Below are 72,089 nucleotides of genomic sequence, written 5' to 3'. Positions count from 1 at the left end.
TCTATTCCAACCATAACTTAATCAACTTGTATTGTATATTATGTAATCTTGAGATACCATAGACACGTATACAATGTTTCGACCTATCATGTCGACACATCTATATATATTTCAGAACAACCATAGACACTCTATATGTGAATGTTGGAGTTAGCTATACAGGGTTGAGGTTGATTCCAAAATATATATAGTTTGAGTTGTGATCAATACTGAGATACGTATACACTGGGTCGTGGATTGATTCAAGATAATATTTATCGATTTATTTCTGTACATCTAACTATGGACAACTAGTTGTAGGTTACTAACGAGGACACCTGACTTAATAAACTTAACACATCAAAATATATTAAAAGTGTTGTAAATATATTTTGAACATACTTTGATATATATGTATATATTGTTATAGGTTCGTGAATCAACCAGTGGCCAAGTCTTACTTCCCGACGAAGTAAAAATCTGTGAAAGTGAGTTATAGTCCCACTTTTAAAATCTATTATTTTTGGGATGAGAATACATGCAAGTTTTATAAATGATTTACAAAATAGACACAAGTACGTGAAACTACATTCTATGGCTGAATTATCGAAATCGAATATGCCCCTTTTTATTAAGTCTGGTAATCTAAGAATTAGGGAACAGACACCCTAATTGACGCGAATCCTAAAGATAGATCTATTGGGCCTAACAAACCCCATCCAAAGTACCGGATGCTTTAGTACTTCGAAATTTATATCATATCCGAAGGGTGTCCCGGAATGATGGAGATATTCTTATATATGCATCTTGTTAATGTCGGTTACCAGGTGTTCACCATATGAATGATTTTTATCTCTATGTATGGGATGTGTATTGAAATATGAAATCTTGTGGTCTATTGTTACGATTTGATATATATAGGTTAAATCTATAACTCACCAACATTTTTGTTGACGTTTAAAGCATGTTTATTCTCAGGTGAATACTAAGAGCTTCCGCTGTTGCATACTAAAATAAGGACAAGATTTGGAGTCCATGTTTGTATGATATTGTGTAAAAACTGCATTCAAGAAACTGATTTCGATGTAACATATTTGTATTGTAAACCATTATGTAATGGTCGTGTGTAAACAGGATATTTTAGATTATCATTATTTGATAATCTACGTAAAGCTTTTTAAACCTTTATTTATGAAATAAAGGTTATGGTTTGTTTTAAAAATGAATGCAGTCTTTGAAAAATGTCTCATATAGAGGTCAAAACCTCGCAACAAAATCAATTAATATGGAACGTTTTTAATCAATAAGAACGGGACATTTCAGTTGGTATCCGAGCGTTGGTCTTAGAGAACCAGAAAATTTGCATTAGTGTGACTTATCGAGTTTGTTAGGATGCATTAGTGAGTCAGGACTTCGACCGTGTTTTCTTTAAAAATGATTGCTTAACATTTTTGTTGGAAACTATATACTATTAACATGTATATATTATGTGATATATTAATCTCTTAACATGTTTGATATTGTGTGATAGATGTCTACCTCTAGCACAAATCCCATTGACTCACCTAATAATAACGAAGAGTCGAATATATATTGGACTGATTCACAAGTTCCCGAAGAAGAACCGGAAGAAGAATCAGAACCGGAAGAAGAATCAGAACCGAAAGAGGAGGAACCGGAGGAGGAAATAGAACCAGTGGGGGAAATAATAAATCGGTTAAGTAAAATAAAATCCTCAACCAACCAACCAAGGTTAATTATGGTCAATGGTGTTTCCGCCAAGGAAGCAAAATATTGGGAGGATTACCAATTCTCCGATGAATCGGATTCCGACAAGAATTCCGATGATGTTATAGAAATTACCCCAACTGAATTTAAAAAGGCAAAAGAAAATAATAAGGGAAAGGGCATAAAAATAGAGAAATCTAATTCCAACCCCGATGAACTTTATATGTATCGTCAACCCCCGAAGCCCTTAAGTTGTAACAATGACCCGGGAACCTCTAAACCACCAGGTTTTTCTAAACCGTTGTGGAAAACGACAGCTCGTATTAGGGGAACATCATATATCCCTAGAAACTTGGCAAAACGAATCAAAACCGAAGAAGAAGAAATGAGCGAGTCGGAATAAGATAGTTGTATTCGTGTGGTGTAATATATGTAATATAGTGTGCTTATGCTTTATGATATATGTAAAAATTGCTTGTATTAATAAGTATTTTTTTTTATGAATCTAACTCTTGTCTATTTTACAGTATAAAAACACAAAGTGGATAGACAACCCAATATTTTAAGAGACCTACCCGGAGACATGATTGATGAAATCTTGTCTAGAGTCGGTCAGAATTCTTCGGCACAACTATTTACGGCGAAATCAGTTTGTAAGACATTTGAAGAACGTTCCAAGAATGTCTTGGTTTATAAGAGACTTTCGTTTGAAAGATGGGGGATATCACATTGGGAAACCCATAAGTTACGATGTGTTTACTTTAACGCAGATATTGCGGGGAACCCAAATGCTATTTTACGCAACGGGTTAAGAAATTATTTTGACTCAATGTATCCGAATATAGGACTTCATGATTTAGAAAAAGCGTCTAACATGCAACATAAAGAAGCATGCTATGCTTACGGGTTAGTAATGTTCGCTTCTCACCAAAGTGAGAAAAAGAACATCGGGTTACAACTATTAAACAAAACATTTCCACAAGTGACGGAGTCGGTAATTGGGGTAAGAAATGAGGTTTTTAGGTTATTACGAGACTGTTGGTCATTACGTAACCCTCGTCCCTTTGACGACGTTACAACACGCTGTCTTATCAACGGCCATAACGGTTATGTTCCACAAGACCAAGGATGGGAAGTAGTCCTAGTAAAACCAGAATGCATGACTTGTTTCTGGACGTATGAATTACGTGTCTTTATTGCCTTTGCTGAACGACTTGTGTACTAGCTAGAATTATCTTCACAACTATCTTGTATCAAAGTTATTGTGTGCTATATTTCATGCTTTATGTAAAATAAGCGGTATTGGAAGTTTGTAAAATATTGTATAAAAGTTTGAACGCAAAATATTATTATAATCAGTTTTTCATATAGAATAGTAGTAGTTGAATTGTATATTAGCTACTAAGTATGAACTTAACGGGTAGGTACTACCCGAATTTAAACTTATAAAACGCTAATATGAAGAAAAAGCTTTTATAAATGAGTTCATATTATGCTACGAAATACTATTAACTACTCTTAATATTCTGTATGATTAACTTGTTCCATTTGACTATTTTGAAGGAAATGGCACCGACTACTCGACACACTGTGAATATGAATGAAGAGGAATTCCGTACTTTTCTAGCTTCAAACATAGCCGCAGTACAGGCTGCGCTACATACCAACAATAACCTTGGATCTAGCAGTACAGGAAATCGTGTAGGATGCACCTACAAAGAATTCACTGCCTGCAAACCTTTGGAATTTGATGGAACCGAAGGACCGATCGGATTGAAACGGTGGACCGAGAAGGTTGAATCGGTGTTTTCCATAAGTAAGTGTACTGAATAGGACAAAGTGAAGTACGCTACGCATACCTTCACAGGTTCTGCGTTAACATGGTGGAATACCTATCTAGAGCAAGTGGGACAAGATGATGCGTACGCACTACCGTGGTCAGCATTCAAGCACTTGATGAACGAGAAGTACAGTCCCAGAACCGAGGTCAATAAGCTCAAGACAGAACTTAGAGGGTTACGAACCCAAGGATTTGATATTACCACGTACGAAAGACGATTCACAGAATTGTGCCTATTGTGTCCGGGAGCGTTCGAAGATGAGGAAGAGAATATAGACGCGTTAGTGAAAGGATTACCAGAAAGAATCCAAGAAGATATAAGTTCACATGAGCCCGCCTCCATACAACAGGCATGTATAATGGCTCACAAACTAGTGAACCAGATTGAGGAAAGAATTAAAGAACAGACGGCTGAAGAGGCCAATGTGAAGCAAGTCAAAAGAAAGTGGGAGGAAAACGGTGATAAGAATCACCAATACAACAACAACAGCATTTACAATAATAATCGCAACAATTATCCCAACAATCGCAACATCAATCGCAACTACAACAAACGGCCCAACAACAACAACAACAACAGCAACTACAACAATCATCCCAACAAAAATAACAACCGCAACAACAACAACAACAATCAGAAGCAGCTATGCCAAAGGTGTGAAAAGTATCAATCGGGGTTCTGCACCAAATTTTGCAACAAGTGTAAAAGAAATGGTCATAGCGCGGTGAAGTGTGAGGTCTACGGACCAGGGGTTAACAGAACGAAAGGAACAAATGGTGTCGGAACGAGTAATGGAGGAGCAAGTAGTGTCGGAGCAAGTAATGCCAATGTAGTTTGTTATAAATGTGGAAAACCGAGCCACATTATTAGAAATTGCCCGAACCAGGAGAACACGAATGGACAAGGCCGCGGAAGAGTTTTCAATATTAATGCGGCAGAGGCACAGGAAGACCCGGAGCTTGTTACGGGTACGTTTCTTATTGACAATAAATCTGCTTACATTTTATTTGATTCGGGTGCGGATAGAAGCTATATGAGTAGAGATTTTTGTGCTAAATTAAGTTGTCCATTGACGCCGTTGGATAGTAAATTTTTACTCGAATTAGCAAAAGGTAAATTAATTTCAGCAGATAATATATGCCGGAATCGAGAAATTAAACTGGGTAGCGAAATATTTAAGATTGGTTTGATACCAGTAGAGTTAGGGAGTTTTGATGTAATAGTTGGTATGGACTGGCTGAAGAAGGTGAAAGCAGAGATCGTATGTTATAAAAATGCAATTCGCATTGTACGAGAAGAAGGAGAACCCTTAATGGTGTACGGAGAAAAGGGCAACATGAAGCTACATCTTATTAGTAATTTGAAGGCACAAAAACTAATAAGAAAAGGTTGCTATGATGTTCTAGCACACGTCGAGAAAGTACAAACCGAAGAAAAGAGCATCAATGATGTTCCCGTCCTAAAAGAATTTCCCGATGTATTTTCGAAAGAATTACCGGGACTACCTCCACATCGATCTGTTGAATTTCAAATAGATCTTGTACCAGGAGCTGCACCAATAGCTCGTGCTCCTTATAGACTCGCACCCAGCGAGATGAAAGAACTGCAAAGCCAACTGCAAGAACTATTAGAACGTGGTTTCATTCGACCAAGCACATCACCATGGGGAGCTCCTGTTTTGTTTGTCAAGAAGAAGGATGGTACATTTAGGTTGTGTATTGACTACAGAGAGTTGAACAAACTTACCATCAAAAACCGTTATCCACTGCCGAGAATTGACGACTTATTTGATCAACTACAAGGCTCATCGGTTTATTCGAAGATCGATTTACGTTCTGGATATCATCAAATGCGAGTAAAGGAGGATGATATTCCAAAAACTGCTTTTAGGACGCGTTATGGTCATTACGAGTTTATGGTTATGCCGTTTGGATTGACTAACGCACCAGCTGTGTTCATGGACCTTATGAACCGAGTGTGTGGGCCATATCTTGACAAGGTTGTCATTGTTTTCATCGATGACATACTTATTTACTCAAAGAATGATCAAGAGCACGAAGAACATTTGAGAAAAGTGCTAGAAGTATTGAGGAAAGAAAAACTGTACGCTAAGTTTTCAAAGTGTGCATTTTGGTTGGAAGAAGTTCAATTCCTCGGTCACATAGTGAACAAAGAAGGTATCCAGGTAGACCCGGCAAAGATCGAAACCGTTGAAAAGTGGGAAACCCCAAAAACTCCGAAGCATATACGTCAATTTTTAGGATTGGCTGGTTACTACAGATGATTCATCCAAGATTTCTCCAAAATAGCAAAACCCTTGACTGCATTAACGCATAAAGGGAAGAAATTGGAATGGAAGGATGAACAAGAGAAGGCGTTTCAATTATTGAAGAAAAAGCTAACTACGTCACCTATATTGTCATTACCTGAAGGGAATGATGATTTTGTGATTTATTGTGACGCATCAAAGCAAGGTCTCGGTTGTGTATTAATGCAACGGACGAAGGTGATTACTTATGCGTCTAGACAATTGAAGATTCACGAGCAAAATTATACGACACATGATTTGGAATTAGGCGCGGTTGTTTTTGCATTAAAGACTTGGAGGCACTACTTATATGGGGTCAAAAGTATTATATATACCGACCACAAAAGTCTTCAACACATATTTAATCAGAAGCAACTGAATATGAGGCAGCGTAGGTGGATTGAATTGTTGAATGATTACGACTTTGAGATTCGTTACAACCCGGGGAAGGCAAATGTGGTAGCCGACGCCTTGAGCAGAAAGGATAGAGAACCCATTCGAGTAAAATCTATGAATATAATGATTCACACTAACCTTACTACTCAAATAAAGGAGGCGCAACAAGGCGTTTTAAAAGAGGGAAATTTAAAGGATGAAATACCCAAAGGATCGGAGAAGCATCTTAATATTCGGGAAGACGGAACCCGGTAATGGGCTGAAAGAATTTGGGTACCATAATTTGGAGATATGAGAGAAATGGTACTTAGAGAAGCTCATAAAACCAGATACTCAATACATCCTGGAACGGGGAAGATGTAAAAGGATCTTAAGAAATATTTTTGGTGGCCAGGTATGAAAGCCGATATTGCTAAATATGTAGGAGAATGTTTGACGTGTTCTAAGGTCAAAGCTGAACATCAGAAACCATCAGGTCTACTACAACAACCTGAAATCCCGGAATGGAAATGGGAAAACATTACCATGGATTTCATTACTAAATTGCCAAGGACTGCAAGTGGTTATGTTACTATTTGGGTAATAGTTGATCGTCTCACCAAGTCAGCACACTTCCTGCCAATAAGAGAAGATGACAAGATGGAGAAGTTAGCACGACTGTATTTGAAGGAAGTCGTCTCCAGACATGGAATACCAATCTCTATTATCTCTAATAGGGATGGCAGATTTATTTCAAGATTCTGGCAGACATTACAGCAAGCATTGGGAACTCGTCTAGACATGAGTACTGCCTATCATCCACAAACTGATGGGCAGAGTGAAAGGACGATACAAACGCTTGAAGACATGCTACAAGCTTGTGTTATTGATTTCGAAAACAGTTGGGATCGACATCTACCGTTAGCAAAATTTTCCTACAACAACTGCTACCATTCAAGCATTGAGATGGCGCCGTTTGAAGCACTTTATGGTAGAAATTGCAGGTCTCTGATTTGTTGGAGTGAAGTGGGGGATAGACAGATTACGGGTCCGGAGATAATACAAGAAACTATCGAGAAAATCATCCAAATTCAACAAAGATTGAAAACCGCCCAGAGTCGACAAAAGAGCTACGCGGACAGTAAAAGAAAAGATATAGAGTTTGAAATTGGAGAAATGGTCATGCTTAAGGTTTCACCTTGGAAAGGCGTTGTTCAATTTGGTAAACGGGGGAAACTAAATCCAAGGTACATTGGACCATTCAAGATTATAGATCGTGTTGGACCAGTAGCTTACCAACTAGAGCTACCTCAACAACTCGCGGCTGTACATAACACTTTCCACGTCTCAAATTTGAAGAAATGTTTTGCTAAAGAAGATCTCACTATTCCGTTGGACGAAATCTAAATCAATGAAAAACTTCAATTCATTGAAGAACCCGTCGAAATAATGGATCGTGAGGTTAAGAGACTTAAACAAAACAAGATACGAATTGTTAAGGTTCGATGGAATGCTCGTAGAGGACCCGAGTTCACCTGGGAGCGTGAAGATCAAATGAAGAAGAAATACCCGCATTTATTTCCAGAAGATACGTCAACACCTCCAACTGCTTAAAATTTGGGGACGAAATTTATTTAACGGGTAGGTACTGTAGTGACCCGAACTTTTCCATGTTTATATATATATATTAAATAAAATTTTTATTTACATTATTAAGTGTTTCCAACATGTTAAGCAATCAAACTTGTTAAGACTTGATTAATTGAAATAGGTTTCATATAGACAATTGACCACCCAAGTTGACCGGTGATTCACGAACGTTAAAACTTATAAAAACTATACGATGACATATATATGGTTATATATATAGTTAACATGATTTTATTATAAGTGTGTATCTCATTAGGTATTTTAACAATGAGTTATATACATAAAAATGAGACTATTAATTTAAGAAACTCGAAAACGATATATATAACGATTATCGTTATAACAACGTCTTACTAGGTACATATGAATCATATTAAGATATTGATACACTTGGTTAATTATGTTAAATGATAAGTAAATATATTATTAAGTGTATTAACAATGAAATATATATGTAAAAATAAGACTACTAACTTAATGATTTCGAAACGAGACATATATGTAACGATTATCGTTGTAACGACATTTAACTGTATATATATCATACTAAGATATATTATATATCATAATATCATGATAATATAACAATTTAACATCTCATTTGTTATAATAAACAATGGGTTAACAACATTCAACAAGATCGTTAACCTAAAGGTTTCAAAACAACATTTACATGTAACGACTAACGATGACTTAACGACTCAGTTAAAATGTATATACATGTCGTGTTTTAATATGTATTCATACACTTTTGAAAGACTTCAAGACACTTATCAAAATACTTCTACTTAACAAAAATGCTCACAATTACATCCTCGTTCAGTTTCATCAACAATTCTACTCGTATGCACCCGTATTCGTACTCGTACAATACACAGCTTTTAGATGTATGTACTATTGGTATATACACTCCAATGATCAGCTCTTAGCAGCCCATGTGAGTCACCTAACACATGTGGGAACCATCATTTGGCAACTAGCATGAAATGAAATGTCCTGTTCTTATTGATTAAAAACGTTCCATATTAATTGATTTCGTTGCGAGGTTTTGACCTCTATATGAGACATTTTTCAAAGACTGCATTCATTTTAAAACAAACCATAACCTTTATTTCATCAATAAAGGTTTAAAAAGCTTTACGTAGATTATCAAATAATGATAATCTAAAATATCCTGTTTACACACGACCATTACATAATGGTTTACAATACAAATATGTTACAACAAAATAAGTTTCTTGAATGCAGTTTTTACACAATATCATACAAGCATGGACTCCAAATCTCGTCCTTATTTAAGTATGCAACAGCGGAAGCTCTTAATAATCACCTGAGAATAAACATGCTTAAAACGTCAACAAAAATGTTGGTGAGTTATAGGTTTAACCTATATATATCAAATCATAATAATAGACCACAAGATTTCATATTTCAATACACATCCCATACATAGAGATAAAAATCATTCATATGGTGAACACCTGGTAACCGACATTAACAAGATGCATATATATAAGAATATCCCCATCATTCCGTGACACCCTTTGGATATGATATAAATTTCGAAGTACTAAAGCATCCGGTACTTTGGATGGGGTTTGTTAGGCCCAATAGATCTATCTTTAGAATTCGCGTCAATTAGGGTGTCTGTTCCCTAATTCTTAGATTACCAGACTTAATAAAAAGGGGCATATTCGATTTCGATAATTCAACCATAGAATGTAGTTTCACGTACTTGTGTCTATTTTGTAAATCATTTATAAAACCTGCATGTATTCTCATTCCAAAAATATTAGATTTTAAAAGTGGGACTATAACTCACTTTCACAGATTTTTACTTCGTCGGGAAGTAAGACTTGGCCACTGGTTGATTCACGAACCTATAACAATATATACATATATATCAAAGTATGTTTAAAATATATTTACAACACTTTTAATATATTTTGATGTTTTAAGTTTATTAAGTCAGCTGTCCTCGTTAGTAACCTACAACTAGTTGTCCACAGTTAGATGTACAGAAATAAATCGATAAATATTATCTTGAATCAATCCACGACCCAGTGTATACGTATCTCAGTATTGATCACAACTCAAACTATATATATTTTGGAATCAACCTCAACCCTGTATAGCTAACTCCAACATTCACATATAGAGTGTCTATGGTTGTTCTGAAATATATATAGATGTGTCGACATGATAGGTCAAAACATTGTATACGTGTCTATGGTATCTCAAGATTACATAATATACAATACAAGTTGATTAAGTTATGGTTGGAATAGATTTGTTACCAATTTTCACGTAGCTAAAATGAGAAAAATTATCCAATCTTGTTTTACCCATAACTTCTTCATTTTAAATCCGTTTTGAGTGAATCAAATTGCTATGGTTTCATATTGAACTCTATTTTATGAATCTAAACAGAAAAGTATAGGTTTATAGTCGGAAAAATAAGTTACAAGTCATTTTTGTAAAGGTAGTCATTTCAGTCGAAAGAACGACGTCTAGATGACCATTTTAGAAAACATACTTCCACTTTGAGTTTAACCATAATTTTTGGATATAGTTTCATGTTCATAATAAAAATCATTTTCTCAGAATAACAACTTTTAAATCAAAGTTTATCATAGTTTTTAATTAACTAACCCAAAACAGCCCGCGGTGTTACTACGACGGCGTAAATCCGGTTTTACGGTGTTTTTCGTGTTTTCAGGTTTTAAATCATTAAGTTAGCATATCATATAGATATAGAACATGTGTGTATTTAATTTTAAAAGTCAAGTTAGAAGGATTAACTTTTGTTTGCGAACAAGTTTAGAATTAACTAAACTATGTTCTAGTGATTACGAGTTTAAACCTTCGAATAAGATAGTTTTATATATATGAATCGAATGATGTTATGAACATCATTACTACCTCAAGTTTAGTAGGTAAACCTACTGGAAGTGACAAGAAATGATCTAGCTTCAAAGGATCTTGGATGGCTTGAAAGTTCTTGAAGTAGGATCATGACACAAAAACAAGTTCAAGTAAGATTTTTACTCGAATTAAGATAGTTTATAGTTATAGAAATTGAATCAAAGTTTGAATATGAATATTACCTTGAATAAGAAAGATAACCTACTGTATATAACAAAGGTTTCTTGATCTTAGATGATTACTTGGAATGGATTAGAAAGCTTGGAAGTAAATTAGTAAACTTGAAGGGATTTTTGTAGTGTTCTTGAAGTGTTCTTCCTATGATGATTATAGCTTGATTCTTGAAGTGATTTTTGATGAAGATGATGATTAACTACTGGAAAAATACATTCATAATAGTGTGTGTGTGTGTTGAGAGAGAATTAGAAAGAGAATTGGAAGTGAAATGGAGTGAATGATGAGTGGTAATTGGTGAGTGGTGAGTGGGGTTAAAAGGAGTTCTAGTTAGTTGACTAGCTCATGGTAGAATTTAAAATTGATTAGTCATACATGACATAATCAAGAGTGGAATCCCATGCTAGTTCCTATTGGTATATACTCATAGTAAGTACGTTTTGAAGCTGTGTATAATACGGGTAAGAATACGACTAGAATTCTTGATGAAAGAAAAGAATGGAAAAGTAACTGTAACCATTTTCGTTAAGTATGAGTGTTTTGATATATGTCTTGAAGTCTTCCAAAAGTATTTTAATACATCTAAATACACTACATGTATATACATTTTAACTGAGTCGTTAAGTCATCGTTAGTCGTTACATGTAAGTGTTGTTTTGAAACCTTTAAGTTAACGATCTCAATTAATGTTGTTAACCCATTGTTTATTATATCTAATGAGATGTTAAATTATTATATTATCATGATATTATGATATATTAATATATCTTAATATGATATATATACATTTAAATGTCGTTACAACGATAATCGTTACATATATGTCTAGTTTCGAAATCCTTAAGTTAGTAGTCTTGTTTATATGTATATAACTCATTGTTAATATACTTATGGAGATAATTACTTATCATAATCTCATGTTAACCATATGTATATCCATATATATATCGTCATGTCATTTTTACAAGTTTTAACGTTCGTGAATCGCCGGTCAACTTGGGTGGTCAATTGTCTATATGAAACATATTTCAATTAATCAAGTCTTAACAAGTTTGATTGCTTAACATGTTAGAAACATTTAATCATGTAAATATCAATCTCAATTAATATATATAAACATGGAAAAGTTCGGGTCACTACAGTACCTACCCGTTAAATAAATTTCGTCCCGAAATTTTAAGCTGTTGAAGGTGTTGACGAATCTTCTGGAAATAGATGCGGGTATTTCTTCTTCATCTGATCTTCACGCTCCCAGGTGAACTCGGGTCCTCTACAAGCATTCCATTGAACCTTAACAATTGGTATCTTGTTTTGCTTAAGTCTTTTAACCTCACGATCCATTATTTTGACGGGTTCTTCGATGAATTGGAGTTTTTCGTTGATTTGGATTTCATCTAACGAAATAGTGAGATCTTCTTTAGAAAAACATTTCTTCAAATTCGAGACGTGGAAAGTGTTATGTACAGCCGCAAGTTGTTGAGGTAACTCAAGTCGGTAAGCTACTGGTCCGACACGATCAATAATCTTGAATGGTCCAATATACCTTGGATTTAATTTCCCTCGTTTACCAAATTGAACAACGCCTTTCCAAGGTGCAATCTTAAGCATGACCATCTCTCCAATTTCAAATTCTATATCTTTTCTTTTAATGTCAGCGTAGCTCTTTTGTCGACTTTGGGCGGTTTTCAACCGTTGTTGAATTTGGATGATCTTCTCGGTAGTTTCTTGTATAATCTCCGGACCCGTAATCTGTCTATCCCCCACTTCACTCCAACAAATCGGAGACCTGCACTTTCTACCATAAAGTGCTTCAAACGGTGCCATCTCAATGCTTGAATGGTAGCTGTTGTTGTAGGAAAATTCTGCTAACGGTAGATGTCGATCCCAACTGTTTCCGAAATCAATAACACATGCTCGTAGCATGTCTTCAAGCGTTTGTATCGTCCTTTCGCTTTGCCCATCAGTTTGTGGATGATAGGCAGTACTCATGTCTAGACGAGTTCCTAATGCTTGCTGTAATGTCTGCCAGAATCTTGAAATAAATCTGCCATCCCTATCAGAGATAATAGAGATTGGTATTCCATGTCTGGAGATGACTTCCTTCAAATACAGTCGTGCTAACTTCTCCATCTTGTCATCTTCTCTTATTGGCAGGAAGTATGCTGATTTGGTGAGACGATCAACTATTACCCAAATAGTATCAAAATCACTTGCAGTCCTTGGCAATTTAGTGATGAAATCCATGGTAATGTTTTCCCATTTCCATTCCGGGATTTCGGGTTGTTGAAGTAGACCTGATGGTTTCTGATGCTCAGCTTTGACCTTAGAACACGTCAAACATTCTCCTACATATTTAGCAACATCGGCTTTCATACCCGGCCACCAAAAATGTTTCTTGAGATCCTTGTACATCTTCCCCGTTCCAGGATGTATTGAGTATCTGGTTTTATGAGCTTCTCTAAGTACCATTTCTCTCATATCTCCAAATTTTGGTACCCAAATCCTTTCAGCCCTATACCGGGTTCCGTCTTCCCGAATATTAAGATGCTTCTCCGATCCTTTGGGTATTTCATCCTTTAAATTTCCCTCTTTTAAAACTCCTTGTTGCGCCTCCTTTATTTGAGTAGTAAGGTTATTATGAATCATTATATTCATAGATTTTACTCGAATGGGTTCTCTGTCCTTCCTGCTCAAGGCATCGGCTACCACATTTGCCTTCCCCGGGTGGTAACGAATCTCAAAGTCGTAATCATTCAACAATTCAATCCATCTACGCTGCCTCATATTCAGTTGTTTCTGATTAAATATGTGTTGAAGACTTTTGTGGTCGGTATATATAATACTTTTGACCCCATATAAGTAGTGCCTCCAAGTCTTTAATGCAAAAACAACCGCGCCTAATTCCAAATCATGCGTCGTATAATTTTGTTCGTGAATCTTCAATTGTCTAGACGCATAAGCAATCACCTTCGTTCGTTGCATTAATACACAACCGAGACCTTGCTTTGATGCGTCACAATAAATCACAAAATCATCATTCCCTTCAGGCAATGACAATATAGGTGCCGTAGTTAGCTTTTTCTTCAATAACTGAAACGCTTTCTCTTGTTCATCATTCCATTCAAATTTCTTCCCTTTATGCGTTAATGCAGTCAAGGGTTTTGCTATTCTGGAAAAGTCTTGGATGAACCTTTTGTAGTAACCAGCTAGTCCTAAAAACTGGCATATGTGTTTCGGAGTTTTCGGGGTTTCCCACTTTTCAACAGTTTCTATCTTTGCCGGATCCACCTTAATACCTTCTTTGTTCACTATGTGACCGAGGAATTGAACTTCTTCCAACCAAAATGCACACTTTGAAAACTTAGCGTACAATTCTTCCTTCCTCAATACTTCTAACACCTTTCTCAAATGTTCACCGTGTTCTTGGTCATTCTTTGAGTAAATAAGTATGTCATCAATGAAAACAATGACAAACTTGTCAAGGTATTGTCCACACACTCGGTTCATAAGGTCCATGAACACAGCTGGTGCATTAGTTAAACCAAACGGCATGACCATAAAGTCGTAATGACCGTAACGTGTTCTGAAAGCAGTCTTTGGAATATCATCTTCTTTCACCCGCATTTGATGATACCAGGAACGTAAGTCAATCTTTGAGTAAAAAGACGAGCCTTGTAGTTGATCAAATAAGTCGTCGATTCTCGGTAGTGGGTAGCGGTTCTTGATGGTAAGTTTGTTCAACTCTCGGTAGTCGATACACAACTTGAATGTACCATCTTTCTTCTTGACAAACAAAACAGGAGCTCCCCACGGTGATGTGCTTGGTCGAATGAAACCACGCTCTAAAAGTTCTTGTAATTGGCTTTGCAGTTCTTTCATCTCGTTGGGTGCGAGTCTGTAAGGAGCACGAGCTATTGGTGCAGCTCCTGGTACAAGATCTATTTGATATTCAACGGATCGATGTGGGGGTAATCCCGGTAATTCTTTCGGAAATACATCGGGAAATTCTTTTAAGACGGGAACATCATTGATGCTCTTTTCTTCAGTTTGTACTTTCTCGACGTGTGCTAGAACAGCATAGCAACCTTTTCTTAATAGTTTTTGTGCCTTCAAATTACTAATAAGATGTAGCTTCGTGTTGCCCTTTTCTCCGTACACCATTAAGGGTTTTCCTTTTTCTCGTATAATACGAATTGCATTTTTGTAACAAACGATCTCTGCTTTGACTTCTTTCAACCAGTCCATACCGATTATCACATCAAAACTCCCTAACTCTACTGGTATCAAGTCAATCTTAAATGTTTCGCTAACCAGTTTAATTTCTCGATTCCGACATATATTATCTGCTGAAATTAATTTACCATTTGCTAATTTGAGTAAAAATTTTCTATCCAAAGGCGTCAATGGACAACTTAATTTAGCACAAAAATCTCTACTCATATAGCTTCTATCCGCACCCGAATCAAATAAAACGTAAGCAGATTTATTGTCAATAAGAAACGTACCCGTAACAAGCTCCGGGTCTTCATGTGCCTCTGCCGCATTAATATTGAAAACTCTTCCGCGGCCTTGTCCATTCGTGTTCTCCTGGTTCGGGCAATTTCTAATAATGTGGCCCAGTTTTCCACATTTATAACAAACTACATTGGCATAAATTGCTCCGACACTACTTGCTCCTCCATTACTCGTTCCGACACCATTTGTTCCTTTCGTTCTATTAACCCCTGGTCCGTAGACCTCACACTTCGCCGCGCTATGACCATTTCTTTTACACTTGTTGCAAAATTTGGTGCAGAACCCCGAGTGATACTTTTCACACCTTTGGCATAGCTGCTTCTGATTGTTGTTGTTGTTGCGGTTATTATTGTTGTTGGGATGATTGTTGTAGTTGCTGTTGTTGTTGTTGTTGTATTGGTGATTCTTATCACCGTTTTCCTCCCACTTTCTTTTGACTTGCTTCACATTGGCCTCTTCAGCAGTCTGTTCTTTAATTCTTTCTTCAATCTGGTTCACTAGTTTGTGAGCCATTCTACATGCCTGTTGTATGGAGGCGGGCTCGTGTGAACTTATATCTTCTTGGATTCTTTCCGGTAATCCTTTCACAAACGCGTCGATCTTCTCTTCCTCATCTTCGAATGCTCCCGGACACAATAGGCACAATTCTGTGAATCGTCTTTCGTATGTGGTAATATCAAATCCTTGGGTTCGTAACCCTCTAAGTTCTGTCTTGAGCTTATTGACCTCGGTTCTGGGACGGTACTTCTCGTTCATCAAGTGCTTGAATGCTGACCACGGTAGTGCGTACGCATCGTCTTGTCCCACTTGCTCTAGATAGGTATTCCACCATGTTAACGCAGAACCTGTGAAGGTATGCGTAGCGTACTTCACTTTGTCCTCTTCAGTACACTTACTTATGGCAAACACCGATTCGACCTTCTCGGTCCACCGTTTCAATCCGATCGGTCCTTCGGTTCCATCAAATTCCAAAGGTTTGCAGGCAGTGAATTCTTTGTAGGTGCATCCTACACGATTTCCTGTACTGCTAGATCCAAGGTTATTGTTGGTATGTAGTGCAGCCTGTACTGCGGCTATGTTTGAAGCTAGAAAAGTACAGAATTCCTCTTCATTCATATTCACGATGTGTCGAGTAGTCGGTGCCATTTCCTTCAAAATAGTCAAATGGAACAAGTTAATCATACAGAATATTAAGAGTAGTTAATAGTATTTCGTAGCATAATATGAACTCATTTATAAAAGCTTTTTCTTCATATTAGCATTTTATAAGTTTAAATTCGGGTAGTACCTACCCGTTAAGTTCATACTTAGTAGCTAATATACAATTCAACTACTACAATTCTATATGAAAAACTGATTGTAATAATATTTCGCGTTCAAACTTTTATACAATATTTTACAAACTTACAATACCGCTTATTTTACATAAAGCATGAAATATAGCACACAATAACTTTGATACCAGATAGTTGTGAAGATAATTCTAGCTAGTACACAAGTCGTTCAGCAAAGGCAATAAAGACACGTAATTCATACGTCCAGAAACAAGTCATGCATTCTGGTTTTACTAGGACTACTTCCTATCCTTGGTCTTGTGGAACATAACCGTTATGGCCGTTGATAAGACAGCGTGTTGTAACGTCGTCAAAGGGACGAGGGTTACGTAATGACCAACAGTCTCGTAATAACCTAAAAACCTCATTTCTTACCCCAATTACCGACTCCGTCACTTGTGGGAACGTTTTGTTTAATAGTTGTAGCCCGATGTTCTTGTTCTCACTTTGATGAGAAGCGAACGTTACTAACCCGTAAGCATAACATGCTTCTTTATGTTGCATGTTAGCCGCTTTTTCTAAATCACGAAGTCCTATATTCGGATATACTGAGTCAAAATAATTTCTTAACCCGTTGCGTAAAATAGCATTTGGGTTCCCCGCAATATATGCGTCAAAGTAAACACATCGTAACTTATGGATTTCCCAATGTGATATCCCCCATCTTTCGAATGAAAGCCTTTTATAAACCAAGGCATTCTTGGAACGTTCTTCGAATGTCTTACAAACTGATCTCGCCTTAAATAGTTGTGCCGAGGAATTCTGACCGACTCTAGACAAGATTTCATCAATCATGTCTCCAGGTAGGTCTCTTAAAATATTGGGTTGTCTATCCATTTTGTGTTTTTATACTGTAAAATAGACAAGAGTTAAATTCATAAAAAAAATACTTATTAATACAAGCAATTTTTACATATATCATAAAGCATAAGCACACTATATTACATATATTACACCACACGAATACAACTATCTTATTCCGACTCGCTCGTTTCTTCTTGTTCGGTTTTGGTTCGTTTTGCCAAGTTTCTAGGGATATATGATGTTCCCCTAATACGAGCCGTCGTTGTCCACATTGGTTTAGAAAAACCTGGTGGTTTAGAGGTTCTCGGGTCATTGTTACAACTTAAGGACTTCGGGGGTTGACGATACATATAAAGTTCATCGGGGTTGGAATTAGATTTCTCTATTTTTATGCCCTTTCCCTTATTATTTTCTTTTGCCTTTTTAAATTCAGTTGGGGTAATTTCTATAACATCATCGGAATTCTCGTCGGAATCCGATTCATCGGAGAATTGGTAATCCTCCCAATATTTTGCTTCCTTGGCGGAAACACCATTGACCATAATTAACCTTGGTCGGTTGGTTGAGGATTCTCTTTTACTTAACCGTTTTATTATTTCCCCCCACCGGTTCTATTTCTTCTTCCGGTTCCGATTCTTCTTCCGGTTCCGATTCTTCTTCCGGTTCCGACTCTTCTTCCGGTTCCTCTCCGGGAACTTGTGAATCAGTCCACGAATCATTCCAATTTACATTTGACTCTTCATTATTATTAGGTGAGTCAATGGGACTTGTTCTAGAGGTAGACATCTATCACATAATATCAAACACGTTAATAGATTAATATATCACATAATATTCATATGTTAAAAATATATAGTTTTCAACAAAAATGTTAAGCAATCATTTTTAAAGAAAACACGGTCGAAGTCCAGACTCACTAATGCATCCTAAAAAACTCGATAAGACACACTAATGCAAATTTTCTGGTTCTCTAAGACCAACGCTCGGATACCAACTGAAATGTCCCGTTCTTATTGATTAAAAACGTTCCATATTAATTGATTTCGTTGCGAGGTTTTGACCTCTATATGAGACGTTTTTCAAAGACTGCATTCATTTTAAAACAAACCATAACCTTTATTTCATCAATAAAGCTTTAAAAAGCTTTACGTAAATAATGATAATCTAAAATATCCTGTTTACACACGACCATTACATAATGGTTTACAATACAAATATGTTACAACAAAATAAGTTTCTTGAATGCAGTTTTTACACAATATCATACAAGCATGGACTCCAAATCTCGTCTTTATTTAAGTATGCAACAGCGGAAGCTCTTAATAATCACCTGAGAATAAACATGCTTAAAACGTCAACAAAAATGTTGGTGAGTTATAGGTTTAACCTATATATATCAAATCATAATAATAGACCACAAGATTTCATATTTCAATACACATCCCATACATAGAGATAAAAATCATTCATATGGTGAACACCTGGTAACCGACATTAACAAGATGCATATATATAAGAATATCCCCATCATTCCGGGAAACCCTTCGGATATGATATAAATTTCGAAGTACTAAAGCATCCGGTACTTTGGATGGGGTTTGTTAGGCCCAATAGATCTATCTTTAGGATTCGCGTCAATTAGGGTGTCTGTTCCCTAATTCTTAGATTACCAGACTTAATAAAAAGGGGCATATTCGATTTCGATAATTCAACCATAGAATGTAGTTTCACGTACTTGTGTCTATTTTGTAAATCATTTATAAAACCTGCATGTATTCTCATCCCAAAAATATTAGATTTTAAAAGAGGGACTATAACTCACTTTCACAGATTTTTACTTCGTCGGGAAATAAGACTTGGCCACTGGTTGATTCACGAACCTATAACAATATATACATATATATCAAAGTATGTTTAAAATATATTTACAACACTTTTAATATATTTTGATGTTTTAAGTTTATTAAGTCAGCTGTCCTCGTTAGTAACCTACAACTAGTTGTCCACAGTTAGATGTACAGAAATAAATCGATAAATATTATTTTGAATCAATCCACGACCCAGTGTATACGTATCTCAGTATTGATCACAACTCAAACTATATATATTTTGGAATCAACCTCAACCCTGTATAGCTAACTCCAACATTCACATATAGAGTGTCTATGGTTGTTCTGAAATATATATAGATATGTCGACATGATAGGTCAAAACATTGTATACGTGTCTATGGTATCTCAAGATTACATAATATACAATACAAGTTGATTAAGTTATGGTTGGAACAGATTTGTTACCAATTTTCACGTAGCTAAAATGAGAAAAATTATCCAATCTTGTTTTACCCATAACTTCTTCATTTTAAATCCGTTTTGAGTGAATCAAATTGCTATGGTTTCATATTGACCTCTATTTTATGAATCTAAACAGAAAAGTATAGGTTTATAGTCAGAAAAATAAGTTACAAGTCATTTTTGTAAAGGTAGTCATTTCAGTCGAAAGAACGACGTCTAGATGACAATTTTAGAAAACATACTTCCACTTTGAGTTTAACCATAATTTTTGGATATAGTTTCATGTTCATAATAAAAATCATTTTCTCAGAATAACAACTTTTAAATCAAAGTTTATCATAGTTTTTAATTAACTAACCCAAAACAGCCAGCGGTGTTACTACGACGGCGTAAATCCGGTTTTACGTTGTTTTTCATGTTTTCAGGTTTTAAATCATTAAGTTAGAATATCATATAGATATAGAATATGTGTGTAGTTAATTTTAAAAGTCAAGTTAGAAGGATTAACTTTTGTTTGCGAACAAGTTTAGAATTAACTAAACTATGTTCTAGTGATTACGAGTTTAAACCTTCGAATAAGATAGTTTTATATATATGAATCGAATGATGTTATGAACATCATTACTACCTCAAGTTTAGTAGGTAAACCTACTGGAAGTGACAAGAAATGATCTAGCTTCAAAGGATCTTGGATGGCTTGAAAGTTCTTGAAGTAGGATCATGACACAAAAACAAGTTCAAGTAAGATTTTTACTCGAATTAAGATAGTTTATAGTTATAGAAATTGAATCAAAGTTTGAATATGAATATTACCTTGAATAAGAAAGATAACCTACTGTATATAACAAAGGTTTCTTGATCTTAGATGATTACTTGGAATGGATTAGAAAGCTTGGAAGTAAATTAGTAAACTTGAAGGGATTTTTGGAGTGTTCTTGAAGTGTTCTTCCTATGATGATTATAGCTTGATTCTTGAAGTGATTTTTGATGAAGATGATGATTAACTACTGGAAAAATACGTTCATAATAGTGTGTGTGTGTGTTGAGAGAGAATTAGAAAGAGAATTGGAAGTGAAATGGAGTGAATGATGAGTGGTAATTGGTGAGTGGTGAGTGGGGTTAAAAGGAGTTCTAGTTAGTTGACTAGCTCATAGTAGAAGTTAAAATTGATTAGTCATACATGACATAATCAAGAGTGGAATCCCATGCTAGTTCCTATTGGTATATACTCATAGTAAGTACGTTTTGAAGCTGTGTATAATACGGGTAAGAATACGACTAGAATTCTTGATGAAAGAAAAGAATGGAAAAGTAACTGTAACCATTTTCGTTAGGTATGAGTGTTTTGATATATGTCTTGAAGTCTTCCAAAAGTATTTTAATACATCTAAATACACTACATGTATATACATTTTAACTGAGTCGTTAAGTCATCGTTAGTCGTTACATGTAAGTGTTGTTTTGAAACCTTTAAGTTAACGATCTCAATTAATGTTGTTAACCCATTGTTTATTATATCTAATGAGATGTTAAATTATTATATTATCATGATATTATGATATATTAATCTATCTTAATATGATATATGTAGTGACCCGAACTTTTCCATGTTTATATATATTAATTGAGATTGATATTTACATGATTAAATGTTTCTAACATGTTAAGCAATCAAACTTGTTAAGACTTGATTAATTGAAATATGTTTCATATAGATAATTGACCACCCAAGTTGACCGGTGATTCACGAACGTTAAAACTTGTAAAAACTATACGATGACATATATATGGTTATATATATAGTTAACATGTTTTTATTATAAGTATGTATCTCATTAGGTATTTTAACAATGAGTTATATACATAAAAATGAGACTATTAATTTAAGAAACTCGAAAACGATATATATAACGATTATCGTTATAACAACGTCTTACTAGGTACATATGAATCATATTAAGATATTGATACACTTGGTTAATTATGTTAAATGATAAGTAAATATATTATTAAGTGTATTAACAATGAAATACATATGTAAAAATAAGACTACTAACTTAATGATTTCGAAACGAGACATATATGTAACGATTATCGTTGTAACGACATTTAACTGTATATACATCATACTAAGATATATTATATATCATAATATCATGATAATATAATAATTTAACATCTCATTTGTTATAATAAATAATGGGTTAACAACATTCAACAAGATCGTTAACCTAAAGGTTTCAAAACAACATTTACATGTAACGACTAACGATGACTTAACGACTCAGTTAAAATGTATATACATGTAGTGTTTTAATATGTATTCATACACTTTTGAAAGACTTCAAGACACTTATCAAAATACTCCTACTTAACAAAAATGCTTACAATTACATCCTCGTTCAGTTTCATCAACAATTCTACTCGTATGCACCCGTATTCGTACTCGTACAATACACAGCTTTTAGATGTATGTACTATTGGTATATACACTCCAATGATCAGCTCTTAGAAGCCCATGTGAGTCACCTAACACATGTGGGAACCATCATTTGGCAACTAGCATGAAATATCTCATAAAATTACAAAAATATGAGTAATCATTCATGACTTATTTACATGAAAACAAAATTACATATCCTTTATATCTAATCCATACACCAACGACCAAAAACACCTACAAACACTTTTATTCTTAAATTTTCTTCATCTAATTGATCTCTCTCAAGTTCTATCTTCAAGTTCTAAGTGTTCTTCATATATTTTACAAGTTCTAGTTACATAAAATCAAGAATACTTTCAAGTTTGCTAGCTCACTTCCAATCTTGTAAGGTGATCATCCAACCTCAAGAAATCTTTGTTTCTTACAGTAGGTTATCATTCTAATACAAGGTAATAATCATATTCAAACTTTGGTTCAATTTCTATAACTATAACAATCTTATTTCAAGTGATGATCTTACTTGAACTTCTTTTCGTGTCATGATTCTGCTTCAAGAACTTCGAGCCATCCAAGGATCCGTTGAAGCTAGATCCATTTTTCTCTTTTCCAGTAGGTTTATCCAAGGAACTTAAGGTAGTAATGATGTTCATAACATCATTCGATTCATACATATAAAGCTATCTTATTCGAAGGTTTAAACTTGTAATCACTAGAACATAGTTTAGTTAATTCTAAACTTGTTCGCAAACAAAAGTTAATCCTTCTAACTTGACTTTTAAAATCAACTAAACACATGTTCTATATCTATATGATATGCTAACTTAATGATTTAAAAACTGGAAATACGAAAAACACCGTAAAACCGGATTTACGCCGTCGTAGTAACACCGCGGGCTGTTTTGGGTTAGTTAATTAAAAATGATGATAAACTTTGATTTAAAAGTTGTTATTCTGAGAAAATGATTTTTATTATGAACATGAAACTATATCCAAAAATTATGGTTAAACTCAAAGTGGAAGTATGTTTTCTAAAATGGTCATCTAGACGTCGTTCTTTAGACTGAAATGACTACCTTTACAAAAACGACTTGTAACTTATTTTTCTGACTATAAACCTATACTTTTTATGTTTAGATTCATAAAATAGAGTTCAATATGAAACCATAGCAATTTGATTCACTCAAAACGGATTTAAAATGAAGAAGTTATGGGTAAAACAAGATTGGATAATTTTCTCATTTTAGCTACGTGAAAATTGGTAACAAATCTATTCCAACCATAACTTAATCAACTTGTATTGTATATTATGTAATCTTGAGATACCATAGACACGTATACAATGTTTCGACCTATCATGTCGACACATCTATATATATTTCGGAACAACCATAGACACTCTATATGTGAATGTTGGAGTTAGCTATACAGGGTTGAGTTTGATTCCAAAATATATATAGTTTGAGTTGTGATCAATACTGAGATACGTATACACTGGGTCGTGGATTGAATCAAGATAATATTTATCGATTTATTTCTGTACATCTAATTGTGGACAACTAGTTGTAGGTTACTAACGAGGACAGTTGACTTAATAAACTTAAAACATCAAAATATATTAAAAGTGTTGTAAATATATTTTGAACATACTTTGATATATATGTATATATTGTTATAGGTTCGTGAATCAACCAGTGGCCAAGTCTTACTTCCCGACGAAGTAAAAATCTGTGAAAGTGAGTTATAGTCCCACTTTTAAAATCTAATATTTTTGGGATGAGAATACATGCAGGTTTTATAAATGATTTACAAAATAGACACAAGTACGTGAAACTACATTCTATGGTTGAATTATCGAAATCGAATATGCCCCTTTTTATTAAGTCTGGTAATCTAAGAATTAGGGAACAGACACCCTAATTGACGCGAATCCTAAAGATAGATCTATCGGGCCCAACAAGCCCCATCCAAAGTACCAGATGCTTTAGTACTTCGAAATTTATATCATATCCGAAGGGTGTCCCGGAATGATGGGGATATTCTTATATATGCATCTTGTTAATGTCGGTTACCAGATGTTCACCATATGAATGACTTTTATCTCTATGTATGGGATGTGTATTGAAATATGAAATCTTGTGGTCTATTATTATGATTTGATATATATAGGTTAAACCTATAACTCACCAACATTTTTGTTGACGTTTTAAGCATGTTTATTCTCAGGTGATTATTAAGAGCTTCCGCTGTCGCATACTTAAATAAGGACGAGATTTGGAGTCCATGTTTGTATGATATTGTGTAAAAACTGCATTCAAGAAACTTATTTTGTTGTAACATATTTGTATTGTAAAGCATTATGTAATGGTCGTGTGTAAACAGGATATTTTAGATTATCATTATTTGATAATCTACGTAAAGCTTTTTAAACCTTTATTGATGAAATAAAGGTTATGGTTTGTTTTAAAATGAATGCAGTCTTTGAAAAACGTCTCATATAGAGGTCAAAACCTCGCAACGAAATCAATTAATATGGAACGTTTTTAATCAATAAGAACGGGACATTTCAGTTGGTATCCGAGCGTTGGTCTTAGAGAACCAGAATTTTGCATTAGTGTGTCTTATCGAGTTTGTTAGGATGCATTAGTGAGTCTGGACTTCGACCGTGTTTACTTGAAAAATGATTGCTTAACAAATTTTGTTGGAAACTATATATTTTTAACATGTGAATATTATGTGATATATTAATCTCTTAACGCGTTTGATATTATGTGATAGATGTCTACCTCTAGAACAAGTCCCATTGACTCACCTAATAATAATGAAGAGTCAAATGTAAATTGGAATGATTCGTGGACTGATTCACAAGTTCCCGAAGAGGAACCGGAAGAAGAGTCGGAACCGGAAGAAGAATCGGAACCGGAAGAAGAATCGGAACCGGATGAAGAAATAGAACCGGTGGTGGAAATAATAAAACGGTTAAGTAAAATAAAATCATCAACCAACCGACCAAGGTTAATTATGGTCAATGGTGTTTCCGCCAAGGAAGCAAAATATTGGGAGGATTACCAATTCTCCGATGAATCGGATTCCGACGAGAATTCCGATGATGTTATAGAAATTACCCCAACTGAATTTAAAAAGGCAAAAGAAAATAATAAGGGAAAGGGCATAAAAATAGAGAAATCTAATTCCAACCCCGATGAACTTTATATGTATCGTCAACCCCCGAAGTCCTTAAGTTGTAACAATGACCTGGGAACCTCTAAACCACCAGGTTTTTCTAAACCAATGTGGAAAATTACGGCTAGTATTAGGGGAACATCATATATCCCTAGAAACTTGGCAAAACGAACCAAAACCGAAGAAGAAGAAACAAGCGAGTCGAAATAAGATAGTTGTATTCGTGTGGTGTAATATATGTAATATAGTGTGCTTATGCTTTATGATATATGTAAAAATTGCTTGTATTAATAAGTATTTTTTTTATGAATCTAACTCTTGTTTATTTTATAGTATAAAAACATAAAATGGATAGACAACCCAATATTTTAAGAGACCTACCCGGAGACATGATTGATGAAATCTTGTCTAGAGTCGGTCAGAATTCCCCGGCACAACTATTTAAGGCGAGATCAGTTTGTAAGACATTCGAAGAACGTTCCAAGAATGTCTTGGTTTATAAGAGACTTTCGTTTGAAAGATGGGGGATATCACATTGGGAAACCCATAAGTTACGATGTGTTTACTTTGACGCATATATTGCGGGGAACCCAAATGCTATTTTACGCAATGGGTTAAGAAATTATTTTGACTCAATATATCCGAATATTGGAATTTGTGATTTAGAAAAAGCGGCTAACATGCAACATAAAGAAGCATGTTATGCTTACGGATTAGTAATGTTCGCTTCTCACCAAAGTGAGAACAAGAACATCGGGCTACAACTATTAAACAAAACGTTTCCACAAGTGACGGAGTCGGTAATTGGGGTAAGAAATGAGGTTTTTAGATTGTTACGGGACTGTTGGACATTACGTAACCCTCGTCCCTTTGACGACGTTACAACACGCTGTCTTATCAACGGCCATAACGGTTATGTTCCACAAGACCAAGGATGGGAAGTAATCCTAGTAAAACCAGAATGCATGACTTGTTTCTGGACGTATGAATTACGTGTCTTTATTGCCTTTGCTGAACGACTTGTGTACTAGCTAGAATTATCTTCACAACTATCTTGTATCAAAGTTATTGTGTGCTATATTTCATGCTTTATGTAAAATAAGCGGTATTGTAAGTTTGTAAAATATTGCATAAAAGTTTGAACGCGAAATATTATTATAATCAGTTTTTCATATAGAATTGTAGTAGTTGAATTGTATATTAGCTACTAAGTATGAACTTAACGGGTAGGTACTACCCGAATTTAAACTTATAAAACGCTAATATGAAGAAAAAGCTTTTATAAATGAGTTCATATTATGCTACGAAATACTATTAACTACTCTTAATATTCTGTATGATTAACTTGTTCCATTTGACTATTTTGAAGGAAATGGCACCGACTACTCGACACACCGTGAATATGAATGAAGAGGGATTCCGTACTTTTCTAGCTTCAAACATAGCCGCAGTACAGGCTGCGCTACATACCAACAATAACCTTGGATCTAGCAGTACAGGAAATCGGGTAGGATGCACCTACAAAGAATTCACTGCCTGCAAACCTTTGGAATTTGATGGAACCGAAGGACCGATCGGATTGAAACGGTGGACCGAGAAGGTCGAATCGGTGTTTGCCATAAGTAAGTGTACTGAAGAGGACAAAGTGAAGTACGCTACGCATACCTTCACAGGTTCTGCGTTAACATGGTGGAATACCTATCTAGAGCAAGTGGGACAAGACGATGCGTACGCACTACCGTGGTCAGCATTCAAGCACTTGATGAACGAGAAGTACCGTCCCAGAACCGAGGTCAATAAGCTCAAGACAGAACTTAGAGGGTTACGAACCCAAGGATTTGATATTACCACGTACGAAAGACGATTCACAGAATTGTGCCTATTGTGTCCGGGAGCATTCGAAGATGAGGAAGAGAAGATCGACGCGTTTGTGAAAGGATTACCGAAAAGAATCCAAGAAGATATAAGTTCACACGAGCCCGCCTCTATACAACAGGCATGTAGAATGGCTCACAAACTAGTGAACCAGATTGAAGAAAGAATTAAAGAACAGACTGCTGAAGAGGCCAATGTGAAGCAAGTCAAAAGAAAGTGGGAGGAAAACGGTGATAAGAATCACCAATACAACAACAACAGCAATTACAACAATAATCGCAACAATTATCCCAACAATCGCAACATCAATCGCAACTACAACAAACGGCCCAACAACAACAACAACAACAGCAACTACAACAATCATCCCAACAACAATAATAACCGCAACAACAACAACAATCAGAAGCAGCTATGCCAAAGGTGTGAAAAGTATCACTCGGGGTTCTGCACCAAATTTTGCAACAAGTGTAAAAGAAATGGTCATAGCGCGGCGAAGTGTGAGGTCTACGGACCAGGGGTTAATAGAACGAAAGGAACAAATGGTGTCGGAACGAGTAATGGCGGAGCAAGTAGTGTCGGAGCAAGTTATGCCAATGTAGTTTGTTATAAATGTGGAAAACCGGGCCACATTATTAGAAATTGCCCGAACCAGGAGAACACGAATGGACAAGGCCGCAGAAGAGTTTTCAATATTAATGCGGCAGAGGCACAGGAAGACCCGGAGCTTGTTACGGGTACGTTTCTTATTGACAATAAATCTGCTTACGTTTTATTTGATTCGGGTGCGGATAGAAGCTATATGAGTAGAGATTTTTGTGCTAAATTAAGTTGTCTATTGACGCCTTTGGATAGTAAATTTTTACTCGAATTAGCAAATGGTAAATTAATTTAAGCAGATAATATATGTCGGAATCGAGAAATTAAACTGGTTAGCGAAACATTTAAGATTGATTTGATACCAGTAGAGTTAGGGAGTTTTGATGTGATAATCGGTATGGACTGGTTGAAAGAAGTGAAAGCAGAGATCGTCTGTTACAAAAATGCAATTCGCATTATACGAGAAAAAGGAAAACCCTTAATGGTGTACGGAGAAAAGGGCAACACGAAACTACATCTTATTAGTAATTTGAAGGCACAAAAACTAATAAGAAAAGGTTGCTATGCTGTTCTAGCACACGTCGAGAAAGTACAAACTGAAGAAAAGAGCATCAATGATGTTCCCATTGCAAAAGAATTTCCCGATGTATTTCCAAAAGAATTACCGGGATTACCCCCACATCGATCCGTTGAATTTCAAATAGATCTTGTACCAGGAGCTGCACCAAAAGCTCGTGCTCCTTACAGACTCGCACCCAGCGAGATGAAAGAACTGCAAAGCCAATTACACGAACTTTTAGAGCGTGGTTTCATTCGACCAAGCACATCACCGTGGGGAGCTCCTGTTTTGTTTGTCAAGAAGAAAGATGGTACATTCAGGTTGTGTATCGACTACCGAGAGTTGAACAAACTTACCATCAAGAACCGCTACCCACTACCGAGAATCGACGACTTATTTGATCAACTACAAGGCTCGTCTGTTTATTCAAAGATTGACTTACGTTCTGGGTATCATCAAATGCGGGTGAAAGAAGATGATATTCCAAAGACTGCTTTCAGAACACATTACGGTCATTACGAGTTTATGGTCATGCCATTTGGTTTAACTAATGCACCAGCTGTGTTCATGGACCTTATGAACCGAGTGTGTGGACCATACCTTGACAAGTTTGTCATTGTTTTCATTGATGACATACTTATTTACTCAAAGAATGACCAAGAACACAGTGAACATTTGAGAAAGGTGTTAGAAGTATTGAGGAAGGAAGAATTGTACGCTAAGTTTTCAAAGTGTGCATTTTGGTTGGAAGAAGTTCAATTCCTCGGTCACATAGTGAACAAAGAAGGTATTAAGGTGGATCCGGCAAAGATAGAAACTGTTGAAAAGTGGGAAACCCCGAAAACTCCGAAACACATACGCCAGTTTTTAGGACTAGCTGGTTACTACAGAAGGTTCATCCAAGACTTTTCCAGAATAGCAAAACCCTTGACTGCATTAACGCATAAAGGGAAGAAATTTGAATGGAATGATGAACAAGAGAAAGCGTTTCAGTTATTGAAGAAAAAGCTAACTACGGTACCTATATTGTCATTGCCTGAAGGGAATGATGATTTTGTGATTTATTGTGACGCATCAAAGCAAGGTCTCGGTTGTGTATTAATGCAACGAACGAAGGTGATTGCTTATGCGTCTAGACAATTGAAGATTCACGAACAAAATTATACGACGCATGATTTGGAATTAGGCGCAGTTGTTTTTGCATTAAAGACTTGGAGGCACTACTTATATGGGGTTAAAAGTATTATATATACCGACCACAAAAGTCTTCAACACATATTTAATCAGAAACAACTGAATATGAGGCAGCGTAGGTGGATTGAATTATTGAATGATTACGACTTTGAGATTCGTTACCACCCGGGGAAGGCAAATGTGGTAGCCGATGCCTTGAGCAGGAAGGACAGAGAACCCATTCGAGTAAAATCTATGAATATAATGATTCATAATAACCTTACTACTCAAATAAAGGAGGTGCAACAAGGAGTTTTAAAAAAGGGAAATTTAAAGGATGAAATACCCAAAGGATCGGAGAAGCATCTTAATATTCGGGAAGACGGAACCCGGTATAGGGCTGAAAGGATTTGGGTACCAAAATTTAGAGATATGAGAGAAATGGTACTTAGAGAAGCTCATAAAACCAGATACTCAATACATCCTGGAACGGGGAAGATGTACAAGGATCTTAAGAAACATTTTTGGTGGCCAGGTATGAAAGCCGATGTTGCTAAATACGTAGGAGAATGTTTGACGTGTTCTAAGGTCAAAGCTGAGCATCAGAAACCATCAGGTCTACTTCAACAACCCGAAATCTCGGAATGGAAATGGGAAAACATTACCATGGATTTCATCACTAAATTGCCAAGGACTGCAAGTGGTTTTGATACTATTTGGGTAATAGTTGATCGTCTTACCAAATCAGCACACTTCCTGCCAATAAGAGAAGATGACAAGATGGAGAAGTTAGCACGACTGTATTTGAAGGAAGTCATCTCCAGACATGGAATACCAATCTCTATTATCTCTGATAGGGATGGCAGATTTTTTTCAAGATTCTGGCAGACATTACAGCAAGCATTAGGAACTCGTCTAGACATGAGTACTGCCTATCATCCACAAACTGATGGGCAGAGCGAAAGGACGATACAAACGCTTGAAGACATGCTACGAGCATGTGTTATTGATTTCGGAAACAGTTGGGATCGACATCTACCGTTAGTAGAATTTTCCTACAACAACAGCTACCATTCAAGCATTGAGATGGCGCCGTTTGAAGCACTTTATGGTAGAAAGTGTAGGTCTCCGATTTGTTGGAGTGAAGTGGGGGATAGACAGATTACGGGTCCGGAGATTATACAAGAAACTACAGAGAAGATCATCCAAATTCAACAACGGTTGAAAACCGCCCAAAGTCGACAAAAGAGCTACGCTGACATTAAAAGAAAAGATATAGAATTTGAAATTGGAGAGATGGTCATGCTTAAAGTTGCACCTTGGAAAGGCGTTGTTCGATTTGGTAAACGAGGGAAATTAAATCCAAGGTATATTGGACCATTCAAGATTATTGATCGTGTCGGACCAGTAGCTTACCGACTTGAGTTACCTCAACAACTCGCGACTGTACATAACACTTTCCACGTCTCGAATTTGAAGAAATGTTTTGCTAAAGAAGATCTCACTATTCCGTTAGATGAAATCCAAATCAACGAAAAACTTCAATTCATCGAAGAACCCGTCGAAATAATGGATCGTGAGGATAAAAGACTTAAGCAAAACAAGATACCAATTGTTAAGGTTCGATGGAATGCTCGTAGAGGACCCGAGTTCACCTGGGAGCGTGAAGATCAGATGAAGAAGTAATACCCGCATCTATTTCCAGAAGATTCGTCAACACCTTCAACAGCTTAAAATTTCGGGACGAAATTTATTTAACGGGTAGGTACTGTAGTGACCCGAACTTTTCCATGTTTATATATTTTAATTGAGATTGATATTTACATGATTAAATGTTTCCAACATGTTAAGCAATCAAACTTGTTAAGACTTGATTAATTGAAATATGTTTCATATAGACAATTGACCACCCAAGTTGACCGGTGATTCACGAACGTTAAAACTTGTAAAAACTATACGATGACATATATATGGTTATATATATAGTTAACATGTTTTTATTATAAGTATGTATCTCATTAGGTATTTTAACAATGAGTTATATACATAAAAATGAGACTATTAATTTAAGAAACTCGAAAACGATATATATAACGATTATCGTTATAACAACGTATTACTAGGTACATATTGAAATGTCCCGTTCTTATTGATTAAAAACGTTCCATATTAATAGATTTCGTTGCGAGGTTTTGACCTCCATATGAGACGTTTTTCAAAGACTGCATTCGTTTTTAAAACAAACCATAACCTTTATTTCATAAATAAAGGTTTAAAAAGCTTTACGTAGATTATCAAATAATGATAATCTAAAATATCCTGTTTACACACGACCATTACATAATGGTTTACAATACAAATATGTTACATCGAAATCAGTTTCTTGAATGCAGTTTTTACACAATATCATACAAACATGGACTCCAAATCTTGTCCTTATTTTAGTATGCAACAGCGGAAGCTCTTAATATTCACCTGAGAATAAACATGCTTTAAACGTCAACAAAAATGTTGGTGAGTTATAGGTTTAACCTATATATATCAAATCGTAACAATAGACCACAAGATTTCATATTTCAATACACATCCCATACATAGAGATAAAAATCATTCATATGGTGAACACCTGGTAACCGACATTAACAAGATGCATATATTAGAATATCCCCATCATTCCGGGACACCCTTCGGATATGATATAAATTTCGAAGTACTAAAGCATCCGGTACTTTGGATGGGGTTTGTTAGGCCCAATAGATCTATCTTTAGGATTCGCGTCAATTAGGGTGTCTGTTCCCTAATTCTTAGATTACCAGACTTAATAAAAAGGGGCATATTCGATTTCGATAATTCAACCATAGAATGTAGTTTCACGTACTTGTGTCTATTTTGTAAATCATTTATAAAACCTGCATGTATTCTCATCCCAAAAATATTAGATTTTAAAAGTGGGACTATAACTCACTTTCACAGATTTTTACTTCGTCGGGAAGTAAGACTTGGCCACTGGTTGATTCACGAACCTATAACAATATATACATATATATCAAAGTATGTTCAAAATATATTTACAACACTTTTAATATATTTTGATGTTTTAAGTTTATTAAGTCAGCTGTCCTCATTAGTAACCTACAACTAGTTGTCCACAGTTAGATGTACAGAAATAAATCGATAAATATTATCTTGAATCAATCCACGACCCAGTGTATACGTATCTCAGTATTGATCACAACTCAAACTATATATATTTTGGAATCAACCTCAACCCTGTATAGCTAACTCCAACATTCACATATAGAGTGTCTATGGTTGTTTCGAAATATATATAGATGTGTCGACATGATAGGTCGAAACATTGTATACGTGTCTATGGTATCTCAAGATTACATAATATATAATACAAGTTGATTAAGTTATGGTTGGAATAGATTTGTTACCAATTTTCACGTAGCTAAAATGAGAAAAATTATCCAATCTTGTTTTACCCATAACTTCTTCATTTTAAATCCGTTTTGAGTGAATCAAATTGCTATGGTTTCATATTGAACTCTATTTTATGAATCTAAACAAAAAAAGTATAGGTTTCTAGTCAGAAAAATAAGTTACAAGTCGTTTTTATAAAGGTAGTCATTTCAGTCGAAAGAACGACGTCTAGATGACCATTTTAGAAAACATACTTCCACTTTGAGTTTAACCATAATTTTTGGATATAGTTTCATGTTCATAATAAAAATCATTTTCTCAGAATAACAACTTTAAAATCAAAGTTTATCATAGTTTTTAATTAACTAACCCAAAACAGCCCGCGGTGTTACTACGACGGCGTAAATCCGGTTTTACGGTGTTTTTCGTGTTTTCAGGTTTTAAATCATTAAGTTAGCATATCATATAGATATAGAACATGTGTTTAGTTGATTTTAAAAGTCAAGTTAGAAGGATTAACTTTTGTTTGCGAACAAGTTTAGAATTAACTAAACTATGTTCTAGTGATTACAAGTTTAAACCTTCGAATAAGATAGCTTTATATGTATGAATCGAATGATGTTATGAACATCATTACTACCTTAAGTTCCTTGGATAAACCTACTGGAAAAGAGAAAAATGGATCTAGCTTCAATGGATCCTTGGATGGCTCGAAGTTCTTGAAGCAGAATCATGACACGAAAACAAGTTCAAGTAAGATCATCACTTGAAATAAGATTGTTATAGTTATAGAAATTGAACCAAAGTTTGAATATGATTATTACCTTGTATTAGAATGATAACCTACTGTAAGAAACAAAGATTTCTTGAGGTTGGATGATCACCTTACAAGATTGGAAGTGAGCTAGCAAACTTGAAAGTATTCTTGATTTTATGAAACTAGAACTTTTGGAATTTATGAAGAACACTTAGAACTTGAAGATAGAACTTGAGAGAGATCAATTAGATGAAGAAAATTGAAGAATGAAAGTGTTTGTAGGTGTTTTTGGTCATTGGTGTATGGATTAGATATAAAGGATATGTAATTTTGTTTTCATGTAAATAAGTCATGAATGATTACTCATATTTTTGTAATTTTATGAGATAATTCATGCTAGTTGCCAAATGATGGTTCCCACATGTGTTAGGTGACTCACATGGGCTGCTAAGAGCTGATCATTGGAGTGTATATACCAATAGTACATACATCTAAAAGCTGTGTATTGTACGAGTACGAATACGGGTGCATACGAGTAGAATTGTTGATGAAACTGAACGAGGATGTAATTGTAAGCATTTTTGTTAAGTAGAAGTATTTTGATAAGTGTATTGAAGTCTTTCAAAAGTGTATAAATACATATTAAAACACTACATGTATATACATTTTAACTGAGTCGTTAAGTCATCGTTAGTCGTTACATGTAAGTGTTGTTTTGAAACCTTTAGGTTAACGATCTTGTTAAATGTTGTTAACCCAATGTTTATAATATCAAATGAGATTTTAAATTATTATATTATCATGATATTATCATGTATGAATATCTCTTAATATGATATATATACATTAAATGTCTTTACAACGATAATCGTTACATATATGTCTCGTTTAAAAATCATTAAGTTAGTAGTCTTGTTTTTACATATGTAGTTCATTGTTAATATACTTAATGATATGTTTACTTATCATAGTATCATGTTAACTATATATATATCCATATATATGTCATCATATAGTTTTTACAAGTTTTAACGTTCGTGAATCACCGGTCAACTTGGGTGGTCAATTGTCTATATGAAACATATTTCAATTAATCAAGTCTTAACAAGTTTGATTGCTTAACATGTTGGAAACATTTAATCATGTAAATATCAATCTCAATTAATATATATAAACATGGAAAAGTTCGGGTCACTACAGTACCTACCCGTTAAATAAATTTCGTCCCGAAATTTTAAGCTGTTGAAGGTGTTGACGAATCTTCTGGAAATAGATGCGGGTATTTCTTCTTCATCTGATCTTCACGCTCCCAGGTGAACTCGGGTCCTCTACGAGCATTCCATCGAACCTTAACAATTGGTATCTTGTTTTGCTTAAGTCTTTTAACCTCACGATCCATTATTTCGACGGGTTCTTCGATGAATTGAAGTTTTTCGTTGATTTGGATTTCATCTAACGGAATAGTGAGATCTTCTTTAGAAAAACATTTCTTTAAATTCGAGACGTGGAAAGTGTTATGTACAGCTGCAAGTTGTTGAGGTAACTCTAGTCGGTAAGCTACTGGTCCGATACGATTAATAATCTTGAATGGTCCAATATACCTTGGATTTAATTTCCCTCGTTTACCAAATCGAACAACGCCTTTCCAAGGTGCAACTTTAAGCATGACCATCTCTCCAATTTCAAATTCTATATCTTTTCTTTTAATGTCAGCGTAGCTCTTTTGTCGACTTTGGGCGGTTTTCAACCGTTGTTGAATTTGGATGATCTTCTCGGTAGTTTCTTGTATAATCTCCGGACCCGTAATCTGTCTATCCCCCACTTCACTCCAACAAATCAGAGACCTGCACTTTCTACCATAAAGTGCTTCAAACGGCGCCATCTCAATGCTTGAATGGTAGCTGTTGTTGTAGGAAAATTCTGCTAACGGTAGATGTCGATCCCAACTGTTTCCAAAATCAATAACACATGCTCGTAGCATGTCTTCAAGCGTTTGTATCATCCTTTCGCTCTGCCCATCAGTTTGTGGATGATAGGCAGTACTCATGTCTAGACGAGTTCCTAATGCTTGCTGTAATGTCTGCCAGAATCTTGAAATAAATCTGCCATCCCTATCAGAGATAATAGAGATTGGTATTCCATGTCTGGAGATGACTTCCTTCAAATACAGTCGTGCTAACTTCTCCATCTTGTCATCTTCTCTTATTGGCAAGAAGTGTGCTGATTTGGTGAGACGGTCAACTATTACCCAAATAGTATCAAAACCACTTGCAGTCCTTGGCAATTTAGTGATGAAATCCATGGTAATGTTTTCCCATTTCCATTCCGGGATTTCGGGTTGTTGAAGTAGACCTGATGGTTTCTGATGCTCAGCTTTGACCTTAGAACACGTCAAACATTCTCCTACGTATTTAGCAACATCGGCTTTCATACCCGGCCACCAAAAATGTTTCTTGAGATCCTTGTACATCTTCCCCGTTCCAGGATGTATTGAGTATCTGGTTTTATGAGCTTCTCTAAGTACCATTTCTCTCATATCTCCAAATTTTGGTACCCAAACTCTTTCAGCCCTATACCGGGTTCCGTCTTCCCGAATATTAAGATGCTTCTCCGATCCTTTGGGTATTTCATCCTTTAAATTTCCCTCTTTTAAAACTCCTTGTTGCGCCTCCTTTATTTGAGTAGTAAGGTTATTATGAATCATTATATTCATAGATTTTACTCGAATGGGTTCTCTGTCCTTCCTGCTCAAGGCATCAGCTACCACATTTGCCTTCCCTGGGTGGTAACGAATCTCAAAGTCGTAATCATTCAATAATTCAATCCACCTACGCTGCCTCATATTCAGTTGTTTCTGATTAAATATGTGTTGAAGACTTTTGTGGTCGGTATATATAATACTTTTGACCCCATATAAGTAGTGCCTCCAAGTCTTTAATGCAAAAACAACCGCGCCTAATTCCAAATCATGCGTCGTATAATTTTGTTCGTGAATCTTCAATTGTCTAGACGCATAAGCAATCACCTTCGTTCGTTGCATTAATACACAACCGAGACCTTGCTTTGATGCATCACAATAAATCACAAAATCATCATTCCCTTCAGGCAATGACAATATAGGTGCCGTAGTTAGCTTTTTCTTCAATAACTGAAACGCTTTCTCTTGTTCATCATTCCATTCAAATTTCTTCCCTTTATGCGTTAATGCAGTCAAGGGTTTTGCTATTCTGGAAAAGTCTTGGATGAACCTTCTGTAGTAACCAGCTAGTCCTAAAAACTGGCGTATGTGTTTTGGAGTTTTCGGGGTTTCCCACTTTTCAACAGTTTCTATCTTTGCCGGATCCACCTTAATACCTTCTTTGTTCACTATGTGACCGAGGAATTGAACTTCTTCCAACCAAAATGCACACTTTGAAAACTTAGCGTACAATTCTTCCTTCCTCAATACTTCTAACACCTTTCTCAAATGTTCACCGTGTTCTTGGTCATTCTTTGAGTAAATAAGTATGTCATCAATGAAAACAATGACAAACTTATCAAGGTATGGTCCACACACTCGGTTCATAAGGTCCATGAACACAGCTGGTGCATTAGTTAAACCAAACGGCATGACCATAAACTCGTAATGACCGTAACGTGTTCTGAAAGCAGTCTTTGGAATATCATCTTCTTTCACCCGCATTTGATGATACCCGGAACGTAAGTCAATCTTTGAATAAACAGACGAGCCTTGTAGTTGATCAAATAAGTCATCGATTCTCGGTAGTGGGTAGCGGTTCTTGATGGTAAGTTTGTTCAACTCTCGGTAGTCGATACACAACCTGAATGTACCATCTTTCTTCTTGACAAACAAAACAGGAGCTCCCCACGGTGATGTGCTTGGTCGAATGAAACCACGCTCTAAAAGTTCTTGTAATTGGCTTTGTAGTTCTTTCATCTCGCTGGGTGCGAGTCTGTAAGGAGCACGAGCTATTGGTGCAGCTCCTGGTACAAGATCTATTTGAAATTCAACGGATCGATGTGGGGGTAATCCCGGTAATTCTTTCGGAAATACATCAGGAAATTCTTTTGCGACGGGAACATCATTGATGCTCTTTTCTTCAGTTTGTACTTTCTCGACGTGTGCTAGAACAGCATAGCAACCTTTTCTTATTAGTTTTTGTGCCTTCAAATTACTAATAAGATGTAGCTTCGTGTTGCCCTTTTCTCCGTACACCATTAAGGGTTTTCCTTTTTCTCGTATAATGCGAATTGCATTTTTGTAACAAACGATCTCCGCTTTCACTTCTTTCAACCAGTCCATACCGATTATCACATCAAAACTCCCTAACTCTACTGGTATCAAATCAATCTTAAATGTTTCGCTAACCAGTTTAATTTCTCGATTCCGACATATATTATCTGCTGAAATTAATTTACCATTTGCTAATTCGAGTAAAAATTTACTATCCAAAGGCGTCAATGGACAACTTAATTTAGCACAAAAATCTCTACTCATATAGCTTCTATCCGCACCCGAATCAAATAAAACGTAAGCAGATTTATTGTCAATAAGAAACGTACCCGTAACAAGCTCCGGGTCTTCCTGTGCCTCTGCCGCATTAATATTGAAAACTCTTCCACGGCCTTGTCCATTCGTGTTCTCCTGGTTGGGGCAATTTCTAATAATGTGGCCCGGTTTTCCACATTTATAACAAACTACATTGGCATAACTTGCTCTGACACTACTTGCTCCGCCATTACTCGTTCCGACACCATTTGTTCCTTTCGTTCTATTAACCCCTGGTCCGTAGACCTCACACTTCGCCGCGCTATGACCATTTCTTTTACACTTGTTGCAAAATTTGGTGCAGAACCCCGAGTGATTCTTTTCACACCTTTGGCATAGCTGCTTCTGATTGTTGTTGTTGTTGCGGTTATTATTGTTGTTGGGATGATTGTTGTAGTTGCTGTTGTTGTTGTTGTTGTTGTTGTTGGGCCGTTTGTTGTAGTTGCGATTGATGTTGCGATTGTTGGGATAATTGTTGCGATTATTGTTGTAATTGCTGTTGTTGTTGTATTGGTGATTCTTATCACCGTTTTCCTCCCACTTTCTTTTGACTTGCTTCACATTGGCCTCTTCAGCAGTCTGTTCTTTAATTCTTTCTTCAATTTGGTTCACGAGTTTGTGAGCCATTCTACATGCCTGTTGTATGGAGGCGGGCTCGTGTGAACTTATATCTTCTTGGATTCTTTCCGGTAATCCTTTCACAAACGCGTCGATCTTCTCTTCCTCATCTTCGAATGCTCCCGGACACAATAGGCACAATTCTGTGAATCGTCTTTCGTACGTGGTAATATCAAATCCTTGGGTTCGTAACCCTCTAAGTTCTGTCTTGAGCTTATTGACCTCGGTTCTGGGACGGTACTTCTCGTTCATCAAGTGCTTGAATGCTGACCACGGTAGTGCGTACGCATCGTCTTGTCCCACTTGCTCTAGATAGGTATTCCACCATGTTAACGCAGAACCTGTGAAGGTATGCATAGCGTACTTTACTTTGTCCTCTTCAGTACACTTACTTATTCCAAACACCGATTCGACCTTCTCGGTCCACCGTTTCAATCCGATCGGTCCTTCGGTTCCATCAAATTCCAAAGGTTTGCAGGCAGTGAATTCTTTGTAGGTGCATCCTACACGATTTCCTGTACTGCTAGATCCAAGGTTATTGTTGGTATGTAGCGCAGCCTGTACTGCGGCTATTGAAGCTAGAAAAGTACGGAATTCCTCTTCATTCATATTCACAGTGTGTCGAGTAGTCGGTGCCATTTCCTTCAAAATAGTCAAATGGAACAAGTTAATCATACAGAATATTAAGAGTAGTTAATAGTATTTCGTAGCATAATATGAACTCATTTATAAAAGCTTTTTCTTCATATTAGCGTTTTATAAGTTTAAATTCGGGTAGTACCTACCCGTTAAGTTCATACTTAGTAGCTAATATACAATTCAACTACTACAATTCTATATGAAAAACTGATTATAATAATATTTCGCGTTCAAACTTTTATACAATATTTTACAAACTTACAATACCGCTTATTTTACATAAAGCATGAAATATAGCACACAATAACTTTGATACAAGATAGTTGTGAAGATAATTCTAGCTAGTACACAAGTCGTTCAGCAAAGGCAATAAAGACACGTAATTCATACGTCCAGAAACAAGTCATGCATTCTGGTTTTACTAGGACTACTTCCCATCCTTGGTCTTGTGCAACATAACCGTTATGGCCGTTGATAAGACAGCGTGTTGTAACGTCATCAAAGGGACGAGGGTTACGTAATGTCCAACAGTCCCGTAATAATCTAAAAACCTCATTTCTTACCCCAATTACCGACTCCGTCACTTGTGGAAACGTTTTGTTTAATAGTTGTAGCCCGATGTTCTTGTTCTCACTTTGGTGAGAAGCGAACATTACTAATCCGTAAGCATAACATGCTTCTTTATGTTGCATGTTAGCCGCTTTTTCTAAATCACGAAGTCCAATATTCGGATATATTGAGTCAAAATAATTTCTTAACCCGTTGCGTAAAATAGCATTTGGGTTCCCCGCAATATATGCGTCAAAGTAAACACATCGTAACTTATGGGTTTCCCAATGTGATATCCCCCATCTTTCAAACGAAAGTCTCTTATAAACCAAGACATTCTTGGAACGTTCTTCGAATGTCTTACAAACTGATCTCGCCTTAAATAGTTGTGCCGAGGAATTCTGGCCGACTCTAGACAAGATTTCATCAATCATGTCTCCGGGTAGGTCTCTTAAAATATTGGGTTGTCTATCCATTTTGTGTTTTTAAACTGTAAAATAGACAAGAGTTAGATTCATAAAAAAATACTTATTAATACAAGCAATTTTTACATATATCATGAAGCATAAGAACACTATATTACATATATTACACCACACGAATACTACTATCTTATTCCGACTCGCTCGTTTCTTCTTCTTCGGTTTTGGTTCGTTTTGCCAAGTTTCTAGGGATATATGGTGTTCCCCTAATACGAGCCGTCGTTGTCCACATTGGTTTAGAAAAACCTGGTGGTTTAGAGGTTCCCGGGTCATTGTTACAACTTAAGAACTTCGGGGGTTGACGATACATATAAAGTTCATCGGGGTTAGAATTAGATTTCTCTATTTTTATGCCCTTTCCCTTATTATTTTCTTTTGCCTTTTTAAATTCAGTTGGGGTAATTTCTATAACATCATTGGAATTCTCGTCGGAATCCGATTCATCGGAGAATTGGTAATCCTCCCAATATTTTGCTTCCTTGGCGGAAACACCATTGACCATAATTAACCTTGGTCGGTTGGTTGAGGATTCTCTTTTACTTAACCATTTTATTATTTCCCCCACCGGTTCCGATTCTTCTTCCGGTTCCGATTCTTCGTCCGGTTCCGATTCTTCTTCCGGTTCCGACTCTTCTTCCGGTTCCTCTTCGGGAACTTGTGAATCAGTCCATGAATCATTCCAATTTACATTTGACTCTTCATTATTATTAGGTGAGTCAATGGGACTTGTTCTAGAGGTAGACATCTATCACATAATATCAAACACGTTAAGAGATTAATATATCACATAATATTCATATGTTAAAAATATATAGTTTCCAACAAAAATGTTAAGCAATCATTTTTAAAGAAAACACGGTCGAAGTCCAGAATCACTAATGCATCCTAACAAACTCGATAAGACACACTAATGCAAATTTTCTGGTTCTCTAAGACCAACGCTCGGATACCAACTGAAATGTCCCGTTCTTATTGATTAAAAACGTTCCATATTAATTGATTTCGTTGCGAGGTTTTGACCTCTATATGAGATGTTTTTCAAAGACTGCATTCGTTTTTAAAACAAACCATAACCTTTATTTCATAAATAAAGGTTTAAAAAGCTTTACGTAGATTATCAAATAATGATAATCTAAAATATCCTGTTTACACACGACCATTACATAATGGTTTACAATACAAATATGTTACATCGAAATCAGTTTCTTGAATGCAGTTTTTACACAATATCATACAAACATGGACTCCAAATCTTGTCCTTATTTTAGTATGCAACAGCGGAAGCTCTTAATATTCACCTGAGAATAAACATGCTTTAAACGTCAACAAAAATGTTGGTGAGTTATAGGTTTAACCTATATATATCAAATCGTAACAATAGACCACAAGATTTCATATTTCAATACACATCCCATACATAGAGATAAAAATCATTCATATGGTGAACACCTGGTAACCGACATTAACAAGATGCATATATAAGAATATCCCCATCATTCCGGGACACCCTTCGGATATGATATAAATTTCGAAGTACTAAAGCATCCGGTACTTTGGATGGGGTTTGTTAGGCCCAATAGATCTATCTTTAGGATTCGCGTCAATTAGGGTGTCTGTTCCCTAATTCTTAGATTACCAGACTTAATAAAAAGGGGCATATTCGATTTCGATAATTCAACCATAGAATGTAGTTTCACGTACTTGTGTCTATTTTGTAAATCATTTATAAAACCTGCATGTATTCTCATCCCAAAAATATTATATTTTAAAAGTGGGACTATAACTCACTTTCACAGATTTTTACTTCGTCGGGAAGTAAGACTTGGCCACTGGTTGATTCACGAACCTATAACAATATATACATATATATCAAAGTATGTTCAAAATATATTTACAACACTTTTAATATATTTTGATGTTTTAAGTTTATTAAGTCAGCTGTCCTCGTTAGTAACCTACAACTAGTTGTCCACAGTTAGATGTACAGAAATAAATCGATAAATATTATCTTGAATCAATCCACGACCCAGTGTATACGTATCTCAGTATTGATCACAACTCAAACTATATATATTTTGGAATCAACCTCAACCCTGTATAGCTAACTCCAACATTCACATATAGAGTGTCTATGGTTGTTCCGAAATATATATAGATGTGTCGACATGATAGGTCGAAACATTGTATACGTGTCTATGGTATCTCAAGATTACATAATATATAATACAAGTTGATTAAGTTATGGTTGGAATAGATTTGTTACCAATTTTCACGTAGCTAAAATGAGAAAAATTATCCAATCTTGTTTTACCCATAACTTCTTCATTTTAAATCCGTTTTGAGTGAATCAAATTGCTATGGTTTCATATTGAACTCTATTTTATGAATCTAAACAAAAAAAGTATAGGTTTCTAGTCAGAAAAATAAGTTACAAGTCGTTTTTGTAAAGGTAGTCATTTCAGTCGAAAGAACGACGTCTAGATGACCATTTTAGAAAACATACTTCCACTTTGAGTTTAACCATAATTTTTGGATATAGTTTCATGTTCATAATAAAAATCATTTTCTCAGAATAACAACTTTAAAATCAAAGTTTATCATAGTTTTTAATTAACTAACCCAAAACAGCCCGCGGTGTTACTACGACGGCGTAAATCCGGTTTTACGGTGTTTTTCGTGTTTCCAGGTTTTAAATCATTAAGTTAGCATATCATATAGATATAGAACATGTGTTTAGTTGATTTTAAAAGTCAAGTTAGAAGGATTAACTTTTGTTTGCGAACAAGTTTAGAATTAACTAAACTATGTTCTAGTGATTACAAGTTTAAACCTTCGAATAAGATAGCTTTATATGTATGAATCGAATGATGTTATGAACATCATTACTACCTTAAGTTCCTTGGATAAACCTACTGGAAAAGAGAAAAATGGATCTAGCTTCAATGGATCCTTGGATGGCTCGAAGTTCTTGAAGCAGAATCATGACACGAAAACAAGTTCAAGTAAGATCATCACTTGAAATAAGATTGTTATAGTTATAGAAATTGAACCAAAGTTTGAATATGATTATTACCTTGTATTAGAATGATAACCTACTGTAAGAAACAAAGATTTCTTGAGGTTGGATGATCACCTTACAAGATTGGAAGTGAGCTAGCAAACTTGAAAGTATTCTTGATTTTATGAAACTAGAACTTTTGGAATTTATGAAGAACACTTAGAACTTGAAGATAGAACTTGAGAGAGATCAATTAGATGAAGAAAATTGAAGAATGAAAGTGTTTGTAGGTGTTTTTGGTCGTTGGTATATGGATTAGATATAAAGGATATGTAATTTTGTTTTCAAGTAAATAAGTCATGAATGATTACTCATATTTTTGTAATTTTATGAGATATTTCATGCTAGTTGCCAAATGATGGTTCCCACATGTGTTAGGTGACTCACATGGGCTGCTAAGAGCTGATCATTGGAGTGTATATACCAATAGTACATACATCTAAAAGCTGTGTATTGTACGAGTACGAATACGGGTGCATACGAGTAGAATTGTTGATGAAACTGAACGAGGATGTAATTGTAAGCATTTTTGTTAAGTAGAAGTATTTTGATAAGTGTATTGAAGTCTTTCAAAAGTGTATAAATACATATTAAAACACTACATGTATATACATTTTAACTGAGTCGTTAAGTCATCGTTAGTCGTTACATGTAAGTGTTGTTTTGAAACCTTTAGGTTAACGATCTTGTTAAATGTTGTTAACCCAATGTTTATAATATCAAATGAGATTTTAAATTATTATATTATCATGATATCATAATATCATATATCATAATATCATGATAATATAATAATTTAACATCTCATTTGTTATAATAAATAATGGGTTAACAACATTCAACAAGATCGTTAACCTAAAGGTTTCAAAACAACATTTACATGTAACGACTAACGATGACTTAACGACTCAGTTAAAATGTATATACATGTAGTTTTTTAATATGTATTCATACACTTTTGAAAGACTTCAAGACACTTATCAAAATACTCCTACTTAACAAAAATGCTTACAATTACATCCTCGTTCAGTTTCATCAACAATTCTACTCGTATGCACCCGTATTCATACTCGTACAATACACAGCTTTTAGATGTATGTACTATTGGTATATACACTCCAATGATCAGCTCTTAGCAGCCCATGTGAGTCACCTAACACATGTGGGAACCATAATTTGGCAACTAGCATGAAATATCTCATAAAATTACAAAAATATGAGTAATCATTCATGACTTATTTACATGAAAACAAAATTACATATCCTTTATATCTAATCCATACACCAACGACCAAAAACACCTACAAACACTTTCATTCTTCAATTTTCTTCATCTAATTGATCTCTCTCAAGTTCTATCTTCAAGTTCTAAGTGTTCTTCATATATTTTACAAGTTCTAGTTACATAAAATCAAGAATACTTTCAAGTTTGCTAGCTCACTTCCAATCTTGTAAGGTGATCATCCAACCTCAAAAAATCTTTGTTTCTTACAGTAGGTTATCATTCTAATACAAGGTAATCATCATATTCAAACTTTGGTTCAATTTCTATAACTATAACAATCTTATTTCAAGTGATGATCTTACTTGAACTTGTTTTCGTGTCATGATTCTGCTTCAAGAACTTCGAGCCATCCAAGGATCCGTTGAAGCTAGATCCATTTTTATCTTTTCCAGTAGGTTTATTCAAGGAACTTAAGGTAGTAATGATGTTCATAACATCATTTGATTCATACATATAAAGCTATCTTATTCGAAGGTTTAAACTTGTAATCACTAGAACATAGTTTAGTTAATTCTAAACTTGTTCGCAAACAAAAGTTAATCCTTCTAACTTGACTTTTAAAATCAACTAAACACATGTTCTATATCTATATGATATGCTAACTTAATGATTTAAAAACTGGAAATACGAAAAACACCGTAAAACCGGATTTACGCCGTCGTAGTAACACCGCGGGCTGTTTTGGGATAGTTAATTAAAAACTATGATAAACTTTGATTTAAAAGTTGTTATTCTGAGAAAATGATTTTTATTATGAACATGAAACTATATCCAAAAATTATGGTTAAACTCAAAGTGGAAGTATGTTTTCTAAAATGGTCATCTAGACGTCGTTCTTTCGACTGAAATGACTACCTTTACAAAAACGACTTGTAACTTATTTTTCCGACTATAAACCTATAATTTTTCTGTTTAGATTCATAAAATAGAATTCAATATGAAACCATAGCATTTTTATTCACTCAAAACGGATTTAAAATGAAGAAGTTATGGGTAAAACAAGATTGGATAATTTTCTCATTTTAGCTACGTGAAAATTGGTAACAAATCTATTCCAACCATAACTTAATCAACTTGTATTGTATATTATGTAATCTTGAGATACCATAGACACGTATACAATGTTTCGACCTATCATGTCGGCACATCTATATATATTTCGGAACAACCATAGACACTCTATATGTGAATGTTGGAGTTAGCTATACAGGGTTGAGGTTGATTCCAAAATATATATAGTTTGAGTTGTGATCAATACTGAGATACGTATACACTGGGTCGTGGATTGATTCAAGATAATATTTATCGATTTATTTCTGTACATCTAATTGTGGACAACTAGTTGTAGGTTACTAACGAGGACAGCTGACTTAATAAACTTAAAACATCAAAATATATTAAAAGTGTTGTAAATATATTTTGAACATACTTTGATATATATGTATATATTGTTATAGGTTCGTGAATCAACCAGTGGCCAAGTCTTACTTCCCGACGAAGTAAAAATTTGTGAAAGTGAGTTATAGTCCCACTTTTAAAATTTAATATTTTTGGGATGAGAATACATGCAGGTTTTATATATGATTTACAAAATAGACACAAGTACGTGAAACTACATTCTATGGTTGAATTATCGAAATCGAATATGCCCCTTTTTATTAAGTCTGGTAATCTAAGAATTAGGGAACAGACACCCTAATTGACGCGAATCCTAAAGATAGATCTATCGGGCCCAACAAGCCCCATCCAAAGTACCGGATGCTTTAGTACTTCGAAATTTATATCATATCCGAAGGGTGTCCCGGAATGATGGGGATATTCTTATATATGCATCTTGTTAATGTCGGTTACCAGGTGTTCACCATATGAATGACTTTTATCTCTATGTATGGGATGTGTATTGAAATATGAAATCTTGTGGTCTATTATTATGATTTGATATATATAGGTTAAACCTATAACTCACCAACATTTTTGTTGACGTTTTAAGCATGTTTATTCTCAGGTGATTATTAAGAGCTTCCGCTGTCGCATACTTAAATAAGGACGAGATTTGGAGTCAATGTTTGTATGATATTGTGTAAAAACTGCATTCAAGAAACTTATTTTGTTGTAACATATTTGTATTGTAAACCATTATGTAATGGTCGTGTGTAAACAGGATATTTTAGATTATCATTATTTGATAATCTACGTAAAGCTTTTTAAACCTTTATTGATGAAATAAAGGTTATGGTTTGTTTTAAAATGAATGCAGTCTTTGAAAAACGTCTCATATAGAGGTCAAAACCTCGCAACGAAATCAATTAATATGGAACGTTTTTAATCAATAAGAACGGGACATTTCAATATATATACATTTAAATGTCGTTACAGCGATAATCGTTACATATATGTCTCGTTTCGAAATCCTTAAGTTAGTAGTCTTGTTTATATGTATATAACTCATTGTTAATATACTTATGGAGATACTTACTTATAATAATCTCATGTTAACCATATGTATATCCATATATATATCGTCATGTCGTTTTTACAAGTTTTAACGTTCGTGAATCGCCGGTCAACTTGGGTGGTCAATTGTCTATATGAAACATATTTCAATTAATCAAGTCTTAACAAGTTTGATTACTTAACATGTTAGAAACATTTAATCATGTAAATATCAATCTCAATTAATATATATAAACATAGAAAAGTTCGGGTCACTACATGAAATATCTCATAAAATTACAAAAATATGAGTAATCATTCATGACTTATTTACATGAAAACAAAATTACATATCCTTTATATCTAATCCATACACCAACGACCAAAAACACCTAAAAACACTTTCATTCTTCAATTTTATTCATCTAATTGATCTCTCTGAAGTTCTATCTTCAAGTTCTAAGTGTTCTTCATAAATTCCAAAAGTTCTAGTTTCATAAAATCAAGAATACTTCCAAGATTGCATGTTTACTTCCAAGTTTTCTAAATCCATTCCAAGTAATCATCCAAGATCAAGAAACATTTGTTACTTACAGTAGGTTATCTTTATAATACAAGGTAATAATCATATTCAAACTTTAATTCAATTTCTATAACTATAACAATCTTATTTCGAGTGGAAATCTTACTTGAAATTGTTTTCGTGTCATGATTCTGCTTCAAGAACTTTCAAGCCATCCAAGGATCCTTTGAAGCTAGATCTATTTTTCTCATTTCCAGTAGGTTTATCCAAGGAACTTGAGGTAGTAATGATGTTCATAACATCATTCGATTCATACATATAAAGCTATCTTATTCGAAGGTTTAAACTTGCAATCACTAGAACATAGTTTAGTTAATTCTAAACTTGTTCGCAAATAAAAGTTAATCCTTCTAACTTGACTTTTAAAATCAACTAAACACATGTTCTATATCTATATTATATGCTAACTTAATGATTTAAAACCTGGAAACACGAAAAACACCGTAAAACCGAATTTACGCCGTCGTAGTAACACCGCGGGCTGTTTTGGTTTAGTTAATTAAAAACTATTATAAACTTTGATTTAAAAGTTGTTATTCTGGGAAAATGATTTTTATTATGAACATGAAACTATATCCAAAAATTATGGTTAAACTCAAAGTGGAAGTATGTTTTCTAAAATGGTCATCTAGACGTCGTTCTTTCGACTGAAATGACTACCTTTACAAAAATGACTTGTAACTTATTTTTCCCACTATAAACCTATACTTTTTCTGTTTAGATTCATAAAATAGAGTTCAATATGAAACCATAGCAAATTGATTCACTCAAAACGGATTTAAAATGAAGAAGTTATGGGTAAAACAAGATTGGATAATTTTTCTCATTTTAGCTACGTGAAAATTAGTAACAAATCTATTCCAACCATAACTTAATCAACTTGTATTGTATATTATGTAATCTTGAGATACCATAGACACGTATACAATGTTTTGACCTATCATGTCGACACATCAATATATATTTCGGAACAACCATAGACACTCTATATGTGAATGTTGGAGTTAGCTATACAGGGTTAAGGTTGATTCCAAAATATATATAGTTTGAGTTGTGATCAATACTGAGATACGTATACACTGGGTCGTGGATTGATTCAAGATAATATTTATCGATTTATTTCTGTACATCTAACTTTGGACAACTAGTTGTAGGTTACTAACGAGGACACCTGACTTAATAAACTTAAAACATCAAAATATATTAAAAGTGTTGTAAATATATTTTGAACATACTTTGATATATATGTATATATTATTATAGGTTCGTGAATCAACCAGTGGCCAAGTCTTACTTCCCGACGAAGTAAAAATCTGTGAAAGTGAGTTATAGTCTCACTTTTAAAATCTAATATTTTTGGGATGAGAATACATGCAAGTTTTATAAATGATTTACAAAATAGACACAAGTACGTGAAACTACATTCTATGGCTGAATTATCGAAATCGAATATGCCCCTTTTTATTAAGTCTGGTAATCTAAGAATTAGGGAACAGACACCCTAATTGACGCGAATCCTAAAGATAGATCTATTGGGCCTAACAAACCCCATCCAAAGTACCGGATGCTTTAGTACTTCGAAATTTATATCATATTCGAAGGGTGTCCCAGAATGATGGGGATATTCTTATATATGCATCTTGTTAATGTCGGTTACCAGGTGTTCACCATATGAATGATTTTTATCTCTATGTATGGGATGTGTATTGAAATATGAAATCTTGTGGTCTATTGTTACGATTTGATATATATATATATATATATATATATATATATATATATATATATATATATATATATATATATATATGTTAAATCTATAACTCACCAACATTTTTGTTGACGTTTAAAGCATGTTTATTATCAGGTGAATACTAAGAGCTTCCGCTGTTGCATACTAAAATAAGGACAAGATTTGGAGTCCATGTTTGTATGATATTGTGTAAAAACTGCATTCAAGAAACTGATTTCGATGTAACATATTTGTATTGTAAACCATTATGTAATGGTCGTGTGTAAACAGGATATTTTAGATTATCATTATTTGATAATCTACGTAAAGCTTTTTAAACCTTTATTTATGAAATAAAGGTTATGGTTTGTTTTAAAAATGAATGCAGTCTTTGAAAAATGTCTCATATAGAGGTCAAAACCTCGCAACGAAATCAATTAATATGGAACGTTTTTAATCAATAAGAATGGGACATTTCAGTTATGAATTTATGAGTTGGAGCTCTAGTCTTATTTGTTAAAAAGAAGGATGGGTCGATGAGATTGTGTATCGACTACAGAGAATTGAACAAGTTGACAATCAAGAATCGGTATCCGCTATCGAGGATTGATGACTTATTTGGTCAACTACATGGATCTAGTTGTCATTCGAAGATTGATTTGAGATTCGGGTATTACCAATTGAGAGTCAAGGAAGCTGATGTCCCGAAGACGGCGTTTAGGACACGTTATGGACATTATGAGTTTACAGTGATGCTGTTTGGTTTAACGAATGCACCAGCAGTGTTCATGGACCTCATGAACCGTGTGTGTAAGCCATACCTAGATAAATTCATCATTGTATTTATTGATGATATATTGGTGTACTCCAAGAACAGAGAAGAGCACGAGCAGCATCTACGTTCGATATTGACTATGCTTAGAGAAGAGAAGTTGTATGCAAAGTTCTCTAAGTGTGACTTTTGGTTACCAGAAGTACAATTTCTTGGCCATGTTGTAGGGGCCAATGGAATACAGGTCGATCCAGCAAAGATTGAGTCGGTTAAGAATTGGGAAACTCCAAAGACGCCAACGCAGATTAGGAAATTTTTGGGTCTAGCTGGTTACTACAGGAGATTCATTGAAGGATTCTCTAAGATCGCGCGACCATTAACCGCATTAACTCATAAGGGCAAGAAGTTTGAGTGGTCAGAATCGCAAGAGACTGCATTTCGGTTGTTGAAAGAGAAGTTAACAACTGCACCAGTATTGTCTCTACCGAGGGAAGTGAAGATTTTAGTGTTTATTGTGAAGACCACGTCAAGGAATGGGTTGTGTGCTTATGCAACGAAACAAGGTTATTGCTTATGGATCGCGTCAGTTAAAGATTCATGAGCAGAACTACACTACGCACGACCTTGAGTTAGGAGCTGTTGTCTTTGCACTTAAAATGTGGAGACACTACCTGTTTGGAACCAAGTTCACTATCTTCACTGACCATAAGAGTTTACAGCACATATTCGATCAGAAACAGCTCAACATGAGACAACAACGTTGGATGGAACTACTTAACGATTATAACTGCAAACTTTAATACCATCCGGGCAAGGCGAATGTTGTGGCGGATGCCTTAAGCAGAAAGGAGCGAAAGAGACCTCTTAGGGTTAAAGCGCTTAACATAGTTGTCCGTACAAATCTCACATCACAAATCCGCGAAGCACAACAAGAAGCCATGAAATAAGAGAATGTTGATGTTGAATTTCTCAAAGGGATGGATAAGAAATTTGACATCAAGGAGGACGGAATACGGTACTTTGCTAACAGAATTTGGGTACTAAAGTTTGGTGGATTGAGAGAACTATTGTTGGAGGAAGCACACAAGTCGAGATACTCAATTCATCGGGGATCAGATAAAATGTACCAAGATTTGAAGGCGTTTTATTGGTGGCCAAATTTGAAAGCTGACATTGCTACCTATGTCGGGAAGTGCTTGACTTGCGCTAAAGTCAAGGCTGAACATCAGAAGCCATCAGGATTATTAACTCAACCAGAGTTTTCCCAGTGGAAGTGGGAAGGTATTTCCATGGACTTCATTACGAAACTGCTAAGAACGGCAGGAGGTCATGATACTATTTAGGTTATCGTGGATCGTCTCACTAAGTCTGCACACTTCTTACCGATAAGGGAAACTGATAAAATGGAGAAGTTGGCTCAGATCTACATTAAGGAAGTTGTCTCTAGGCATGGAGTGCCTATATCCATTATATCTGATCGCGACAGCAGATTTACTTCCAGGTTTTGGCAATCATTACAGAAAGCAATGGGGACCTGTTTAGATATGAGTACAGCATATCACCCCAGACGGATGGCCAGAGCGAACGAACTATTCAGACTTTTGAGGACATGTTGAGAGCGTGTGTCATTGATTTCGGAAACAGATGGGATAAGTATTTACCACTAGCTGAGTTCTCATACCATAATAGCTACCATGCGAGCATCAAAGCTGCACCTTTCGAAGCTTTGTATGGAAGGAAGTGTAGATCTCCTATTTGTTGGAGCGAATTGGGAGATAGTCAGTTGACAGGTCCAAAGATTATTCAGGAGACAACTGAGAAAGTCCTACAGATTCAGGAATGACTGAGGACGGCTCGAAGTCGTCAAAAGAGTTACGTCGATGTTAGACGGAAGGACATACAGTTCCAAGTTAGTGACAAGGTTATGCTTAAGGTATCACCTTGGAAGGGCGTTGTACGATTTGGGAAACGAGGTAAACTGAGTCCTAGATATGTTGGACCGTTTGAGATAACTGAAAGAGTTGGACCAGTAGCTTACAGATTGGAACTGCCATAAACACTCAGCGGTATTCATGACGTTTTCCATGTATCCAATCTAAAGAAGTGCCTAGCCGATGATAATTTGATTATTCCTTTAGAGGAACTACGTATCGACGACAAACTTCATTTCATTGAGGAACCTGTTGAAATCTTGGGCCGTGAGGTCAAACAGTTGAAGCAAAAGCAGAATTCCTATCGTTAAAGTTCGGTGGAACGCGAGAAGAGGACCAGAGTTCACGTGGGAGCGTGAAGACCAGATGAGGCTGAAATATCCTCAACTGTTTCCCGAGGAAACTACTTCAGCGGACGATCACTAAAATTTCGGGACAAAATTTTCAATAACAGGTGGGTAATGTAACAACCCTGATTTTTCCGTTACTTCCGTTAACCTTCCGTTAGTTTATTTAATGGCAATTATTTAACTTTTATGCGTTTATGTGTATTAAATGCGTACTTGATCTTCAGAGGGTTTAATAATTAATATGGGTTGATATTAATTCAAATAAATATTTCGGATAATGAAATACGATAAAAACGATACGATTTTGATAATAGCTTTTTGAGCAACGCAACGCTCGGGTTTATTTTAATAATTAATTTTATTAATTATTAACTTTTTAAAATATTTAATTTATTGGGTTTTTAATAAATTAAACAATTGGTTGCGTTTAATGATCGTGTTAGCATTCCGGGCCTTCGGTACGACTAAACGGCACTTAAAATGGACCACGATTACACGGGATTTCAAAACGAGAGCCCGGGGATACCCCATGGGGCCCATTCGGCCAACCCCCTCCCCCTCCCCTTATTTTGTTAATTTTTAGCTTAATGGAGAGACTTAAGTGCAATTAGTGGTAATTAGTCCATGTATAAATTAACTAGTAACTTGTATTCTTTCTCTAAACCTAAAAAAAGAAGCAGTCGATCCCTCCCTGGCTCCCCAAAACCGTCGATCACCACCACCATACTGAAAGGACCCGTTCATATACATTATAAACGATTCACAATAGTTGATTACATTGCGAGGTATTTGACCTCTATATGATACATTTTACAAACATTGCATTCGTTTTTAAAAGACAATCTTTCTTTACATCGAAAATTGACAGGCATGCATACCATTTCATAATATCCACTATCCAACTATAAATTGATTTAATAATAATCTTTGATGAACTCAATGACTCAAATGCAACGTTCTTCGAAATATGCTATGAAAGACTCCAAGTAATATCTTTAAAATGAGCAAATGCACAGCGGAAGATTTCTTTAACACCTGAGAATAAACATCCTTTAAAGTGTCAACCAAAAGGTTGGTGAGTTCATTAGTTTATCATAATCATTTATTTCCAACATTTTAATAGACCATAAGAATTTCATTTCCGGTTCTCATAAATATACGTCCCATGCATAGAGACAAAAATAATCATTCATATGGTGAACACCTGGTAACCGACATTAACTAGATACATATAAGAATATCCCCTATCATTCCGGGATCCTCCTTCGGACATGATATAAATTTCGAAGTACTAAAGCATCTGGTACTTTGGATGGGGTTTGTTAGGCCCAATAGATCTATCTTTAGGATTCGAGTCAATTAGGGTGTCTGTTCCCTAATTCTTAGATTACCAGACTTTAATAAAAAGGGGCATATTCGATTTCGATAATTCAACCATAGAATGTAGTTTCAATTACTTGTGTCTATTTCGTCAAACATTTATAAAAGCGCATGTATTCTCAGTCCCAAAAATATAAAGGGTAAAAAGGCAAATGAAACTCACCATACTGTATTTCGTAGTAAAAATACATATAACGTCATTGAACAAGTGCAAGGTTGGCCTCGGATTCACGAACCTAAATTAATTATATATATTTATGTGTTGGTCAATATTTGTCTAACAAATTAGGTCAAGTCATAGTGTACCACAATCCTAATGCTCGAGACTAGTATGCAAAAGTCAACAAAAGTAAATTTGACTCAAAATAATTTCCAAAAATCTATACATGATTAATATATAGTTTAAATATCGTCGTTTTATATTTTTAAATATTTTTAAAAGATTTATTAGAGTAAATAATATAATTTATTTATTAATAAATAAAATTTTATATTAAATTTATATAATAAAATATACTTTTATATATATTTAAGTAATAAAATTTATAGGGTTCATTTAATATCATAAAGATAATATGATAGGTATTATTTAAAGTAAGTTATTACACGTAGTAAAATATGTTTGTATCACATATTTATTTGATAAAATAATATCTATAATGATAGTAAGTAAAAGTTGTATTATTTTGTAATAATAATTATTATTATAAAAATATCAATATTTATAATTACTAATATGATATTATTTTAAAACGATAATTCTAATTATTATAACTTTAATATTTACGATAATTTTTAATATTATCTTTAAAATAATAATTCTATTTAAAATAATAATAATAATGATATTTTATAGTAACAATGACATTTCTATTAAAATGATAATTTTTGTTAAAATGATAGTTTTAATACTAACGATACTTTTAATAATAATAGTAATGATAAAAATAATAAGAACGATAATTTTATCTAAATCAATATCTTATAATATTTTAATTTCATCATGAAACTCTTACCCATTATTTCCTAATCATTTCGTTTAATAGCTTTTAATCGTCTTTTATATCGTGTTCATAATAATGATAATAATAGTAATCAAAATAATTAGGTGTTACAAATATTTGTTTTAATTACACTAATATTAATAATGATAGTTACTATAACATTATTAACGATAATACTAATAATTATCTTAATGATAAAATAGTAATAATAATAATAACAATAACAATAATTATTTTTAAATAATGATATATATATATTAATAATGATAATAATAATAATAATACCAATAATAATAATAATAATAATAATAATAATAATAATAATAATAATAATAATAATAATAATAATAATAATAATAATAATAATAATAATAATAATAATAATTGGATAATAATAATAATAATACTAATTATAACTTTAACGATAATAACGATAGTAATAAAAAAAATAACAATTTTTAATGATAAATCCCTTTTATTGATAAAGATAATAATAATGATAATAATAAGATAAAACTAGAACGACGATAAAAACGACGATAATAATAATCATTTTTAATAAAAATATCGAAAATTCAATTGATTATAACTTCTAATCCGTTCATCGAAACCATTCGATATCTAAAGGAAAAGTTCTTAATTTTTCGCTAGATTTCTAAGGACATGCATATCTTATACCTTATCTCAACCGCAAGTGTAACTAATTCAAGATTCAACCTAACCTGTCTAAGGGCAATATCAAAAGTACAAGCATGCATAATCCTAAATACTCGAGCACTAGTCAGGGATACACTATTAGTATGTAAAAGTTAAATTATGAGTACTCACGTATCAATATTAAGATTCAATATTGCAGGAAAGGTACGTAGACGCAACGGAAATGATAATCACTATATTGACCTCACGAGCATACCCATGAACCATACTCAATCACCTCCATAGCTATAACCCATAATTTCCTTAATCCTATCCCACTCGAAAAACAATTTCAAAATCACTCGGACAGCACACCGTCGTAATATTTTATGTATACTAATAATATCTTGAAATAATACGGAGTAAATATATATATGTAAATCGATTGAGAGTTTAGAGAAAAATATTTTCAAGTTTCTATGAAATAATGAAACCTATTGAATTCTATTTATAATAGATTTTTGAATTATTAAAGTGAATTATTAAAGTATGAATTATTAAAGTGAATTATTAAAGTATGAATTATTAAAGTGAATTATTAAAGTATGAATTATTAAAGTGAATTATTAAAGTATGAATTATTAAAGTATGAATTATTAAAGTGAATTATTAAAGTATGAATTATTAAAGTGAATTATTAAAGTTAAAGTAAAGTAAAAATAAAGTAAAGGTAAAGTTTAAGTATAGTAAAAGTATAAAACTACATAATACGTATAATATGCGTATAAATATATATAATATTAATTTAAATCATTATATATATTTAATAAAATAAAATATAAATATCGTTATCTTTATCATACTAGTTAAGTAATGAGTTGTCAAAAGTGGTTCTAGATATTTATAAAAGTTATATACGTTTTAATAATAAAGTTCTTTTTAAACTGAAAACGTTTTTGTACGTTTGAAACTAAATAGATCAATCGAGTCTTTATGAGATTCAATCTTCCACTATCCTTTGTCTAGTTCTCAATGATTAACAATTTGTTCTTATTTATAAATCACTTTACCATTTTCCGAATATTGTTAAAATAGAAAGATTTCTCAAATCAACGTGGGCCTTTCAATAGAGACTTGTAATCATAATTCAATATATCTGATAATTCAATCATTTGATCTTATCTTCTAATTCCATTGATAAACATTTTGAAACAGATACAATCATATAAAGTATTTAATCTAATATTTTGTTTACTTTTCAAGTTATAATATATATACACATATACATATATAATCATATTCGTTTAATGGTTCGTGAAATGTTGGAACTTGGTCGAGGTTGAATGAATGTATGAACATAGTTTAAAATTCTTGAAATTTAACTTAACAAATATTGCTTATCGTGTCAGAAACATATAAAGATTAAAGTTTAAATTTGGTTGGAAATTTCCGGGTTGTCACAGTACCTACCCGTTAAAGAAATTTCATCCCGAAATTTGAGTGGAAAGGTCGTGAATGATAATAAGTATGTTTTCATGATGCATACGGGCTGAAAATTAGAGTTTTATTATCAGCGAATAATTTGGATAAACAATCCATTTATATGAAGAGTACGAATGAAGCTAACATAGAAGAGTGAAATGAGTAAGTGTAGATTCATCTTATCATTTGACGTAGATATGATTGATTCCCAGATTTCAAGGGATTTGAAGAAAATCTTCTTAATAAGATTTGACTCTCCGGTAATCAAGGGAATTAGGATCCGCTTTAAATGCGATCGTCTATTTTAATTGTTCTGTCGGAGATTTTCTTATAAATTCACCTCCTTCGTTTCCTTACAACTCACACCTTCTGTTGATGCATTTTATGCAAGTCCCTAGACATCTACCCACGTCCATTGCAGGTACAACAGTTTACAGGTCACCATGATTGTTCGTTATTATACTATCCGTGTTTGTATGTGGTTACAGGAACTGCAGGAACGAGATTTAGATGTTTGACTATGTTAGACTTAGTCAGACATACGAGTGAAGCCTCACTAGTACAGCTGACAGCTCATACGCATGGTTGATGCTGAGCTAAGTCACAATTACGACCTAAATAAGAAGACACGAGTGAGTGATCACCCGTACGGCTGATGAAGCCAACTCGTACGTGTGATGAATGAATCGTATGGGTGAGTCAACAGCAGGGGTATATAAAGTCTTATGTTCTTCATTTTAGGTTAAGCCTCTCATTTGTTACACACACTCAGATCTAGTGAGCTCCTCCGATTCTCTCTCAGTCCAAATCACCCAGGTGGTGAATAATAGCTCTAGGTGTTGATCTAATCACACTTGATTTAGCTATGATTTGACTAAATTAATCAAAAAAAAACTTAACCTATTCACTAGAGGATTTGATTTACTTATTCCGCCATTGTGTGAGTTAAATCTGTTGATTTCTAAGTTCCTAGTCATGTTTCATCACCTTCTATTCTTTCCCCCTCAACTCATATTTTAAAGTATTCATCAATATGCTCCATCCAGTTCTGATTCTCGATATACTTCTAACTTTCATATCGGTCATTCTTCTTTTTCATCTACCGCCGGAAGAATCTATTTACTTCTACTATACTCTTGGGTTTATAGTGTTTCTAGTTCTCCCGTGTCTTTATATTGCTATATGCATCGATATATATGGTTTATAATTTATGGTTTATCGTTGGGCTTTATATGTTCCCTTATATTTCAAAGTCTTTGCTTCTGTCTTTTATAATCATTATCATTCACAATTAATGCTCTCTTTTATTTGCTGCAATTTATACCCCAATTTCTATTTCGGAGTTTTGTCCTTTCGTTTCTTCTTCTTGCGATTAAGCACCGCTTGTAATGGTCCATAATTCACAGATATGAATTTCGAAATGAACATTGTTAATGTTCTAGGAAGGAAATTGTGATGGCACGATCTTGACTTGTCAGATTACTAGAATACCTTGGAAAAGGCCGAATCATCAAGAAATATTTTCTTGATATTTTAGAGGTTAAATAGAATACAAGAGTCGTATAACATGGCACATGATGATGTTATGATCTGTGAATCATCACGTTCCATTTAGAAACTCAGCATGACTTACTGTAATATAATCACGTTGATCAAGTGTCATTATATTATACTAATTCATGCTTCAGTTCCCAACACTACTTCAAAATATTTCTATTTTAAACTTGAATGTTTCAGAATTTAGAAACTAAAATAGTTTCTTTTATGATGTAATACAGATAGCGCGAAGAGGTAAATGATTTCAAATAAGAAAAATTAAGAAAATATCTTCAGAAATATGGAGGATATTTATAATGAAAGATATGATGATATTTTAGAATATCTAAGATCAAAGGATGATGAAGAATATTATTCACAAGGGTTTAGAGTCAGGAGTAAGGTATTTGATAATAATTTCAGCAGACAATGAATCATTTGGATTCTTTGAAGGCAGGTTTAGTCTTTGTGATTTGTCCATAGCCTCCTTCATGGTTTGCTTAATCCGTTTTCCAGTTCCAAACCTTCTCTTTTTCTAAGCTTTTCCAACACACTATCCTTTATTATCAAACTTTTGACTGTTAAGGTCGTTTACAGTTTTTGCTGCTTCATCAGCATTTTCCAAACTTCGGAGAACTAGTTCGCAGTTTAGGGTGTTTTTCAGAAACTTCACATTCAAAGTATATAAGTCTAGGAGATAGACGTTATATATACACCTATAACTGTTGGCAGAGACATGCTGCAAGATTTCAAAATACTAATTGCTGATTCCCAGTATTTGGCATGACAATTCTTGTTACAAGATGCGGATGAGTAAATGATGGGGTTTCGATAAATATAATGACTTTTCGGAAAGTCAAAGATCAGTGAAGTTGTTGGTAAGTTTATTTTTAATGTGGTGAGACATAAAAGGTTCTCTGGTAACGATGACGAAAGGGCAACGTCTATATCAAGGTTATAATAAGACTGTTTCAACTGAAAAGTCGAAGTTGACTTGCTAAAGCTGTGACAAAACTGACTAATTTGAAAAGGAATCGCAAAGTTATTTTTGCTAATAAATGCCAAAGGGTCTGACACGGATACGTGTTAAATTATGACTCTGGTTTCGAGAACTTTTCAGATGCAAGACTGTGGTTAATATGTGGTTGGATCATCATCTCGATTGTTTATTATTTGAAGTGTCTTCAGGAATTTTGAAGGGTTTTGAACACAGATTGTAATCGTTAATATACATATGATGTTCTAACACAGTTTTGAAGTCAAAGTATAGCTTGTGAAAGATGCAAGGATCTAAGAGTGATGATTTCGGTCATATCTCGAGTTGAATTCTGAGATTTCAAGATCAGAATATGTAATTAAATTTTGAATGAGTATGGATGTTTTGATTTCTATAAAAGAATATATATTGTTTGAGAAAATAGTGAGTATAGTTGATGATTGCTCTATCAGATTCGAAGAATGTAACATATTAATTGTGAATTTATATATCTCTCGGGTATTACCTACCCGTTAAAAAAATATTTCACAATTAATATTTTGTACAAAATAATTTTTATTACAGTCTTTTTGAATATATATATGTATGTATATATATATATATATATATATATATATATATATATATATATATATATATATATATATATATAATGAATATATGTATATATATATATAAATATATGTATATTTTCTTCAGATGTAATATCGATTTAATGAGTTAATATTAAATTAAACTCATTTAATTTACGGTTGAAACTAAAATTGAATAATCCCTTAAAGGCTTTAGAGATTACATAAGTATTACTTCAATAATATTGAAATTATGAATCAATACTTCGTTATTTGTTGGGGCATGATGTTGGTTTTCATTAAATTCTTGTGAACTTTGCAAAGTACGAATGATGTTATCTAAAAAGTTTCGAGTACATTGATGACGAAAGTGTAAAATCAACATATATTTGAATAATACACTTGATTTATTATGAATTGGAATTTATTGAATTGAGACAGAGGTTGTAGTTAACGATAGTTAAGTTGCGGAAGAAGGACGTGCATTATTGCATATTAGTAATATGAATTAACCGAGTAGTTAAGATTCACACATAATAGCTTAGTACGGAAAGATTTATTATGGTTTAAAGATTTATATATAAGATATACATATAAATCCTTCAGTGGAAATGAGTTAATTCTTCATAACTCGTTGATACAATATACTCGTTGTTGATTCATAATGATGTCCGCGGTGATTCTTGAACTGACGGAGCTTGTGAGGTTATAGGTGCTGCTAATGCTGATGCTGACAACACTGACGATGCTGGTGATGCTGGCGGTACTGTTGATGCTGTTGGTAAAACAAGTCTAGTTTGTAAATCATGAACCATTCTGGTCAGGATTTCTTTTATCATTTCGGTCCACTCATCTGATTTATGGTTAGATCTAGAATAAGTAATCTCTAAAATTTTAGAGATTACATAATCACCGTAAAATATTTCTCCGATGAAGTCATGAATTAATACTTCATCGTTTGTTGTTGTTGGTCTTCCATGTTATTTATAGGACGTATGACCTTGATACTCGTGGGACAGATTGTGGAGTTGAGGTTTACGACACGGTTGTGGTTGGGGGTGGTAATGGTACTGTTGACGTTGATGTTGGTGGTACTGATTATGCTGCTGGTGCTGCTGCTGGTGTTTGTAACCTTTGCACCATATTCTCCAAAGCCACTACCCGAGCGCGAAGCTCGTTGACTTCTTCTATTACACCGGGATGATTGTCGGTTCGGACAAGCGGATAAATAAAATCTAGAATTTGATGTAGTATATAATCGTGACGAGATACTCTGGAAATGAGAGAGAAAATAGTGTTTCGGACAGGTTCGTCGGTAAGTGCTTCAGGTTCTTCGTCAAGAGGACAATGTGGTGGATGGAAGGGATCACCTTCTTCTTGTCTCCAATGATTGAGGAGGCTACGAACCCATCCCCAATTCATCCAGAATAGGTGATGACTGATTGATTGATCCATTCCGGTCACACCGCTTTCGGAGCTTGAGTGGGATTCCATTTCATAATCTGAGGAACTTGAACTAATGACGAATTCCATTTCGTATGATTGAATAAAGGGTTTTTCGATATGAAATGATTTTCCGGCTATCGAATGGTATTCTAATTACATAGAATATATATATATATATATATATATATATATATATATATATATAGAGATCAAAAGATTTCGTAGATTACGGAGGACTTTGCGGGATATGTCAGGCAAAGTTTAAAGTAACAGATACGATAAGATATGATTTAGCAGATATGCTAAGATATGAATTTTTGTCTATATACTATTCATGCAATCAATGCAGCAAGATGTGTCTTAGAATAAAAATGATAAGCAGGTAATTTCCTGAGGATGATAAGTAGTTAATTTTTGACACAAAATGATAAGCAAAACATTTGACATGCAGACACGGTCGAAGTCCAGACTCACTAATGCATCCTATCGACTTATCAGTTAGACACACTAATGCAGACCTGGTTCGCTAAGACCACTGCTCTGATACCAACTGAAAGGACCCGTTCATATACATTATAAACGATTCACAATAGTTGATTACATTGCGAGGTATTTGACCTCTATATGATACATTTTACAAACATTGCATTCGTTTTTAAAAGACAATCTTTCTTTACATCGAAAATTGACAGGCATGCATACCATTTCATAATATCCACTATCCAACTATAAATTGATTTAATAATAATCTTTGATGAACTCAATGACTCGAATGCAACGTTCTTCGAAATATGCTATGAAAGACTCCAAGTAATATCGTTAAAATGTGCAAATGCACAGCGGAAGATTTCTTTAACACCTGAGAATAAACATGCTTTAAAGTGTCAACCAAAAGGTTGGTGAGTTCATTAGTTCATCATAATCATTTATTTCCATCATTTTAATAGACCACAAGAATTTCATTTCCAGTTCTCATAAATATACGTCCCATGCATAGAGACAAAAATAATCATTCATATGGTGAACACCTGGTAACCGACATTAACTAGATATATATAAGAATATCCCCAATCATTCCGGGATCCTCCTTCGGACATGATATAAATTTCGAAGTACTAAAGCATCCAGTACTTTGGATGGGGTTTGTTAGGCCCAATAGATCTATCTTTAGGATTCGCGTCAATTAGGGTGTCTGTTCCCTAATTCTTAGATTACCAGACTTTAATAAAAAGAGGCATATTCGATTTCGATAATTCAACCATAGAATGTAGTTTCAATTACTTGTGTCTATTTCGTCAAACATTTATAAAAGCACATGTATTCTCAGTCCCAAAAATATAAAGGGTAAAAAGGTAAATGAAACTCACCATACTGTATTTCGTAGTAAAAATACATATAACGTCATTGAACAAGTGCAAGGTTGGCCTCGGATTCACGAACCTAAATTAATTATATATATTTATGTGTTGGTCAATATTTGTCTAACAAATTAGGTCAAGTCATAGTGTACCACAATCCTAATGCTCGAGACTAATATGCAAAAGTCAACAAAAGTAAATTTGACTCAAATAATTTCCAAAAATCTATACATGATTAATATATAGTTTAAATATCGTCGTTTTATATTTTTAAATATTTTTAAAAGATTTATTAGAGTAAATAATATAATTTATTTATTAATAAATAAAATTTTATATTAAATTTATATAATAAAATATACTTTTATATATATTTAAGTAATAAAATTTATAGGGTTCATTTAATATCATAAAGATAATATGATAGGTATTATTAAAGTAAGTTATTACACGTAGTAAAATATGTTTGTATCACATATTTATTTGATAAAATAATATCTATAATGATAGTAAGTAAAAGTTGTATTATTTTGTAATAATAATTATTATTATAAAAATATCAATATTTATAATTACTAAGATGATATTATTTTAAAACGATAATTCTAATTATGATAACTTTAATATTTACGATAATTTTTAATATTATCTTTAAAATAATAATTCTATTTAAAATAATAATAATAATGATATTTTATAGTAACAATGACATTTCTATTAAAATGATAATTTTTGTTAAAATGATAGTTTTAATACTAACGATACTTTTAATAATAATAGTAATGATAAAAATAATAAGAACGATAATTTTATCTAAATCAATATCTTATAATATTTTAATTTCATCATGAAACTCTTACCCATTATTTCCTAATCGTTTCATTTAATAGCTTTTAATCGTCTTTTATATCGTGTTCATAATAATGATAATAATAGTAATCAAAATAATTAGGTGTTACAAATATTTGTTTTAATTACACTAATATTAATAATGATAGTTACTATAACATTATTAACGATAATACTAATAATTATCTTAATGATAATATAGTAATAATAATAATAACAATAACAATAACTATTTTTAAATAATGATATATATATTAATAATGATAATAATAATAATAATACCAATAATAATAATAATAATAATTGGATAATAATAATAATACTAATTATAACTTTAACGATAATAACGATAGTAATAAAAAAAATAACAATTTTTAATGATAAATCCCTTTTATTGATAAAGATAATAATAATGATAATAATAAGATAAAACTAGAACGACGATAAAAAAGACGATAATAATAATCATTTTTAATAAAAATATCGAAAATTCAATTGATTATAACTTCTAATCCGTTCATCGAAACCATTCGATATCTAAAGGAAAAGTTCTTAATTTTTCGCTAGCTTTCTAAGGACATGCATATCTTATACCTTATCTCAACCGCAAGTGTAACTAATTCAAGATTCAACCTAACCTGTCTAAGGGCAATATCAAAAGTACAAGCATGCATAATCCTAAATACTCGAGCACTAGTCAGGGATACACTATTAGTATGTAAAAGTTAAATTATGAGTACTCACGTATCAATATTGAGATTCAATATTGCAGGAAAGGTACGTAGACGCAACGGAAATGATAAACACTATATTGACCTCACGAGCATACCCATGAACCATACTCAATCACCTCCATAGCTATAACCCATAATTTCCTTAATCCTATCCCACTCGAAAAACAATTTCGAAATCACTCGGACAGCACACCGTCGTAATATTTTATGTATACTAATAATATCTTGAAATAATACGGAGTAAATATATATATGTAAATCGATTGAGAGTTTAGAGAAAAATATTTTCAAGTTTCTATGAAATAATGAAACCTATTGAATTCTATTTATAATAGATTTTTGAATTATTAAAGTGAATTATTAAAGTATGAATTATTAAAGTGAATTATTAAAGTATGAATTATTAAAGTGAATTATTAAAGTATGAATTATTAAAGTGAATTATTAAAGTATGAATTATTAAAGTGAATTATTAAAGTTAAAGTAAAGTAAAAATAAAGTAAAGGTAAAGTTTAAGTATAGTAAAAGTATAAAACTACATAATACGTATAATACGCGTATAAATATATAATATTAATTTAAATCATTATATATATTTAATAAAATAAAATATAAATATCATTATCTTTATCATACTAGTTAAGTAATGAGTTGTCAAAAGTGGTTCTAGATATTTATAAAAGTTATATACGTTTTAATAATAAAGTTCTTTTTAAACTGAAAACGTTTTTGTACGTTTGAAACTAAATAGATCAATCGAGTCTTTATGAGATTCAATCTTCCACTATCCTTTGTCTAGTTCTCAATGATTAACAATTTGTTCTTATTTATAAATCACTTTACCATTTTCCGAATATAATTAAAATAGAAAGATTTCTCAAATCAACGTGGGCCTTTCAATAGAGAGTTGTAATCATAATTCAATATATCTGATAATTCAATCATTTGATCTTATCTTCTAATTCCATTGATAAACATTTTGAAATAGATATAATCATATAAAGTATTTAATCTAATATTTTGTTTACGTTTCAAGTTATAATATATATACACATATACATATATAATCATATTCGTTTAATGGTTCGTGAATCGTTGGAACTTGGTCGAGGTTGAATGAATGTATGAACATAGTTTAAAATTCTTGAAATTTAACTTAACAAATATTGCTTATCGTGTCGGAAACATATAAAGATTAAAGTTTAAATTTGGTTGGAAATTTCCGGGTTGTCACACATACTATCACCATCAATTTTTCACTTTTTGATTAAACCTCAAGAACAAACGTTGCAATTCTCGATCTCCTCTACGCGTTGATATAATTCTTTTAGCGATCAAAGGTATAATTGCATAAACCCTAATTCTTGAAATCTGATTTTCATGTGAGTTTCATAGTTATGTTGTCAATTGCTCATGTCTATACGCGTACGTGTTAATTGTAATCGTTAATTTGATTGTTTGATGCGCTAGGGTTTAAAAACGAATTTGTATTTGCTTGATCAGAAAAATTAAGTTTTTCAAATGTTAATTATTATGTTATAATCATATTCCTTGCGAAAAACTATTGAGTTTAGGCTTTGGATTCGCTTGATTTCATTTTCGTATGATTAAGTTATGTCAATTTGAATTATCGTTGTGTTTTTGTTGCTTGATCAGAAATCTGGTATTGATAGACAATGAATTGGCATGTGAGACTTATACCACTGTAAATATAATTTAAAAACACTCAAGTTAGACTAGGATATCATGCCGTTTGCTTATGTATAGCCCGAGATATGCTAGACTTAGTGTAAAAGTAGTTTATACAGCACTTGCATGAAAATAACCTTGTATGATAAAATGTGTTAACTTCTGTGGTTAAATCTTTGAATATTTGAAAAGTAGACAAAAAGTACTTCATCTTTCATGTGGATATCATAGGCACTGGTCTTGTATCAATTGCATGTTCCTAACTCCGGTTATAGCCGAAATGAAATCAGTGCTCGGTCAGAAACTGACTTGGCAAACCCCAAATATATCCCTTCTGATTCCTGACTTTTAATTGTCGTATGAATCCCTAGCCAGACTTTTTGGAATCGATTTTAAGTATATTTATGATCTGGAGTTTGTCATATTTACTTGAATTTTTTACTATGAGATAATGTGCTAAATATGCTATGTGTTCATAAACTTTGTGCATGACGATAAACTGAAATTGCGAAAATGATCATTCATGACCTAAAATGTATTGTTTGACTTAGGTTTGACATGTTGACCAATATTTGACATGAACCTACTGATGTTGACTTTAGTTTACTACTTTGACCAAGTTTGACTTTCGGTTTGACTTCGGTTGACTTTGTTTGACTTGCATGATATAGTTGACTTTTACTTTGAAACGCGTCGAGTCGAGCAATAATGAAAGGACCCGTCCTAATCCATCCGGACGAAGTCCATATCGATTATAAACGATTCACAACAGTTGATTACATCGCGAGGTACTTGACCTCTATATGATACATTTTACAAACATTGCATTCGTTTTGAAAAGACAATCTTTCATTACATCTAAAGTTGACAGACATGCATACTATTTCATAATATATCCAACTATAATTGACTTAATAATGATCATGATAAACTCAACGACTCAAATGCAACATCTTTTGAAATATGTCATGAATGACTCCAAGTAATATCTTTAAAATGATCAAATGCACAGCGGAAGATTTCTTTCGTACCTGAGAATAAACATGCTTTCAAGTGTCAACCAAAAGGTTGGTGAGTTCATTAGTTTAGCATAAATAATCATTTCATAATTTTAATAGACCACAGGATTTCATATTTCCATTTCTCATAAACATACGTCCCATACATAGAGACAAAAATATCATTCATATGGATTGAACACCTGGTAACCGACATTCACAATATATATAAGAATATCCCCATCATTCTGGGATCCTCCTTTGGACATGATATAAATTTCGAAGTACTAAAGCATCCGGTACTTTGGATGGGGCTTGTTGGGCCTGATAGATCTATCTTTAGAGTTCGCGTCAATTAGGGTGTCTGTTCCCTAATTCTTAGATTACCAGACTTAATAAAAGGGCATATTCGATTTCGATCATTCAACCATATAATGTAGTTTCAATTACTTGTGTCTATTCCGTAAAACATTTATAAAAGCACATGCATTCTCAGTCCCAAAAATATATATTGCAAAAGCATTTAAAAAGGAATCAAATGAAACTCACTCATATAAATATTGTAAAACAGTTAATAAAGCATTTGAATGTATTCTCAGCCCAAAAATGTAATGAGTAAAATGGGCAAATGAAACTCACCATAATGTATTTTGTAGTAAAAATACATATGACGTCATTTATCAAGTGTAGGGTTGGTCTCGGATTCACGAACCTATATTAGTTATACATATTAAAACCTATAATAACATTTAAACAAGTTGATATTATTGATATGCTAGTTTTATTAATGATTTATATGTCACTCTTAATAAATATATTAATTATATCTACTTTATATATTTTAAACACACAGTTAACATTTATATATATCGAATTTTTATTAAAGTACTTTAAGTAAAACATATATGATATATTAAAATCTATATATATAGTTATATTAAAATATATTTATATCTTATATGTAATTTAATTAATAATAAATAATAATAATTTATTTTGAAAACAAAAATAGTTTGTAATATTAACATAAGTATTATATATGTGTTAGATAAATTTTAGTAAGTAATATATGTTGTATGATAATAATAATAATAATATAATAATAATTAAGTAATAATAATAATAATACCTTAAAGGAATTCATAATCTTCCCTAAAAAGGAAAATTATTTCTGCCACTACCCGGGTTCGAACCCGCGACATCTTGATAAACCGCAACACTCTCTACCACTCGTCTGATTATGTTTTCTTGTATTTAATCATAACCCAAATATACTTAAACTATTCCTTCTGTTTCTACTTCTTCTCAAAAAAATATTTATGCCCCAGACCAGGATTGAACCTGGGACCTTCTACTTCAACGCACGCACCTTTAACCATCAAACTATCAGTTTCTTTCTGTAATAACACCGATTTAATTTCTTATAACTCGTATTTCTGTCCTCTAAATCATCAGCTTATATTCGATATTCCTAAACTATCATCTTCATCATCAATCAACTATATTAAAAATCATTATTAATTTCGTGATCATCTTCATCCAACATCCTTATCACATATCATAATATTATCATCATTCTTGCATTATTTCATCACTATCATCATCGTAGTAGGGGAAGAAATCGAACAGCAAAAGTAAAAATAAAATAAGAGAGTTAATAACCTCATGGACCCGTTTTCCTTAGGAGCTCAACAGATATATCTCGGATTCGAAACAGGAAAAGCAATACCGATATCCACTTGATATCTTTATCGATATTTAAATCCCCACATTCCATTATTCTTAATTCGTTAATCATTAGCATGATTCAACAGCTCATCACTCGTCATCATCCATTAACTTAAATTATGATTAGCCCATATTTACACTAACTTAAACATGGTAATATGCTTAATTAATACCTTTTAGAAACACCATTGAGTGGATGAGGTGGGTTGAAAGCTTTATAAATGTCGGCCATCTAATTCCTTTTTGTTCCAATCATGAAGTTCTATTACATATATATATATATATATATATATATATATATATATATATATATATATATATATATATATATATATATATATATTCACGTTGACATCCATAACCTGCATCATCATTCTTCCTCATTTAAAGTGTTCGATATATAGCTGTTACTAGTTTCGTGAGGTTTGGTTGAGTGATTGTTTGTGATGATGAAGGTGGTTATTTTAATGAAGAAGAAGGTGGAGAGAGAGAGAGAGAGATAAGGTGACGGGTTATGGTGATGATGCTCGGCAGTGGTGGTAGTTTATGATGGTTGGGCCGTGATGGTGATACATTCTGATGGTGGCAGCTGTTGAGCAGTTGGGATGGCGAATGAGTGGTGATTCTCGATTATAATTAGGAGAAAGAGGGAACGAGATAGAGAGATGGTCGTGTTCAATGATGACTGTAGAGTGGTGGTTATCAAGGGTTTTTGGTTTTGTTGGGCATCGAAAAGAGACACGAAGAGGTACAGCAGGAGTTGCAGGAATTAAAATAAGAACTGCAGTGTATGGTTTATGAGTTTGTTTTTCGTACAAGGAAGCAATCAAGATGAAAGGTAATATTATTCGATGATAGTGGTTGATATGATTTAATCGTCATGAAACAATAACAGTAGTATTAACAATAAGTGGGGGTGTTTTTTGAGTGATAACTAAGTGGGTTTACGAAGCCAGAACAAGAAAGGGGAAGGTGGTTGATGGCGTGAAGAATCAAAATAAATTTAGTAGCAATAGATTACATTACAAGTGTTTTGGATTGGTAATCTGATTAATTAGAAGAAGAAGCAATAAAGGTGCTGTAGGTTTGAGTTATAACACAAGTAGTTGTAAAGTGGCAAGGATGATTAACAATTGAGCTGTGATATTGATTTGGGATTTTGACGTTTAACAACTCCATCAATTACTAGACAAAAACAAAAGATGAAACAGGAAAAAGAAATACAAACAAAATGATGGTTGATTAAATTGATAAACTGTGATTTGAATTTGATATGAACATCAATCAGTTAGACAAATTTAATAGAAAGACAGCGACTTGAAACTAAAGTTGCAATTATCTGTATACGATTTTGTATATAACAGAATATATTGATAACCGTATTTATACATTGATTTATATATCTTTTTATTTAACTGTATTTATATAAAATTGTGTTTACATATATCTGTTTATATCAATTCATTGTATTAAATTTTGTAATATTAATTAATAGTAAAAATCTATCAATAAACCTGTAACTGTTATTATTTTTAATAAAAATACTATTAATAATCCTAGAGATAATACTAATCTTAGTGATAATAATTAACAACATCAAATCATACTAATAATAATAGTAAAGATATATAATATTAAAACTACTAATAGTAATTTTCTCAAAAATGCTACTAATAATATTAACAAAGATAACCCTAGCAATATAAATACAACAGGTTATACTTATCAAATCTCATATATTATATACTAGATGAATAATATTAATACGACTGATATTAATACTAATAGTAAATAATTTAATAATATTATTAATATAATAACTATATTTTAGCTTGTAGTTTAATACATAAATTTTAAATATTATTAATTATGTAATATTTAATAATTAGATAATATATACATATAGTTTTTATATATTATACATATATATATATATATATATATATATATATATATATATATATATATATATATATATATATATATATATATATATATATATATATATATATATATATATATATATATATATATATATATATATGTATGTATATATATATATATATATATATATATATGTATGTATATATATATATATATATATATATTTACATAATTATTTATACACATTTGTTCGTGAATCATCGAGAATAGTCTAAGGTCAAATATATATATATATATATATGAACACAGTTCAAGATTTTTGAGATTTCAATATTACAGACTTTGCTTATTGTGTCGGAAACATATAAAGATTAAGTTTAAATTTGATCAAAAATTCTCGGGTCATCACAGTACCTACCCGTTAAAGAAATTTCGTCCCGAAATTTGAGTGAGGTCGTCATGGCTAACAATAAATATGTTTTCCTGACGAATATGAGCTGATAAATAGAGTTTTATCATTATTGAATATTTTGAAGAAAACGATTCGATTACTCGAAGCGTACAAGTGAAGCTATCACAAAAGAGTGAAATGAATAAATGAAGTTTCCTTTTAACTTCTGACGTTGCCTTGGTTGAATTCCGGAATTCAAGGGATTTAGAGAAAATCTTCGAAATCTAAAAGATTTGATTCTTCGGCGAGTAAGGAAATTAAGATCTCTATAATTAAATACGGTGATCTGCCTCGATTACTCTGTCTGATATTTCTATTATAAGTTAAGCTCTTCCGTTCCATTATTCCCACCATTCCCATACTCTCTTCCTTAGTTCATACCTCCAAAAGATTGTGGAAATGCGTAATCCAGTTCTAATCCTTA

Source organism: Rutidosis leptorrhynchoides, chromosome 1 (genome assembly GCF_046630445.1).
Source record: "Rutidosis leptorrhynchoides isolate AG116_Rl617_1_P2 chromosome 1, CSIRO_AGI_Rlap_v1, whole genome shotgun sequence".
In the NCBI taxonomy this organism is placed as follows: Eukaryota; Viridiplantae; Streptophyta; class Magnoliopsida; order Asterales; family Asteraceae; genus Rutidosis; species Rutidosis leptorrhynchoides.
Note: the sequence above shows the minus strand (reverse complement) of the source record.